Source organism: Solanum verrucosum, unplaced genomic scaffold (genome assembly GCF_900185275.1).
Source record: "Solanum verrucosum unplaced genomic scaffold, falcon-dt-bn FXZP01000177.1, whole genome shotgun sequence".
Taxonomy (NCBI): Eukaryota; Viridiplantae; Streptophyta; class Magnoliopsida; order Solanales; family Solanaceae; genus Solanum; species Solanum verrucosum.
In genome coordinates this window covers 2,939,760-3,011,848 of record NW_026020401.1, presented here as the reverse complement: position 1 = coordinate 3,011,848, position 72,089 = coordinate 2,939,760, and the positions used below count along the sequence as shown (strand labels likewise).

Sequence of the window (72,089 nt, the reverse complement as noted above, 5' to 3'; positions counted from 1 at the left end):
ATGCTAGAGTGGTAACTATTGTTATACGCAAACTCAATGAGAGGTAAGTGATCATCCCAATTCCCTTTGAAATCAATCACACAATCTCTCAACATATCTTCTAAAGTCTGAATAGTGCACTCTACTTGACCATTGGTCTGAGGATGATAAGCAGTACTCAAGTTCACCTTTGAACTCTAACCTTTCTGAAAAGATTTCTAGAATTGTGCAGTAAATTATGCACCTCTGTCTGTAATAATCGAAACAGGTACCCCATGAAGTCTAACTACATCTTGAATATATAACTTAGCATAATCCTCTGCTGTATGGGTAGTCTTTACCGGCAAGAAGTGGGCTGATTTTGTCATTCTATCGACAATCATCCAAATAGAATCATGCTGCCTGCGAGACCTTGGTAAACCTTTGATGAAATCCACATTAATCATCTCCCACTTCCATTCTAGAAGTCCTATATTCTGAGCCATACCACCAGGCCTTTGGTGCTCTACTTTAACTTGTTGGAAATTCGGGCACTTAGCAACAAACTCTGCAATGCCCTTCTTCATACTACTCCACTAATAAACTTTTTTCAAATCGTGATACATCTTTGTAGAACCCGGATGAATGGAATATCAGGAGCTATGAGCTTTCTCCATGATCCTCATTCATCTACCCTTGGTACATACAATCTGCCTTGATACCTCAACACACCATCTCCCCCTTGTTCAATAGCCAATACTTTTTGCTTATGAACATTTGCCTTCAATTCAAGCAAAATAAGATCTTGGTCTTGCTTTCCTTTTATTTCTAACACTAATGATGATTCTGCCCCATTACTCCTCCTTCCGTGGAATCAATTAAGCGAACTCCCAGGCGTGCAAGTCTATGCACGTCCTTCGTTAAATCTCTTTTTTCTTCCTCAACATGGGTGGTACTTTCCATAGACAACCTTCTTAAAGCATTAGCAACAACATTAGCCTTACCTGGGTGATAAAGAATACTCATGTCACAATCCTTGAGTAATTCTAACCACCTCATTTGTCTAAGATTAATCTCTTTCTGAGTAAACACATAATGAAGACTCTTGTGATCGGTGAACACATCCACATGTACACCATAAAGATATTGGCGCCATATTATCAAAGTCATGGGTTGGGTAATTCTTCTCATGAACCTTCAACTGTCTGGAGGCATAAGTTATAACTTTGCCATTCTGCATTAACACACAACCCAAACCAACTCTGGACGCATCACAATATACAAAAAAACCTTGTGTACCTTCTGGTAAGGTCAATACTAGGGCAATTGTCAACCTTTTTTTCAATTCCTGAAAGCTTTTCTTACAAGCTTCAGACCATTGAAACTTAACTGTTTTCTGAGTTAACTTGGTCAAAGGGGACGAAATAGATGAAAACCCTCTACGAACCTTCTATGATATCTAGCCAACCCCAAGAAACTTCTAATATCAGTTGGAGATGTGGGTCTAGGCCAATTCTGCACTGCCTTTATCTTTTAGGTATCAACTCTAATTCCACCACTGGAAACTATGTGGCCTAAGAATGCCATAGACTCAAGCCAAAACTCACATTTATAGAACTTAGCATATAACTCCTTATCTTTTAAAGTCTGAAGAGCTATTCTGAGATGGCTAACATGACCTTCCTCATTCCTCGAATAGATTAGAATGTCATTAATGAGTACGATAACAAATATATCTAAATAAGGCTTGAATACTCCATTCATAAAGTCCATGAACATTGCAGGTGCATTAGTTAAACCGAACGACATGACCAGAAACTCATAATGATAATAACGGGTCCTGAATGCTATCTGTGGAATATCACATTCCTTTACTTTTAACTGATGGTAGCCAGATCTGAGGTCTATCTTAGAAAAACAAGAAGCACCCTAAAGTTGATCGAAAAGATCATCAATTCTCGGAAGAGGATACTTGTTCTTAATGGTAACCCTGTTCAACTAACAGTAATCTATATACATCCTAAGGGAACCATCTTTCTTTCTCACAAATAAAATCGGAGGTGAGACACTTGGTCGAATAAAGCCCTTATCAAAGAGATCTTTGAACTGTTCTTTTAGCTCTTTCAACTCTGCTAGTGCCATTCTATATGGAGGAATATAAATAGGACGAGTATCGGGAAAAATGTCTATGCTAAAGTCTATTTCTCTCTCAGGAGGGACTCCGGGTAGATCATCTGGAAAGACTTCTCGAAACTCTTTTACTATTGGAACTGATCGAATGAGAGGTATCTCAACACTAGAGTCATTAACTCAGACTAAGTGATAGACACAACCCTTAGAAACTAACTCACCCTAAGGTACGAAATGAAACGACCCATAGGCTCTGCTGAACTACTACTTCACTCTATGACTGGCTCATTTGGAATGTGGAACTTGACAACACGAGTTCTATAATCTATTGATGCATAACGAGCATGAAGTCAGTCCATACCTAGAATGACATCAAAATCCACCATTTCTAACTCAACTAAATAAGCCATGGTGTTCTTGTGATTGATGAAAATGACACAATCACGATATACTCGCTCTACTAGAATAAACTCCCCAACAGGTGTAGAAACATAGAAGGGTTCAAAAAGTTTCTCTGGAAGAACATAAAAATTATTTGCAACATAAGGAGTCACAAAATATAAACTTGCTCCCGGGTCTAGCAAAGCACAAACATTAATAGAAAAGACTTCGATCATACCAGAGACAACATCTAGAGAGTTCTCTTGCTCTTGACGACTAGTGATCGCATATAGGCGGTTTGCTCCTCCACCAGTACCGTAAGTTGCTCCTCTAGGTACAGCCCTGTCTGGTGGAGCAACTGATGAATATTGGGCTTTATTGCCCTGATTCATATTACTCTGCCGAGTCTTGGGGCACTCTTTCATGAAGTGACCCTCTTGTCCACACTTGAAACAACCTATGGAACCATCGCGACACTTACCTGGGTGGGTTCTAACACACTTAGCACATACCGAATCCCAGTTACCTCCTTGTGCCACACTACTCTGAGACTGTGCATGTCTAACTCTGAAGTTCTGTGAATTCTGACCATTATACTCACCTTTGTTTCTGGGTGCAGGTGCACTAGCAGATGATGGAGTAGGTCCCTTTTGCTTTTGTTGAAAGGACAAACGATTCACATTACTTTTTTCCTGTCGGGACTCATTTCCTGTCTTAACTTTCTTATTTCTGAACTCATCTCTATCCCTCAGCTTCTCTTCCTCAACCTGTGGCACTTAAAGCATCAACCTTGATATATCCATGTCCCCAATTAGCATCGCAGCCCTACCTTCCTTACTAGACAGACGAGACAGCCCATCAACATATAGATTCATCCTACTCCTCATGTCCACAACCATCTCCGGAGCATAACATGATAGTTGGGTGAACTTCAACCCATACTCATGAACACTTAATGAATCTTGCTTAAGAGTAAGAAACTCTCGTACCTTTGCCTCTTTCAGTTCTCGAGGAAAGAAACGCCCCAAGAATGCCTCCTCAAAACAAGCCCAACTCGCAGGTGGTGCTCCCTCAACTCTACCCTTCTTCCACTGGTCAAACCAAGTCCTAGCTACATTCTTCAGCTGATATGCAGCTAGTTCAACTCGCTCAGCATCAACAACGTACATGACCTCAAACTCCTTTTACAGGTCCTCAATAAAGTTCTTTGGATCCTCAGTAGGGCTTGAACCAGTGAAACTTGGAGGATTCATCCTCAAGAACTCTCGGATCCTCAAAGTATCAGCCCTTCCTGTCTAGCTTCTCTTTGCCCAGCTTGGTTAGTCACAACTTGACTCAACATTCTTATCGCTTCCTTGAACTCAGCATTGGTAACTTCTCCTTGGGGTTGCACTTCAGATGCATTGGGTACCCCTCGCTCCTCAACATTACGCCTAGCAAGACGTCCTCTAACAGCTCTTCGTGGAGGCATGATTAACTAAAAAACACACGCAAGCACAAATTAGAAGAAACTTTTAGAGATCAAACTCTAACGCACGAAATGAGTGTGAAAGAAGTGAGATAATTTTCTAAGTATTCCAGCCTCCTAATTATAGATGTGGCACGCTTCACACTGATAACTAACACTCTGCAGACAGCTTCATAGACTCCCTGGGATTCTTGAACTATGGGCTCTGATACCAAGTTTGTCACACCCCGAGCCTACACCCTGGACATGGCTGGCACTCGAGAACCATTGTTGGCCCTTAAGCGAACCCTTAGCCTGGCTTACTTACTCAACGGAAGACTCTAAGCATTATTGCAATGATCAAATGCACTTAACTCAATTGTTTAATAAGATAACTGAGAATGTTTAAAGGTCAAGATTCAACTTGGTCAATATGGCAACTTAATTCTTAACATATGCAATAATAATGTAAAGACAACTGACTACTATCTGTCTATGAAGCCTCTAAAACAAGAAGGGATGTCGGGACAGGACCCCCGATCATCCTAACAACTGAAAAGCAAAACATTTATATAAAGGACCCTCAGGAAAGCAAGGAGGCTCACCAACTGACTCTGAGTGATCAACCTGATCAACGAGGCGCTGCATGTTGATCCTGGTTATTTGTGTCTACATCATAATAAGATGCAGGCCAACAGGCATCAGTACATTGAATGGACGAGTATGCGAGTGGAATATTAAACATAACATAAGCTTGGAAGAAATTTGAAATGAACACTTACCTTGGCTTTACTCAACTCATGAATAACTCAACTCAATGCAAAGTAAAAATAACAATAAAGGTGCAGTTTATACAAAGTAGTTAAAACAGTAAATGACAACTCAATGTATTTAAAGAAATACAATAACAACTTAATTACATAAAAGTAATATAATACTGTGTGAGATTCTCTAACCAACAACCACCACTATGAGCCTAAGTGGTGATACAATGTCTGCCCACGCTGCCAGAACTGTCCTATACTTTGTCGTCATAAAGAACTCCTTAACTAAGTGGATCCACTAGTCTATGCTAAAAGACACTTAAGAAATCATCTAAAAAGTATGATCATTTACTACCCATAATGGCTACATGGTTTATGAAGACTTGAGTTATTATGAACTCACATCCACATATCGTTGGTCAATCCTACTCCTAAAATATACTTAGCTCATATGTTTTCAAAAAAAACTTCTTTCTTTGGTTTGAGATAATTACTCAAAACTTACCTTAAAGACTATCTTGAAAATCGGTGTTTCCCTTCTTGCTCAAATGTGAAAATATTTTTAACTCTTGGGAATACTTAGTTCCCGTATACATTTCGACGAAATGAACTTTACTCTTACTCTTTACTCAACTTACAGCTTAAGTCTCAAAACAAAGTTAAAACGTTTGTGAATGACTTTTGAGATACCTTATGAATCTCTTTTAACTTGACTCTCTCTTGACTTGACTCTTAACTTTTCTTGAATTGAATTATGGATTCAAGGATTGTGATTTATGTTAGGAAAGATCTCATGATGTTTAGGAGTGTTTTTAGATAGCTAAACATAAGAGAAGATCAAGAAATCAATGTCTGAAAGTAGGTCTGCGACGCGGAGATGTATTTAAATTTTTGGTCGCGAAAATAATTTTTGAGGCAGAACGATCCGTGACCGCTCCGCGACGCGAGGGAGGATTTTCTAAATCTAAGGAAAAGGTCCGCGACGCGGACCTGGTACCCAGATTTTGCCCGACTTGTTCCTTCTTCGTTTTCCAGCCCCAATTCGCCTACAATCGGTTATTTTCCCCAAATTCTCTTTAGATTCAGATACCCAGCAAATGTATCTAAGAACCTAACTCAAAACGACTTTATAATTCGACGTAAAGATCTCAGAAACTTCTCAATATCTGCCTAATTCAAGAACGACATCAAATTCAAGAAGACATATCAAGAACATCAAACTTTCAACCCTTTTAGAACGAATTCACGTTGAAATAAATATGTTTGGAACATGGGTGAACGAACCCAACGTTATGAAAGTTTCGCATACCTCATAGGGATCACCCCTTGACAAAACCCACAATCTTAGCTTCGAGAATTTGATGATTCTTGCTTCTTCTCCTCTTTTCTCCTTTTCTCTAAAATCTCTAACTCAATATTATAAAGCGTAAACTGGCCAAGTTCAGTTTATACCCCAATTATTTCCCAAAAACGAAATTAAAATAATAGGGTATGGAAAGGACCAAAACACCCTTCCAAAATCCGGATTGGACTTTCCTTAACCTAACAGCCCAACTTCCAAAGGGAATATCTCACTCATACAAACTCGGAATCGCGCAAACTCGGCGGCGTTGGAAATATAATGCAAAGATCTTTTCTACGGTATCTTAAAGCACACTAAAATCATCCTGAGCTAGGAGTTAATGTCATTTGAAGTTGACTAAAAACCATACTTAACATGACTTAACCCATTTTCCAAATTTTCATTCTTTCCAAAAATATGACTATTTGTAATTCTAGCTCTTTCTAGTTGTGGGATGTTACAAAAGGGGTTTTATTGCAAACGGTAAAAGGGTCTAAAATAACCTTGTTATATTAGAAATGGTACAAAATTACCTTTCATCCACCTATTGGCTCCAAAATACCCGTGTCATCTTCCTTTGGATCCAAAATTGACCACTTATTGAATAGTTTTAAATTTAAACTTAAATATTTTTTTAAATACGTGGCGCTCAACTATTGGTTATAATTTAATTTATTGATATAATTTATAAACCCACCCATTACCCACCCATTACTAATTAAACCAGCCCAAATCCACCTATTAAACAAAACCTTGAACCTTTCCTTTCCAAGGTTGTCTTCCTCTTAGTCAATTTATCGTAGGTTTATAAGATTAGTGTTTTAATAAACCATTCATTCAACATTAACAAATAAACAACCCCATTGGCATCAAAGCAAGACCAGTTAACTAGTTATAATCAACAAATGAATTACAAAGACCATTCATTCAACATTAGCTAGCAAACTTTCTCATTGACTTCCAAACAAAAGCTAGAGATAGTAATATCACTACTAAAAAACTGCTGAAAAATGACGGACATAAAAGCGACGGACTGCGTCGCTCCAAAAAGCGACACCATTAGCCACACTGTCCGTCGCTCTTTAATAAAAATATATATATTTTTTATTTTTTTTAAAAAGCGACGGACGACATTGCTTAGTCCGTTGCTTTTTCTCACGGATTTTTGCGCCAACTATATATATAATTAATATCAAAATTTTAAATTAATTTTTTAAAATAAGCGACAGACATCATATCAAAGTCCGTCGCTTTTTGGTCAAAATGTTTGGTCAAACATTTAAGAAAAGCGACGGACAACATCTCTTAGTCCATCGCTTTTTTGGTCAAAATATCAGTCAACTATTTTAAGAAAAGCGATGGACTAAGAGACGCTGTCCGTCACTTCTTTTAAAATATCTTGACCATATCTGGATTTCTAGTTTTGTTCTCTCTCTTCTTCTCTCATCACTCTATTCTCTCTCGTATCTCTTCAATCTGATCGTCGCCGCCGCTGCCAGACGCCAGATGCCGCACCAGCTCCTTCCCTCGCTGCGTGTCGGTCGCCGCCAGTCGTTGCCATCTCTACCTCTCTCCTCATTTTAAGGTTAGTTCCTAAGTTTAGGTTATTTTCAATTCTTGTGATTATAGTTGATTTTTAGTTAGTATATTATTGTTTTAGTTTATTGGGTTGTGTTTAATCAACTATTAATTTGATTTGATTATTGTTAGTTAGGTATATAGAATTGAAGATTTTTGAATTTAGGGTTTTTTTTAAATTAGGCATATTTTGAATTCGGCATTGTTTTTTTTTTAAAAGAGAAGGCCAAAAAGGCCCATTCTATTAAAATAAAAAATACACCTCCCGTGATATGGTCTGGATCAACTAGCCATTCAATAGAAAGACCAAAAAAATTAAAAAAACAATTAAGAAACCTAACTTAAAAGAGCAAAGGAAAGAATAAAAAATTGTCATTCTCATAAAGGAAAGTGAGGAGATCTCTTGCTGCGTCAATCAGTCTTCTTCTTCAGCTGCTCGCCGGAATCCTCATCTCAGGTAAGCCGACTACCATAAGTTACCTTCCAGCTTGTGTTTATAGCTTTGCTATGTCATCTTTTTCACCTAATTTGAGTAAAAAATCTGAAGCTTTGAGCCAAATACATTTCAAGTTACCTTTAAACTTTCACCAGGTGTTATGTATTTAAATCTCGATGGACCTCACTCCAAGCTTGTGACTTTTCTTTCACAAATCAAGGGAAATTAGATCTAATAGCTTTGAGTATATGTAAGGTACGCATCCTGATACTTTCGTTTGATTTCTACAAAGGAAGGAACCTCTAGTGAGATTCATACCACCTTAATAGATTTCAAACAAATGTATCATTGACTTGTACTTACCCCACTGTACAAATCCCCAAATTGGTCTGAAATATACTGCTAGTAAGTTGTTGTTGTGTTGATTGTTTAATTTCCATCTTGCTTGTCTCTTTTGTTAAACAACAATATAGTATCTGAACTATAAATCTTGTCTCATTTCATCTTATGCTTGTCTTTTAAGTCTTTTGATTCTCATATGTGGAACTTGTTGTTTGTCTAAAATAATTATGCCTTTAGCCTTCCTTGGTAATGTTGCAAATGAATCAAAGCATTTTGTCCCTGCAAAACTAAAACACCAGTTAGCTAAAAATATGTAGCGTTGCTGCCTTCTCTGTGTGTGTGTTGAAGCTGTATGAGACCTCCCTCAATCAGCTCTCTTATCCTACTTATAATCATCACAATACTCCAAGGGCAATCCCAATCTCCCCTTAATATTTTTATTAGGGCCAAAGAATGTGTTTCCAATATTACGGGTAGATATAGTCTTTCAACACATAGCTCACACCCTTCCTTCAAAGTCGTAGCCCCAGCAAATAGACTAGTAGAGTCTGCCATCCTTCTATATAGAGTATATTGAATATTCCCTTCATCATTTCTGATACAAAATGTTATAGAACTTGGACCAGGGTTTCCTTTAGAAACACCATCTGAATTACATTTGAACCAACCTTAATTAGGTAGTTTCCAACTTACAGGTACCGATCTTAACACAGATTTGTAGTTTTGAAGAAAATCCATCAAAAGGGGCCATTCTTGTGGGTGTTCTTCATCCATGGATACAAAATCATGGTTAAAAGATGAATGTTTCTAGAGATCTCATATCTCACTCTCCTCCAAGTCATAGTGCCTCCATAATTCACCTTATTTCTTCTTTTCCATAACTGCCAACATATCATACCTAGAATAGCTTGCAAAATTGGTTTAATCCTGCTAGGACTCTCAATATTCCACCATTTTTGAATAGTTTGATGGCATTGCACAATAGGACCCTCTACTCCAAAACCAATAGCAAAGTATTTCCAGGTCTTTTGAGCAAACTCACTAGTAATAAATAGATGTTGAGAGGTTTCTATATGTGGTGACTCACAACATCTACACCTTGACACCAAATTGATACCACACCTTTAAAGAATATCATTAATAGGAAGCTTATATTTCCAAAACCTCCATAAAAAGAAGTTAATCTTGAAAGGGACTCCCTTACTCTATAAACGTTTCATGTTTTCTACTGGTGAGTTTCTCTGTCTCATCAATTGGAAATCACTGGCCACCGAGAATTTCCCACTAGTAGTAGCCATCCACCAAGGCAAATCCCAAGGTGAAGCTGCCTTACTAATGTGAATATGATCCTGAATATGTTGTACAATATCACTAGGGAGGATTTCTGACATCTTCTGTCATTCCATTTTTCATCTATCATTAGTGAATCAATATCTCCTATCTCATTCTCAATAGCGAAATCAGTTTCCACTACGTGATATAAAGCTCCCAATTTAGTCCAATTGTCAAACCATATGTTAGAAGAACCCACAGTAGGTTCCCACCATATTTCTTGTTCAATATCGTCCCTGGCCTCAAGCATTTTTCTCCAAATTTGAGACCCTCCTTTCCATTGTACTAATGTAGGAATTATCTTTTTACAATACTTATTCCACATAATCAGTCCATAGAGATCCGGATGTTCTGAAATTCCACCATAGTTTGGCAAATAAAGCTTTCGATAGATCAAATAAAGATCTAAAACCCAAACCTCCTTCTTCCTTAGGGTAGCACATCTTATCACAAGATACCCAATGTTTACCCTTGCATTCATCTTTATTGCTCCATAGGAATCCCCATAGGAGAGTAGTTTTCCTTTCCAGTTTTGAAGTCTCCCCTTCACCTTCTTAATGATCCCATTATAATCTGCCTCTTTTTTCTTAGCATGTGTGACGGGGTAACCCAAATATACAAAAGGAAATTTCCCTTGGTTAAATATTGTTGTTTCCTTTACTTCATCCATCAAAACATTAGAAACCTTTCTGTACATATAGAAGCTACTTTTCTGATTATTGATAAGCTGGCCAGATGCTTGTTGATAATCTTTTAACACTGTCATCACCAAATCTAGAGATCCTTTATCAGCAGAGGTAAATACGATGGTATCATCAGCATACACTAGATGATTTATGTTCCTACTCTATTTAGGCAACCCATATTGTTTATATCTCCCATCTTCAAAGAGGGCATTGAGAGCCCTGGACAACACCTCAAAAATGAGAATGAATAATGCAGGTGATAAGGGATCTCCCTGTTTGATTCCCCTTGTATAATGGAAAAAGCCATATGATTGTCCATTAATAATAATAGAATACCAGTTATTAGCAATTAGTCTCCAAATCATATCAATAAACACTTCTGTAAAGCCCATTTTTCTCATGAATTTTGTTAAGAAGAGCCATGATTCTCTATCATAGGCCTTTGACATATTTAATTTTATAATGACATTGGATGGCTTACCTCTCAATCTAATATCAGTAACTATTTCCTGCGTAAGAAGAACGTTCTCTATGATATTTCTTCCCTTGACAAAACCTGACTGATTTTTTGAAATTAACTTTGGTAATAAACCTTTTAGTCTCTCATGCAATACTCTAGAAATAACTTTGTTAATAAAATTATTGAGGCTTATAGGTCTTAGATTTAAGAAGATTTCAATAACCTCCTTCTTTGGAATAAGTACAAAATTGCTATGTGTAACACTTTTTGGAAGAGTATTACCTTCAAAGAAGTCATTCACCATGCTATAGATATCTTGTTCGACTACTTCCCAACAATGTTGGTAGAATATTCCTGAAAACCCATCAGGGCCACAAGCATTACTACATTTTAAACCAAAAACAGCCTGTTTAACTTCCTCTATGGTGGGTACTATACATAATAATTTGTTATCTTCAGTAGTAACCATCTCTGGTAAGAATTTCAACAGTTCAACTACTTTCCTTCTCTTCTTGTGTGAATTGTCTCTTATAAGATTGTACAACTTCATCAGCAACCAAATCTTTCTCCTCTATCCAATCTCCACTAGTATTTTTAATTATGTGGATTTGTAGCTTCTTTCTCCTTCCCTTTACAAGACTGTGAAAAAATCTCGTATTTCTATCTTCTTTTTCAAACCATGTTATTCCCAGCCTTTTGTCTCCAGAATTCCTCCTCATAGTGTATATATATATTCACTTCTGCTTGTGCCTGCTACATAGCCATTCTATTTGAGAAAAAAGGATCTTCCTTAAATAATTGTTCCTTCATCTTCATAATCTCTTCTCTAATAGTTAGTTGTTGAAAGATGTCACCATACCTCTCCCTACTCTATACCCTCAAAGCCTTTTTCTGATTCTTCAACTTGTGTTTGAAAATCCAGAAAGTATTTCCAATTTCATTGGTCTTCCAGTGCTTTAGGACTACCTCATTCAGGGTGATATCTTCCACCCAGAAAGAGAAATTTAAAAGGTCTGACAACTGGTTGATGCCCTGTACTCAAAGTAAGAAACATAGGGGCATGATCCAACCCCGTTCTAGGTAAATAATCTACCTCCATTGTCGAGAACCATTCCATAAGATATGAGTTTGCCAATGGTCTATCCAACCTTTTAAAAATACAATCAGGTCCTGCCTTCCCATTCCACCAAGTGAAAGGGCTACCTTTAAAAGGGATTTCTTCAAGTTCACAAGAATTCACACAAAATGCAAAATCTTCCATCTCCTGCTGAGTTACAGGTAAACCCCTTATTTTCTCATTTTCATGAAGAATAGCATTAAAGTCTCCACCAATCAACCAAGGAAGAGTAGTATCATTACCATAATATATGTCATTCCACAAATCAAGTCTTTCTCCTTCAGAACATTTGGCATATACCATAGTGATAATCATTTGCTTCTGATTCTCCAAAATTGATATTTTTATAGTGATTTGTTGCTCTGTATCACTGATTACTTCCACATCTAGCCCTTCCTTAACAAAAAACTATATATTTCCATTGCTACTTGTGCCAGTTGTATACATTTTTAGTTTTCTTTTATAACTCTGTAGGTGTCTCATATGTTGAAATGGCTCCATAAGAGCTATAAGAAAATACTTATGATGTTTATTTAACATTTGCAATCTATTAAAAGCTTGTTGTGTGTTAATAGATCTGATATTCCAAAAGATAGCTTTCATCACCATGTAACAACTTTGTTTGTGGTCCCTCTTTTTGGCACAACTCTTGTAGGTTGCTGATTTTCTAAGCTTGTCTGCTTTTTGCCCCCTCTTAACAAATTTCTTTAATGATTTGGGAGACAAATCAAATGTCCTACCAACCTGCTTCCAATTAGCATCATCCTCCATAGTTTCAGCAATATCCGTCACACTTTCATCATAACTGCTTTCTGCCTCTTGTACCCTATTCATCTGGTGCATAAGAATATCATGTAATGTTTCAGATGGACTTTTCTAGTAAGGTGTTGCCAACAAATGGAATTGCTCTGTATCATTTTGATCCTCCTTTTTCATTTTTCCTTGAGTCTTCAGAATCTACTTTTCGTAATTCTATATCAAGATCCTTGCAGACCTGGTTCTCCTCATGGAACTCACCATCATTATTCTTACTAGCTAAAGCCTTCGATTGAGTAGAAACCACGATCTCTCGGCCCTTCATACTGGGATACATTGTCTCAATTTCACTCTCCTCCAGTTCTTTGGCCTGCTCAATTTCCACTCTATCTCTCCATTTACTGGATTCTCCATTACTATGACTTCTAGGAGTGGTATTGGAAGCTTCTTTTGAAGGTGTAATATGATGTCTGTAGTTTTCTTTAAAAGATTTATCAACCCATTCTCTTGTAGTCTCTTCCTTTTGTTTTGTAGGATTTGTTAAAATATAATCATCCTTGTTGTTTATGTCATTCACTTCATTAGTTTTATTCTTTGCTAACATTTCAAAAGGATTACAAGTGTTTACATTCCCATTTTTGTCTTTTGCAGGACCACCTGGTTGTTCAATATCTTTGGTTAGAGTAAAAACTCTAGTTGTTGGTATCCATTTTCTACTGCCAACACATTTCCCATTTCGCATTCTTCTTTGCTGATCTTGTTGTGTTTCCTCTTCAGGATTGTTTGTTGTCTTTTTCAACTCAGGGTAAAGTATTCTACGTTCATCCTCCATATGACCTTGTAGCTTGCACTTCCTGCAGTAAGATGGAATGTAATCATATTGAATCTTAACCTTTATTGATCTTGTTGCATTAGTGTTCTCATCCTCTATCTCCATTTGTACAAATTGAGGTTTCTCCACAAGCAAGTCCAATTGTACTTTTACTCTCGCGCAACTTGGGCGAGTTTTGTTAATAGTAGCCATGTCAAGCTGTAAGGGCTTACCAACTGCATAAGCCAATGTAAACAATGCTTCTTTGACGAAAAATGTTGGCAACAGATCGGGGAAAGAGATCCATGCAATAGCCTGTGAGGTCTCTTCCTCCATCTTAAACTTTGCATCCTAAATGAAAGGTCGCATTTGATATGAGCTACCATCCTTAGCAGTAATGTAATAAGCATTTTTTGACATTATATTAATGAAATCTTTTACCAATTCAAATCTCATCAATATATGCCTATTTCGAAGAAAGCCAAATTTGCAATCGCCTTTAATTCCACACTGCTTATGGATCAGATCCCTTAATTCTGATACTTCTGTCCATCCATAAGAGAATTTACCTACAATAGCATATTGTAGGTTCTCGATAACGTTCATTTTAGTGACCTCTTGTTCAGTCCACTTTACCACCGAAACACCATCTATAATATCAATCTTCTTCATAGGTATGGGCTCTACATTTATCTTTGCCTTTGAATTCTTATTGGTTACCACATTAGGATTAGTAATAGCTTCATAATTAGCAATAAAATCATTAGATCTAGAAGGGGTCTGCTGGGACTTTGTCAAAGGAACCAAGTGAGGAAATTGGGAAGTGGAGGCAATAGTTGGAATCTGACCAGTCATAGGAGATGACTGGCCGCCTACCGTCGTCATAGGATAGTCAAACTAGGGTTGAAGCATGCGTACAACTAACTTTAATTATGATTAGGCTCAAATAGCACAACTTACATCGACACTGGCAGAGTCGGAGCAGAGAAGAGTAGCTGAACAACGAAGCATGAGCGAGACCGTTCAACAAATCAAAGAACAAGTGATAAACGTCGCTCGTCGACCTACTACTTCGGCTCCCAAGGACACCGACGACGACAGTGATGATGAGGATGATTATGTAGATCCCACTCCCTAGTTTAGATCACTGGACATTTATGAATTTTTGAAAGACTTTATAAATCTATAAATTGTGATTTAGATACTTTTGAATGTTATTTTAAGTTTGTTGTTTTATGTTTTGTGTAGATTGTTTATAATTGTGTGTGATTGATTGAGCTGAAAGTGTAGAATTGAATTGAATTGAATTTGCAGGTAGGCAGCATAAACTACCAGTTTTTACTGTAAAAATATTACAGAAAAAGCGACGGACAGCGTAGTTTTGTTCGTCGCTTTTCTGGAAATTATTTTTTTTGTAGAAAAAGTGACGGACAGTGTGGTTTTTTCCGTCGTTTTTTTGGATCTTCCAAAAAAGTAATTTCCAGAAAAGTGATGGACAACGTCCTTTTGTCCGTCGCCTTTCTGGGATTTTCAAAAATAAAATTTCCACAAAAGCGACGGACGGTGTCGCCTTTTGGATATTAAAAAAAATGAAAATTAAAATAGAGCGACGCAGTTCATCTCATTTTTTAAAAAAAATTCAAAAAAAAAAAAACCAAAAAAGCGTCGAGCTAAAAAGCGACGGAAGTGACTGCGTCGCTTTTCCATCGATTTTGACCCAAAAAGCGACGCAATCCGTCGCTGTGTCGCTTTTGGCTGTCGTTTTTTAGTAGTGTATAGACCAGTTAACTAAGAAAGAAGCAAAACACCAATCATATAAACTTGGAGAAATTTTTCTATCACTCTTTCATCATGAATCAATTTTTCAAAAACTCAAGATTGGTTCTTGGGATTTTCAATTCCATTAAAATCCAACCAAAAAATAGAAAATTGACTAGGCAGTTTTTCAATCAGTCTGAATCTTGGAAATCAATGGATGGTTTTGTTAAACGTAGAAGAAATTGAGTGAGAAGGGTTCAGGCATTTTGTTTAATAGATGGATTTGAGGCGGGTTTATTAATTGGGTGGGGTTTAATTAGTAATGGGTGGGTAATGAGTGATAAGTTATATTGATAAATTAAATTATAATCAATAGTTGAGCGCAACGTATTTTAAAAGATATTTAAATAATTTAAATTTAAAACCATTAAATAAGTGGTCAATTTTGAACCCAAAGGTGGATGACAAGGGTATTTTGGAGCCAATAGATGGATGGAGGATAGTTTTATACCATTTCCAATACTTCGAATGTATTTTAACCCTTTTCCGTAATGCAAATAATCTTTTTCTACAAGCTTAATTGTTATAATGCCCTTTCAACTTCATAACTTGAAAAACAAAATGGTATTTATTGGTTACTTTAATTTGATGTCTCGTTCTCGAGGGCTAATTGTCTTTTTCCCACTAATCCAAATGACATTTTTTTTTAAAAATATTAAAGGGTAGGGGCAAGATCCCCCTTTATATTATTAAAAAAATCCAAATGACATTTACCAAGTACCATCGCTAAGAAAAAATATCAGGTCACGCATAAGTAACTTCTTATTTTATTAAGGTACATTTTTAGTAGATAATAGGAAAATTAATGTGGACGAACTGCCTGCTTTGGCTAAGTGGTTTTGAGGTCAAAAAAATATATTTTTGAAAAAAAACACTTTTAATAATTTGAAGTAGAAATACTTTTTTTTTTTGGGATTGCAAAGATGTTAACTAATCGGCTTCTTGAGAAAAGTTGAAGCAAAAGTAAAAAAACAATATTTTTTTTCAAAACAAAAATATCTTCTACCATAAATACATATTTTAACAATACATCTCTCGTTAATTTCTAATTACAAAATAACCTTTTTGGTTACTACATATATCAACTCACTTCTTTTTAATGGGATCTCAATAATGTATTTAAATGATAAAAATAAGATGGGCTAAGGCACGATATCCCTTAGACTATAACCAAAATCTCAAAGACACATCTAAACTTAACTAGGGTTCTATTACCCCCCTAAACTTATTTAAAATGAAATAAATACCCATAATTTTTTTAAATTAATTTATTATCTTTCACTTTTAATTATTTTTTAAAAATTATGTGTATTTTTAAAAAATAATAATTTAAAAGTGTCCTTTAAATTTAACATTTTAATTTATTTATGTATTTGATTTTATTCACTTATTTTGATATCCTTCAAAATTAACTTATTTTATATTTAAGATATTTGGAATTAAATTTGAAATCAAATCAAAATGAAAGACAAAGAAAATAAAATCAATAGAAAAATAAAAGAGAAAAAACAAGGGAAAATGCATAAGTACCCCCCCAGCCTATACCCGAAATCCTAGAGACACACCTAACCTTTACTAAGGTCCTATTACCCCCCCCCCCCCCCCGAACTTAATTTATCTATAATATTCTACCCCTTTTCGGCCTACGTGGCACTATCTTTGAAAATTTTGTCAACATGCGCTGGGCCCACAAGATAGTGCCACGTAGGCCAAAAAGGGGTAGAATATTACATATAAAATAAGTCCGGGAGGTAATAGGACCTTAGTAAAGGTTAGGTGTATCTCTGGGATTTCGGGCATAGGCTGGGGGGGTACTTATGCATTTTCCCAAAAAACAATGAATGAAGGTAAAAAAAAAGTTTCGATACAAGGTAAAAAAATGTGTAGATAAAGAAAATAAGAATATTATAAAAAAATTAAAAAAAATAAAAAAATAAAACATTTAGACACGTGGCATGCAAGTGTGTACAAATACAACCAACTTGGGTGGTTGAAGATGCCACGTCAGCACAAAAGGTGCACAAAAATACAAAAAAAAAATGAGTTCAAGGGGGGGGGGGGGGGTGTTAATAGCCCTAGTTAAGTTTATGTGTGTCTCTGGGATTTCGGTCATAGTTTAGGGGGGTACTTGTGCCTTATCCCAGATAAATTTACACTTACTTCTTATTATAATTATGAAGTTGTATTTTTATATATTTTGAATTTTGTACCGTGCTCGACAAGATGAGGGAAGCGAGATTGAGATTGTTTGGACATGTGAAGTCAAGATGCATAGATGCATCAATGAGTAGTGTGAGAGGTTGGTTATAGAGAGTAAGAGGAGAGGCAAAGGTATGCCAAAGAAATATTGAAGAGAAGTAATAAGACAGGATATGACGCAACTTCAGATTATGAAAGACATGACCCTAGATAGAAGGGTGTGGAGGACTCTTATTAGATAGAAGGGTACGTAGTAGATAGTTATATTATTATAGTTCTTGTTTTCTTATCATGATTTATTATTGTTTGTTAATAATAATCTAACTAGTATGTCGTTTATGACATTTCAATTACCACCTTATTTTAATGTTGTTTTGACTACTTCTGCACTAATTCCTGTATTGATTTTCTCTTTATTGTCTTCTTCTTTATATCGGGATTTGTTGCACTTGAGCCGAGAGTCTTTTGGAAACAATCTCTCTATCTCCATGAGGTAATGGTAAGGTATATATGCGTACACTCTACCCTCTTCATACCTCATTTATGAGATTTTATTGAATATGTTATTGTTGTTGTAGTATATATAATTCATTTCTTGTTAAAAAAGGATGTTATTTTTCTCTTTGCTCTTCAAGCAGCATTACTACTCGCACGATTTAGTTCGTGAAGTGATTTTTAAATTTATTTTGCCTAGTTTTTTTTTTAAAAGTACAGAGCAGGTAGTGGGAATCGAACCTAAATTATGTTAATATTATACCAATATTTAATACTTTATTTGATTTATCTATATAGTATATTGATATAAAATTAAACATGTACTTTTTAAATTTTAATTAAATAACATAAAAAATTAATTAAAGTCCTTAATAAATCATTAAAAATAATTTCTCTTATAAATTTTTTTTTTCAAAAATACTCTTCTAACAAGAAGTTTTTTCAATAAAAGTATTTTCCAAAATAAAGAGGTTTTAACCATTCTGTTATGATCAAATATAGTCCACAATATACATCATGATGTCTGCGGACATCTTGACAATGAAAGGAGGACTTCTATGCAATAAATTGGTAAATTATGCCCATCTCTTAAGGGAAAAAAAAAACTCCAACATGGTATGAAGTGTTAAACTAGGGGGCGTGGGGGTGGGGGAGTTATGTCAATTCAAAGTAATCTGTGGGCATGAAACTCTCTCTCTCTCTCTCTCAATAGATTTATGAAAATACCGAGCATTACGGGGTTATGATGGAGTGGTAAATATTTCTTCATTCTTAATTAGAGGTGTCGAATTTGAGTCGTCTTAGGGAGCACTTTACTCTCTAATATAAAACTCTCCAACGCGAATTTAAATTTAACTCCAATATAAATACCGAACACAAAATAAAAAACCAAAAAAAATAAAAAATACCAAAAGTTGACCAAGACTTAACTCCTCTCAGGAAAGATGTCTGAACCCGTGAAGGTTTCGGAATGTGACCAGATGCTTCCTTGCCATCTAACTATTCTGTGGAAGGTCAACTTTAGACTGCTGTCTACAAAGATTATAAAATATCTTCCATAGGCATATAAATATATATATATATATATATATACCTCTTCCTTCTCTACCCTAATTTATATGATTTTCTACTTTTTCTTTTTAGTCCATCTGACAAAAGAATGACATATATCTATATTCAATAATAATTTAATTTTAAAATATTAATTTCATCCATAATAAAATAATTTATAGTCATACAAATATGTATGACTTATTTTAGAGCACAAGCTTTAAAAGTTTTTTTTTTCTTTTTTAAACTTGTGCTAATTGGGAAAGGTGTATATATAAAATTTATTTTTTAATAAAGGACTAAACAGAGTGTTTGGTGTTTATTGTATATATTCAGCTGCATGTCTAACAATGTGATTAACATATTGTCCAACTATGGTTGTTTTTGTCTCTTTATCTTCTCTCAAATACTTGCTTCTTATCATAATTATCCCTTTAGTCACTTCACTCTCCTTCAATTTTGATACTTTTACACCCAATGATCACAATGTAACCTATGAGAGAGATGCTTCTCCAGAAAATGGTGCAATTCTACTCACCAAAAACCTCCTCAATCGCGATATTAATGCTAGTATAGGTCGAGCTATCTATTCAAAACCACTGCATCTATGGGACAAGGCCTCTCGAAATCTCACTGATTTCACTACACATTTCTCCTTTAGCATTAATTCACAGGGAATAACTAAATATGGTGATGGTTTTGCCTTCTTCCTTGCCCCTGCAGGTTCAACAATTCCTTATAATACAACAAGAGGTGGAAGTCTTGGCCTTACAAGTAATAATGAGCGACTAAATTCATCGAGCAATCATTTTGTTGCTGTGGAGTTTGACACCTATCAGAACCCCTATGACCCAAAGGGTGATCATGTAGGTGTCGATATCAACTCTATGCAATCTCTTGTTAATGTGACTTGGTTTAGTAGCATTCCAAATGGTACGAAAACTGATGCCTGGATTAGTTATAATTCTAACTCAAAAAATCTTACTGTTGTCTTCACTGGTTTTCAACTCCAAGGGAATAATATCACAGTCACTGTCCTGCAGAACCTATCTTACAATCTTGATCTGAGGGAATATTTGCCAGAATGGGTCACTTTTGGCTTCACTGGTGGAGCGGGAAGGAGATTTGCATTTCAAAGAATCTATTCTTGGAATTTTACTTCTTCTTTAGATAATATGACAGATACAGGGGTAACCTTATCAAACACCATGCCAAAGGATGCACCAACAAAAACTAAGTTAGGACTTGTGGTTGGATTGATTTCTGGTGGTTGTGTTTTGGTTGCAGTATGTGCTTTGGTGTTATTTGCATTTTGGAGAAAGAGTAAGGTGAGAGAAGATGATTATGTCTTTGATGGTTCCATGACTAATGAATTTCAAAAAAGTGCAGGACCAAAGAAGTTCTTGTACAGTGAATTGGCTAGATGTACAAATAACTTTTCACAGGAAGAGATGCTTGGGCGGGGTGGATTCGGAGGTGTTTATAAAGGATATCTCAGTGAATCCAACTCTTATATTGCTGTTAAGAGAGTTTCAAGGGAATCACAGCAAGGAATAAAAGAGTATGTATCAGAAGTCAGGATCGTCAGCCGGTTAAGACATAAACATTTGGTGCAACTCATTGGTTGGTGCCATCAAAAAAGAGAACTTCTACTTGTCTATGAGTTTATGCCTAATGGAAGCTTAGATCACCATATTTTTAGTGGAAAAAGCCATTTGGCATGGCCACTAAGATTCAAGATTGCTCAAGGCTTGGCCTCGGCGTTGCTATATCTACACGAAGAATGGGAACAATGTGTGGTGCATAGGGATATAAAGTCTAGCAATATTATGTTGGATTCTAATTTCAATGCCAAGCTTGGGGATTTTGGGTTGGCTAGGCTAGTTGACCATGATAAGGGATCCCAAACAACAGTTTTGGCAGGCACAATGGGTTACATGGCTCCGGAATGTGTCACCACTGGCAAAGCTAACAAGGAAACAGACGTCTATAGCTTTGGTATTGTCGTGTTAGAAATAGGTTGTGGAAGGAAACCTATTGATCCTAAAGCAGAGGAGCATCGAGTAAACATTGTCGATTGGGTTTGGAGACTTTATGGGAAGAGAAGTATTCTTGAAGCAGCTGATCCGAAACTATCATCAGAGTTCAATGAAGTGGAGATGGAGCATTTGCTAGTTGTTGGCTTATGGTGTGCTCATCCAGATAATAATTGCAGGCCTTCTATTAGGCAAGCAGTTCAGGTGCTTAATTTTGAAGCTCCATTACCCACGCTCCCTCGGAACATGCCTGTGCCCACATATTGCAGCTTCTCACGCTATTTACCAACTATTTTAGTTTCATCAACACATGAAACCAGCGGTACAGAGATCGCCCTTGCCCAAATCCAGCATTCAGTAAACGGAAACACCACTGATGCTTCAATAAAAAGAACATCTTCTTCAGCATTTTCATCTTCATCTTCAACATCAGTTTTGTATCCAAGTTAATATTGCCCTGTTATAACCCTGCATTTTGTCTTCCATTAGCAGTGTCCATCTTTTCCTTTCTTACTTTTTGTTGTTTCTCTTCTAATGAAGAGGATTCTTTGGATTACATTTCCTGTAATTTTAACTGTTCTATTAAACACTGATAATACTATGCTTTCAAGAACATGTCTCAAGAATTACTCAATTCCGAATTCAATCTAGATTAGAAGGCTAATTCATTAAAGCTTAGAGCACGTGATATTCTTTATCAAAATGTTGGTAGACATGATCAGTTGCTTTATTGCAGTCTGGACAGGACAAGAAGTTTGGTTTGTCTACTTGTCTCGTGCAACATTTATTTCCTTGCACAAAGTAGATTAAATGACACTAAGTACATTCAGAAAGTGTAATTCTGTAACTATAATTAGAATCTGAAAATTAATCAGAGAAAAGAACTGACTAAAAAAGCAGGCTAATATCAAGTTTAATATGTGGCTACCTTCTGATAAAGTTGTGCAGATGTTCAGAAAGATATCTACATGACCATATAGAGTATTTGTCTCTTCATATCTTTTGTACCTATGTTCTGAGAATGGGGTAAAAGTTTGGACCCAAAATAACCACCTTTCCCGAGTGCTTCCTCCCGTTAAGATGTGCAGCCATATCAATCTCACCAGAGCATCTAACGTTACAAAAACCACACCATAGCCTAGAATTGTGTGTAGCACAATCAGAATTCATCACTTGCTTCAGCTTTTCATGTGGTCCAGTAGCTACTAGTTCAACCTTTTCTTTAGGTTTTTCATTAGGACCGTGTTTTTCTTGTACTGGAAATGCTGTTTCCTTGACCTGCATGCCTGTAGTATTCTTTGCGATCCAAATAAGATTTCCCTTCAGGCGTTTAACCTGCAGTACCACAGGGACATTTTAATACCTGACATACGGATTACTTTTGATTGCTTATATAAAACAAGTACTAGGATAGCATAAATGTGGTACTGATGCTTTAAAAAAAATTAAGAGCTTCAATTCTCTCCCTTTCTTAGTGGCTTCATATGTGCAGGAGAAACAAAGGCTTGAGATCATACTAAGATAAATGAATCTAGTGCAAACTTCAAAAAGCATTAATTTTACAAAGTGCAACAGTTTATGTTTCAGGTTGCTCGGTGATTCTTTTAGCATAGACAGTTTCTTCTTGGTCTAAATGATGATGAACTTGGTACCAGCGTGCGTAATCCATTGCCATCTTGCTCATTCAGCTTATTTGATGAGCCTTATTTTTTTGCCTTTAAGCTTCATCTTGCACTCTTCCTCTAACTTGGCCACTAATAGCATCACTAGCACCTAATTGTTGGAACATCAAGCTCTCCTCTAGTCATCGATCACACCTAACAGCTTGGTTAACATTTTCATCTATGGTTTGCTTGACAAATTGTCTTCACAAACAGGACCACCCTCTTCGCGCACTATCTGTCTAGGGGCACTATGATTGTTATAGGGGATTTGTAAGGAATGTTAGCAAGTGAAGATGAAATGATTTTCATTAACCGCCCAAAAGGGATAAGAATGGGGTTTATTCTTAATTAAGGAAAATTCATAAATTTTAATGCTTTATATAAGACAAGTTATAGCTGCATAGTTTATGGGTTGGAAGGTACACTGCATCTACGCAGAGGAAGCATTTCATAAGTTTGCTGGAAATTAGAAAATCTCATAAGTTAGTGCATCATGTAATAATTACATTATGCAAGACATTCAATTAGTACTGGAGTGATAATGTAGTTTTCAGATTTATTATGAAGTAAAAACGCCAAAAGCAGCAGCATAAGAAGTTAACGACTATTTCATACATTATAGGGAGTCAGGAACAACAGCAAGTGTGACTGGTTTCGGTTTCTCATCAAGAGGCTTAATAGAAAGGATACCTGGCTGAGGGTGAGCATTCCTGATTTATCACAAGTGTCAGTAGCCTGGATCCGTTCTGCCTTGGACTGCAAACAGGAGATAATGATAGGTACACGGATAATGAGTGTTGGGAAGAATCAATTCGATAAAAATTGGCTACTCATTGCTGAGGTAACATCTGATATACCTTGTTTGTAATAAGTTTCTCCTGAGCATCAGATCCATTCTCTTCAAGGTACCTCTCTGCCACAGCCATAGAACTCATAGGTAATTGGTGTTTGGCCAAGTGCTCCATCCCATTAAGATGTGCAGCCATAGCAATCTCCCCAGGGCACCACAGCTTAGAATTATGAACAGCAATATCAGCATTCTTCAGTTGCTTTTGATTTTCTTGCTGATCAACACCTGCTAGGTGGACCGTTTCTTCCAATTTTTCATTAATGCTGTGCTCTGATTGTGCTGCGGCTACATGTTTTGCAGGTTCCTGATTAAGCTGGATTGTCTGCTTTGTTGGAACCTCCGTTTCCTTGACCTGCATTCCTATCGATTTCTTCTCACTCCAAATTAGATTTTCCCTCACACTTCTAACCTGCAGTTACACAGGGGACATTTTAGTCACTGGTATATGGATTAGTTTTGATTGATTATAGAAGAATTAGGCAGAATAAATGTGTTACTGATGTTTACAAAAAAATATGAGCTTCAACTCTTTCTCCTTTTAGTGGCTTCAAATGTTCTCAGGAGAAATAAACACTTGAGAGCATACAAAGATAGATGAATCTAGTGCAAACTTCAAAAGCGATAAATTTTACCAAGTCTGCCAGCTTCAGTTTCAGGTTGTTCGGTGATTCTTTTTAGCATTATACAAAGTTTCTTCATGGTCTAAATGATAATGCACTTGATCTCAGTGTGTATTATCAATTGTCATCTTGCACATTTAGATTGATTGATGAGCCTAATTTTACCTTCATTTAGAGTTAATTCTTAATATTCATTTAGCACTCTTCCTCACTTGGCCACCAGAAGTATCCGTAGCAGCTTGATTAATGTTTCACCTTGTTGAGAATATAATCAAATAATAAAAGTGTGCTCTCTCTAAAAGCTTAAGCTTTTAGATGAGATGGTCACACACTTCAACATGGTATCAGAGCAGGCAGATGTCCTGAGATTGAATCTCACCGCCACCCAAATCAAAAAAGAATTTCCACATGTTTGGCCCATGAAAAAAGAATCAGGCCCACACGTGAGGGGGCGTGTTGAGAATATAATCAAATAATAAAAGTGTGCTCTCTCTAAAAGCTTAAGCTTTTAAATGAGATGGTCACACACTTCAACACACCTATTGTTTGATGAAAAATTGCATCTAGAGATATACTCGTGAACCCATAAATCATAATATTCCAAAAAAAAAAAAAAGGAAATTCAAGGGTTGAAAATTACAACCTGTTTGGGTTGAGCTGCTTCATATTTTGCCAAGTGTTCCATCGATTTGATATCTTGCCAAACAGGATAAGCCCCTTCACACAGTGTCTGTTGTTGTTATTTTTGGATAATGTATCAGAAATTTCATTAGAAATCAGTACCAAGAAGCTAGTAAGAAGTACAAAACAAGGAAAATTACAATTCTCCATTATGTTCCATCTATCCAAAAAATGCCATGCCATTTACCATATGACCCTTATACATGTCTGTTTTGGGGGCACTATGGTTGTTATTTACCAGATTTGAAGGAATGAAAGGAAAATCTGTTTTATGACAAATCATTTTTACTACAAAATCTGTTGTCAACAATGGACAATGCACTCTTTCATGCTTTATTTTAGTAAACTGATAGCTGCATAATCTTTACACAACCTATTCCTCTTGTACAATCAATAATTTATTAGTTGGAAGGGACACTGCATGCATGTCTGCATCTATGCAAACAAAGCATTCCTTCGTTTTTTTTTAAAAAAAAAAGAAGTTTCCAGGAAAAATCCTGGAAGTGTTGTATACAAATTATGAAACACAGACATAGGGGGGCCAGACCTGACCCCTGGAAACAAAGCATTCCTGAATTTGTTGGAAATAAGCTTCAAAAAATAGTGCATGATAGCATAAACATGCACTACATTCAATCCAAACTAAAACTGTGGGCTGATGCCACTTTCGTTTTCATTATTGAGTGAAAATGCATATAAAGCAGCACCACAAGAAGTTAAAAATTGTTTCATACAGTACAGGGAGCTCGGAACAACAGTTGAAGCACCTGGTTGGGGATAAGTGTTCCTGCTTCCACACTAGCATCAGTAGTCTTGATCTCTTCTGCATGATGATTCAAATTATTATCCTTGCACTGAAAATAGGACGTCATGATAAGTACACTGATAGTAAAGCCCAAAGTTGCAATAAAATCCAGTGGAATGTATACATTTGCTTATGTAGTGTTGGGAATCTAACTTTCTCATATAACTAGCTGATGTACATACAAGTGTGTGTCCAGTTTAATAATGTACTGGCTACTCAATGCTGAAGTAACAGCTAACATACCTTGTTTGCAATAAGTTTCAACAAAGCATCAGATCCATTTTCTTCAAGATACCTCTCTGCTGTATCCAGAAATGATTTGTTCTTGAGAGATGGATCCTCCATTTGCTTGTTCAACCAGTCAGCCACAATTTGTAGGTTGACAGACAAACATACATACAGAAAGCGTTGGTAAACATAACAAAACCCATAAAACTGAGTGATAACATCATGCAGTTTCACCAGAAAACATGGATGAATAAGTTTTTGATAAAGATAACACGCGCCATCAAACTGCGGTATCACCAACCAACATATGGTTATTAATTTAATATATGGCCACAGAGGAACCCTGCCAAAGTAGATGGAAGAACATTAGAATATTATTCAACGGGAGTTGTCTTCTCATGTTCAACCACGTATATTGTACAATTTTCCCCAAATGTTTCAACAAACTCTTGAAATCCTCAACTTGGAATTTAAGAAACAGAAGCAAGAACAGACATAAAACTTGAAATAAGTGTGTCATAAGCAGTGACGGATCCAGTTTTCATTAAGGGGGTTTGAAAAAAAAAAAGAGTAGTGCCTAAGATTTGATCTTAGAACCTCAAAGGTGAGTTTTGAACCCCTCAACCACTAAGTCAACCTCTAATCTTACATTCAGGAGGTTCAAAATCAATATATAGACATAAAAATTCTTAAAAACACCTTAAATATACAATATAGTTTTTTGGTGAGGGGGGTTCAACGTCTAGGTCCGCCCCTGGTCATAAGAACCAATGGGGCTGCTTAATCCATGCATTCCCCTGAATTGGGCCCTATGTGCGTGAATCGGGAATAGTCGGGCTCAGGAAACCCAAAAAAAAAGTATGTGAACTAATGAAAAGTAGATGGAACACATTAGGGTACCATTGAATAAGTTTGTCAAATATGTGGTGGAAGAGAGAAAAGATAATCCAGTATGTGAGTAGCTTTCTCATGTGATACTTGGAGTCAGTCTGAATCGCTTTGATTGAAGCATATCTGAAAGAATTGGTGAACATTAAAAGCTGAAGCAAAAATACAGTAAAATCGTTGAAATTAAAGGTAAGTGAAGACTTACAGAGGATAGGCCAGAGCAAGTAGGGGCCTGCAAAATATATATATAGCAACTTACTTGAATCATGCAAATATGTACTAGAAAGTTAAAATCTTGTTCGTTTTGCTACTCTACTTGACAGGATTCAATTTTTATCATTAATGGAGAAAGAGAAGTGAACTTACCAAGCCAGGAACTCCATTATGTGAAGAGTAAATATAAGAAAACCCATGGTCACACCCAAACTAGTAAACCCTTTCTTCTCCTAGTGAGTATTGTAATAACTCAAATCCCGTTAAATAAGCTTTTTATGCCCTAACAGGGCCTACGTCTTTTACGCCACTCGCTTAATTTGTTCTTTTTCTTTTTCAAGGAAAAACATCCTACTAATTGAGAATAGATTTAAGCATCACATTAATTTTGTGCTTCACTAACAATCAAGGATAATGTATACTTGTCTAATACGAATTAATGTTTATTTATGGCTTATAGTTTGCAAAGCATTGTCAATTCTTTCTACCTGACTTAATCTAGGATTCTTACTTGATTTGTATGTGTGTATAAATATAACAATGTATTTTTTTTTAATACAATAGTCTTTCGCCTGTAACTTTTACAAGGGGAAATTGGTTGCCTAGAGTTAAACTTTTATATGAGGCTTTAAATTTATCTAATAAAAGTTTACATATTATAATTTGTTTTTTTGTAAAGATGATATATGGTCATGTTATACTTTGTCTTGATTATCCACTCTATTCTTCAAGTTTAAATAAATATTTGTATAAGAAATATACACTACTAATTGTTACTAAGGTCTATGTACACTCTATCCTCCTCATACTCCACTTTATGGTATTTCACCGGGTATGTTGTTATAGTATTTTAAGGACATGTCTCACGAATGATTCAATTCTAAAATCCAATTTGGATTAGAAGTTAGAATTTGATCAGGAGGGAAACATTTTTCAAAAAATTGTGAAACAAAACATTTTCTTTAGAATAGGAAAGTCGTGTTCCATAAGTGACATTCCACAACGATTATCTCCTCCTCACTTCCAACCCTCAAACTCCCAGCGTGCCCGACCACCCTCCTCCAAGCTCAATCCCATAAGAAAATGTTTTCTGAATAAGCCATAATTCCCTCCGAATCCAATTTCATCATTTCCTTTGATATTGAACAAACTAGTTGGTCACATTTACAAATTCTTTCGAGCTTAATGGTTTGAAATGATAAAGTTACACGAGAAAAAATTGCAACTTTTCGAGGCAGGTAAAGATTTAGAGCCCGTTTGGATTGGCTTAAAAAAAACAGTTTTTAAGTCAAAAATAAAAAGTCAAATTGAAATGACTTTTAAGTCAAAAAATAAAAAGTAGGGGGAGACCTGCTTTGGGTTTTTGACTTATTTTAAGTCATTTTAAACTTATTTTAAGTTATTTTTTACCTTGCCAAACACTTTCTGTTAGTGAAAACTTACAAGATAACAAAAATACAAGATTACAATTGAAAATAAAAATGAAGAAATAAATCTCTTCAGGCTGAGGCGCGGATATCTTGCTCTCTTTAAGGAGATTCAAGCCCACTGCAGCAAATGTTTTCACCGGTCCAGCAGTAGTCCTTCTTGACTTGTCCCCTCCAGGATACAACAGCCTAATCACAAAATATAACTCAACAACTCTGGACAAGAGTTGAGTCCAAAGCTCCATAAAAAGAAACACCTCCCTTCAACTAATAAGAACTCTCTTTTTGACAAACCTTATGCACTCTATATTTTCTTGTTTATTGTGTGTACCAAATCAAATGAAGACCACCACTATTTATACTAGAAGAAGTCTTCCTAACAATGAATAAGAAGATAATGGTGTAGTAAATAGTGAAGATAATGGTCTTAGGAGTTACATAGGTTACAAGGATAATGGAGGAATTAAGAATGGAATAATGAGAGGGGGGGTAACCAATGTCTCTAACGTGCATTGGCACAACGGCCAACTTTCCAACGTTCACATAAACGTTCATCACAAAGGCTAATGCAATAATGCCTTTGGTTATTAATTATCCACTAAGACACAAATGTTTATCCATTGCAAGCAATGATCCAGTAGATGCTCCAACGAATAGACTAATAAAAATAGTTAATGTGGCCATTCCAAGGTAGAATATAATATAATATTAAAATGCTGATCAACACTTTCCAACTTATTTTAAGTCATTTTTGATTTATTTTTATTATTTTTTATATTTGTCAAACACTTTCAGAAGTCAAAAACTGACTTAAAAGTAGATTTGACTCTTTAAGCCAACTTATTTTAAGCCAATCCAAACACCCTCTTAATTTATATTGGAGCAAACCGATCAGTTCGATTTACTACTAAAACTGCCCCATGTTTGCTTGGAGCAAACTAATGTATATTTAAAAACTAATTTAAGTTGGAATAAGAGATATCTCAGTCAAAATCAGTTCAATGGGCCTTTGCCTTGTTGAGAATATAATTAAATAAATGGAAAAAAGTCTAAAACGGAGAGCATTTTTGAATCAAAGTATTGACATTAAGGACATTTTTGGACCAAAGTATAAACGGAGGACATTTTTATACATTTCACATAGTGTAAGAACATTCTTTTTTATCCTTTTCCGTTACATAAATAATAAAAGTGTGATCTCAAAAATAGCTTAAGCTTTAACATTAAATGGTCACACTTCAAAAAAATTGGAGTCTTTTCCAGCTAGATATTTTGTCCTCGAGGAAACAAATGATACAGGACACAAGTACACAAATCAGATTTATTGTCCTGTCCAGACTGCAATTAAGCTAATGTCCATGTTTATCAATATTCTGATGAAAAATATCTTTAGTACTTAAAGATTCTTCGCTTCTATCAAATTCAACTTCTAATCCACATTCGAATAAATCACTGATCGCTCAAGAGATTTATTTAAGAACAGAGTACGTATTTTCACTATTTAATTTAAACTTTGAACAAGAGTGGTTGATTCATTCAATCATCTTCATAACAGTATAAATAATAAAGAATACGAAGAGCAAACGTTGGACACTGCAGGGAAATAAAAGACCAGTTCCTTTACAAGACAATATCAACGTGTGTACAGAAGTGATGCGGAAGGCGAAGATGCTGCTGTGTTATTTGAAGAACCAGTGTAGTCTCTAGTCACTGAAGAGTTTATTTCAGAAATCTGAGGACCATTGGAGTCGTATGGTGATGCAAGTGAAGTAATTGATTCATAACTGCAATATATCGGCACAGGCATGTTTGGAGGGAGTGTGGGCAATGGAGATTCAAAATTAAGCACATGAATTGCTTGCCTAATAAAAGGTCTGCAATTGTTATCTGGATGAGCACACCATAAGCCAACAATTAGCAAGTGCTCCACTTCCTGTTCATTCAACTCTGATGAGAGTCTAGGATCAACTGCTTCACTAAGATTTCCCATCCCGAAAGTCTCCAAGCCCATTCGATAATATTTACTTGATGCTCCTCAGATTTAGGATCAATAGGTTTCCTTCCACAAACTATTTCTAACACGACAACACCAAAGCTATAGACGTTTGTTTCCTTGCTAGCTTTGCCAGTGGTGAGACATTCAGGAGCCATGTAACCCATCGTGCCTGCCAAAACTGTTGTTTGGGATCCCTTATCATGGTCAAGTAGCCTAGCTAAACCAAAATCCCCAAGTTTAGCATTGAAATTGGAATCCAACATAATATTGCTCGACTTTATGTCCCTATGCACCACACATTGTTCCCATTCTTCGTGTAGATAAAACAACGCTGAGGCCAAGCCTTGAGCAATCTTGAATCTTATTGGCCATGTCAAATGGCTTTTTCCCTTGAAAAGACGATGATCTAAGCTTCCATTAGGCATAAACTCATAGACAAGTAGAAGTTCTCTTTTTTGATGGCACCAACCAATGAGTTGCACCAAATGTTTATGTCTTAACCGGCTGATAATCCTGACTTCTGATGCATACTCTTTTATTCCTTGCTTTGACTCCCTTGAAATCCTCTTAACACCAATATAGGAGTCATATTCCCTGAGATATCCTTTATAAACACCTCCGAACCCACCATGCCCAAGCATCTCTTCCGGCGAAAAGTTATTTGTACATCTAGCCAACTCACCGTACAAAAACTTCTTTGGTCCTGTGTTTCTTTCAAATTCATTAGTGATGGAACCATCAATACTATCATCATCTTCATCTTCTCTAACCTTCTTCTTTCTCCAAAATGCAAACAATATAAAAACAGATACTGCTACCGAAACACAACCACCAGAAATCAATCCAATCACTAGTCTTGACTTCTTTTTGCTTGAAGTATCTTCTGGCACAGGGCTTGGTTGGGGTACATCTGGATCTGTTATGTTGTCATTATATTTTAAAGAAGAAGTAAAATTCCAAGAATATATGTTTTGTATTGCAAAGAAGGTTCCTGTTGCACCTGAGAAACCAAAAGTTACCTATTCTGGCAAATATTCCCTCAGATCAAGATTGTAAGATAGGTTCTGCAGGACAGTGACTGTGGTATTCCCTTGTTGTCTGAAACCGGTGAAGACAACACTAAGATTTCTTGAGGTTGAATTATAAGTAATCCAGGCATCAGTTTTCGTACCATAGGTGTCACGACCCGATTTCTCAAGTCATGATGGCACCTACTATAACCCACCAGCAGGTAAGCCAACCCGAACCCGAAACAACAAGTAATGGGTCTGAGGGTAGAAACTAAACAAGAGTAGACAAATAATAATATAAACAAGTGGAACCAAACCAAAAACATATATACAAATAAAGATCCCTCCCAGAACCTGGAAGTCACTAGTACAGAGCTACTATCAAAATGAGTACAAGTCCCAAAAGTGGACAACATAGACTGGAATGTCTCGAAAGGTAAAAGACAAGTCTATATGTACAGATGGAGACTGAAATAGTACAAAACGCCGTGTGCTCACCCCCGTCTCCGGATCAGTCTGCTCCAAGCTATATCAACGCTGGCTACTAGTGCCCAGACTTGCATCACGAAACAGATGCAGAGCGTAGCATGAGTACCAAAACAACAGGTACCTAGTAGGCATCATAAGCCGACTGAACTTGAAAAGTAAAGGCAGTATGAAAAGAAGGAATAATACAAACCGAAGTCAAGAACGAAAATCTAACTAACAATGGAATGCACACGAGTGTACAAAGACTAACTATAGTAATCTATAAGTTAACTACACCTAACTGGACCCCCATAAGCCCAGAAGGTACACTCGTGCGCAAGTTAAATAAAAAACTGAACGGACCCCCATAAGCCCGACGAGTACAAAGAATAACTATAACTAAAGAGAATTGCATATAAGAACCCAAGAACGAAGAACATCGAACCAGAACCTCAACCCGAATTAGTAGAAACTGACAGTATGGAGGCCGGACCTCGAACCGGATGCTCAGCAGAAGTACCCAAGTAACCAATCACAAGTAACAAGTATAAGAGGTCGGAACTCTAACCGGATGCTCTATATAAGTATTTGGGCAATAGAGGCCGGAACTCTAACCTGATGCTCTATATAAGTATCTGGGCAATAGAGGCTGGAACTTTAGCCGGATGCCCAGATACTTATATAGAGCATCAGGTTAGAGTTCCGGCCTCTATTGCCCAAATACTTATATAGAGCATCCGGTTAGAGTTCCGACCTCTTATACTTGTTACTTGTGATTGGTTACTTGGTACTTCTGCTGAGCATCCGGTTCGAGGTCCGGCCTCCGTACTGTCAGTTTCTACTAATTAGGGTTGAGGTTCTGGTTCGATGTTCTTCGTTCTTAGGTTCTTATATGCAATTCTCTTTAGTTTTAGTTATTCTGTGTACTCGTCGGGCTTATGGGGGTCCATTCGGGTTTTTATTTAACTTGCGCACGAGTGTACCTTCTGGGCTTATGGGGGTCCAGTTAGGTGTAGTTAGCTTATAGATTACTTTAGTTAGTCTTTGTACACTCGTGTGCATTCCATTGTTAGTTAGATTTTCGTTCTTGACTTCGGTTTGTGTTGTTCCTTCTTTTCATACTGCCTTTACTTTTCAAGTTCAGTCGGCCTATGATGCCTACTGGGTACCTGTTGTTTTGGTACTCATGCTACGCTCTACATCTGTTTCGTGATGCAGGTCCGGGCACTAGTAGCCAGCGTTGATCGAGCTTGGAGCAGACTGATCCGGAGATGGGGGTGAGCACACGGCGTTTTGTACTATTTCAGTCTCCATCTGTACATATAGACTTGCCTTTTACCTTCCGAGACAGTCCAGTCTATGTTGTCCACTTTTGGGACTTGTACTCATTTTGTTAGTAGCTCTGTACTAGTGACTTCTAGGTTCTGCGAGGGATCTTTATTTGTATATTTGTTTTTGGTTTGCTTCCGCTTGTTTATATTGTTATTTGCCTACTCTTGTTTAGTTTCTACCCTCAGACCCATTACTTGTTGTTTCGGGTTCGGGTTGGCTTACCTGCTAGTGGGTTATAGTAGGTGCCATCATGACTTGAGAAATCGGGTCGTGACAAGTTGGTATCAGAGCCCCAGGTTTATCGGTCTCACTTGTACAGAGCTAACGTCTAGTAGAGTCCCTCGGATCGGTGCGGAGACGTCCGTAACTCATCTTCGGGAGGCTACAGGATGTCCTTAGGAAAATTTCCTCTTTTGTTTCGCTTTCGTGCAACGTGTGTCTTATTGGTTTCTGGAAATCTCACTTGTTTCACTCTTTCGCAGGATGGCTCGCTCGCGAGATGGCGCAACTAGGGGTGGTGCAACCGGGCCTGCAGGCAGAGCCTCAGCTTGGGGTAGACGCCGACCCCGAGGTCGAGGTAGGACCGTAGCACCAGCCCGAGATAGGGAGGAGGAGCCTCAGGCAGCATATGTACCTCCACAGCCGATGGGGCCGGGGCCAGCCCAGCCACCACCTGCACTAGCTGCAGCTGCAGTTGCAGCTCCTGATCTTCATGCTCTACTGACTCAGATACTAGCAGTTATTGGGGAGATGCGACAGGCACCAGCCCCAGCAGCACCAGCACCAGTCCCAGCAGCACCAGATCCAGTGCCGCAGGGTCAGCCTGCCGTAGTGGCACCAGAGGTTCAGCCGCCACCAGTTCATGTGGTTGTAGTGTCAGACTTAAAGAACGGCAAGATGCCACTGCGCGAGCAGAAGATGCTCGGGGTATTCCAGAGATTGGCACCGCCAATATTCTCAGGGGCGATTGGGGAGGATGCCCACGAGTTCCAGCTCACTTGTCTGGAGCAGCTACAGTTATTAGGCCTCTTGGAGTCGAGAGGAGCCGACTTCACCGATCATCAGTTTCGTGGGCCAGCCAGGCAGTGGTGGCGCTCGTATCGAGAGTCCAGGCCAGCTGGATCACCTCCTGTATCTTGGAGTGAGTTCTCAGAGGCTTTCTTGGCCCGGTTCATGCCACGGAGTGTCAGGGATAGGCTTCGTGATCAGTTCTCCAGATTGGAGCAGGGCCCTATGACCGTCTCAGAGTACGAGACGAGGTTCCATGAGTTATCTAGACATGCTACCATGATCCTACCCACAGAAGAGGAGATAGTTCATTGTTTTGTACGTGGGTTGCAGTACCGTTTGATGGTCGACACAGAGGATTTGGTTTCGACCGACCGTTCATTTCTTGATGTGGTCGACCATGCCCAATCCATGGAGCATATTCATCGCGAGGCCCAAAGGGGAAGCGATAAGAGGGCACACTACCAGGGCAGCTACAGCGGGTCCCAGACTAGAGGGAGAGACTCCTATGATAGGCCCCGCCAGAGGTTCCAGCAGGGTCAGTCCAGTCGTCCTGTTCAGGCGGCATTACCTGTTTCTGAGGGAGGCCAGCATCAGTAGAGTGGTCCTAGTATGGGCCAGAGTTCGGGGGGATCAAAATCCTTCCCTCCCTATCGCGGTCGGGTTACTTCAGGGAGTTCAGCTTCGGGGTGTTTTGATTGCGGTGTACTTGACCATTGGTCCAGAAGGTGCCCCCGGCGAGGGCGAGGGTCGATTGTACCAACTCCCCTTGCACCTAGACCAGTTTCAGCAGTGCCCCCTCCATTTAGAGGTGGTGGTCAGGGCCAGGATCGTCGAGATAGCCGACAGGGTACCAAAGGCGGAGCTCGGGGAGGCAGGTTAGGTAGTAGATCAGATGCATCGGGCAAAGATGCTCAGGACCATTTTTATGTAGCCCCTGCAAAGGCGGTGGCTGAGGCATCTGACGATATCCTTACAGGTACACTTTTATTATGCCATCAGCCTGCTACAGTATTATTTGATCCCGAGTCCACATTCTCGTATGTATCTATTTATTTTGCTCCCCGATTGGGTATGAGGTCTGAGTCTTTGGCAGAGCCGATTCATGTTTCGACCCCGGTGGGTGAGTCCTTAGTAGTGGATCAGGTATTGCAATCTTGCTTAGTGACTATCCAGGGTTATGATACTAGAGTTGATCTTATTTTGCTAGATATGGATGTGATTTTGGGCATGGACTGGTTATCCCCTTACCATGCGGTCTTAGATTGCTACGCCAAGACTGTTACCTTAGCGATGTCTGCATTTCCCCAGTGTTGTGGCAGGGTGCTTATAGTCACACATCGACGGGGATCATCTCTTTTATGCGAGCTAAGCGGTTGGTTGCTTCTGGGTGTTTAGTTTATTTAGCATATGTGCGAGATGTGAGTAGGGAGGGCCCTTCAGTTTACTCAGTTCCTGTGGTTAGAGAGTTTGCAGATATGTTCCCTACATACCTACCTGGCTTACCCCCAGATCGGGACATTGATTTTGCCATAGATTTGGAGCCCGACACCTGTCCTATTTCTATTCCGCTTTACCGGATGGCTCCTGCAGAGCTCAGGGAGCTCAGTGTTCAGTTAGAGGATCTCTTAGGTAAGGGGTTTATCCGTCCGTGTGTGTCGCCTTGGAGTGCTCCTGTTCTGTTTGTGAAGAAGAAGGACGGGACTATGAGGATGTGCATTGACTACAAGCAGCTGAACAAGGTGACGGTGAAGAACCGTTACCCCATGCCTCGTATCAATGATTTGTTTGATTAGCTTCAGGGTGCCGCCGTGTTTTCTAAGATTGATTTGAGGTCCGGGTACCATCAGCTGAGGATTAGGGCAGCAGACATCCCTAAGACTGCATTTAGGACCCGTTATGGCCATTATGAGTTCTTGGTGATGTCTTTTGGGTTGACTAATGCCCCTGCTGCCTTCATGAAGTTGATGACACATGTGTTCAGGCCATACCTTAATTTATTTGTTATCGTCTTCATTGATGACATATTGGTATACTCGCGGAGCCGGAGTGAGCATGAGCAACATTTGAGGAAAGTGCTCCAGACTTTGAGAGATCAACGACTTTATGCCAAGTTCTCAAAGTGCGAGTTTTGGCTTGAGTCTGTAGCCTTCTTGGGGCACGTGGTGTCCAAGGAGGGTATTAGGGTTGATCCGGCGAAGATTGAGGCTATTCGTGATTGGCACAGGCCCACTTCTGTTTCTGAGGTTCGTAGCTTCGTCGGGTTAGCGAGTTACTACAGACGCTTTGTTGAGGGTTTTTCTACTATTGTAGCCCCTCTGACCCGGTTGACTCGTGTTGATGTTCCCTTTGTTTGGTTAGAGGAGTGTGAGACGAGCTTTTTGAAGCTCAAAGAGTTATTGACCACCGCTCATATATTGACTCTTCTAGTTGAGGGTGAGGGATTCACGGTTTATTGTGACGTATCTGGTATTGGTTTGGGTTGTGTAATGATGCAGCAGGGCCGAGTTATTGCTTATGCATCGAGGTAGCTTAAGATTCATGAGCGCAACTACCCCACCCATGACTTGGAGTTGGCGGTGATAGTTTTCACACTTAAGATTTGGAGATACTACTTGTATGGAGTTCGATGTGAGATCTATACCGATCATAGGAGTCTTCAATACATCATGAGCCAGAGGGACCTTAATTCGAGGCAACGTCGTTGGATTGAGCTCCTGAAGGACTACGACCTATCTATTATCTATCATCCGGGCAAGACGAATGTAGTAGCGGACGCCTTGAGCCGGAAGGCGGTGAGTATGGGTAGTGTAGCCTTCTTATCTGTTGAGGAGCGACCCTTAGCTTTGGACATTCAGTCCTTAGCTAATAGCATGGTTCAGTTGGATATCTCAGATTCTAGACGCGTCTTGACCTTTATGGGAGTTCAATCTTCTTTGCTTGATAGGATCCGTGGTTGCCAGTTTGAGGATGATACCTTGGTGGCCCTTAGAGATCGAGTGTTAGCGGGTGATGGTGGTCAGACTACCTTAGATCCTGATGGAGTGTTGAAATTCGCCGACCGCATCTGTGTTCCTAGAGTTGGAGATTAGATACAGTTGATACTTTCTGAGGCCCATGAGTCTAGATACTCTATCCATCCGGGCACAGCGAAGATGTATCATGATTTGAGGCAGCATTACTGGTGGAGTGGCATGAGGAGAGATATTGCTGACTTTGTTTCCCGTTGCTTGTGCTGCCAGCAGGTAAAGGCCGAGCATTTGAGGCCTTGTGGCGAGTTCCATAGATTACCCATTTCGGAGTGGAAGTGAGAGCATATCACTATGGACTTCATTGTGGGGTTGCCTCGGACTTCTAGAGGTGTTGACAGCATTTGGGTCATCGTTGATCGATTGACCAAGTCAGCACACTTTCTTCCTGTTCATACTACTTTCAGTGCCGAGAGGTTGGCTCGTATCTACATTAGGGAGGTGGTCCGTCTTCATGGCGTGCCTGTTTCTATCATTTCAGACCGAGGTTCACAATTCACTTCCAACTTTTTGAGGGCTTTTCAGGAGGAGTTGGGCACCCGTGTCCACCTTAGCACAGCTTGTCACCCACAGACGGATGGCCAGTCAGAGCGTACTATTCAGGTCCTTGAGGATATGTTGCGGGTCTGTGTTATGGATTTTGGAGGTCAGTGGGACCAATTCTTGCCTTTGGCGGAGTTTGCGTACAACAATAGCTACCACTCTAGTATTCAGATGGCCCCATTCGTGGCCTTATATGGTAGGCGTTGTCGCTCTCCAGTTGGTTGGTTTGAGTCTACAGAGCTTAGGTCGCGTGGTACAGATATGCTTCAGGAGGCCCTAGATCAGATAAGGGTGATTCAGGATAGGCTCAGGACGGCTCAGAGTAGGCACTAGAGTTATGCGGATCAGAGGCGTCGACCTTTGAGATTCTCTGTTGGTGATCGGGTATTCCTCCGTGTGTCGCCCATGAAAGGCGTGATGAGGTTTGGGAGGCGGGGCAAACTTAGCCCCAAGTACATTGGGCCTTTTGAGATACTTCGGACAGTTGGGGAGGTTGCTTATGAGTTGGCCCTACCTCCAGCATTTTCAGCCATCCACCCAGTTTTTCATATTTCGATGTTGCGGCGGTATGTTCATGATGAGTCCCATGTGCTCCAGTATGATGCAGTCGAGTTGGATAATCGTTTGACATTTGTAGAGGAGCCAGTTGCCATTCTAGCCAGAGATGTGAAGAGATTGCACTCGAGAGTCATTCCTATTGTTAAACTCCGTTGGAGGCATCGTCCAGTCGAAGAAGCTACCTGGGAGACCGAGCAGGAGATGTGAGAGCAGTTTCTCGGCTTGTTTGAGCCTTCAGGTACTTCTTGATCCTTTCTTTCGCGGACGAAAGTCCTTTTTAGTAGTGGATATTGTAATGACCCTCCTGGTCATTTCTGTGTCTTGCATTTTGTGTGTCGTTTAGAGCGTTCCTGTAGCGACCCCAAGTCATTTATGACTTGCTGGGACTGACAGTTCGGTCACCTGGTCGTTCATTTGGTTATTGTGTGAGTTTTAGTGTTTTGGAGCTTATGAACCTTGAACGAACATTTTCGATCAAAAGTTTGAGAAGATGACATCGGAATCCAATTCTGACGATTCCATCAGCTCCGGAAGGGTTATTTTAGGCTAGCAACACGGTCGGCATGACTCTCGAGGTTTTCAGTGTGAGTCGGTGCGATTAGGCGTTTTAGCCTTTGAAATTTGGTTTAAGGTTGACTTTGGTCAACATTCTTGGAAAACGCGCTTAGATAAAAATTCCGTCAGCGCGGTTAGCTCCGAAATGTCAAGTTTGGTCGAGATTGACCTTTTTTTTGTGTCTCGAGGTTTTCGATATTTTTCGGAGCTCTTTTGTAGTTTTTGACTTTAAATGACATTTGGAAGTGGGACCCATATTTTTTCGAGATGACCTCTGATGGGAATTTCGACTGTGCCGTTGAGTTCGAAATGTCGAATTTGGTGTGGTTGCATATCTCATTTGCGTGCACGGGGTTCCGAACGAGTTCGGAGCACCCCGTCGGAGTTTTTAGTTTTTGGAAAAAGTGCAGAAAATCTGCTATAAGATGCAGAAAAAAACTAGCAACTTTTCCCTAAACCTAAACCCTCATAACTCTCTCATCTCTCAACCGATTTGGGCGATTCAAAAGGCAAAGTTGTGAGATTTTTCGAGGACAACGCGTTGGTGAGCTAGGATAGTGATTTGGGGTCCCCCTTTGAGGTAATTTTTGTAAAATACCTGCTGCCACGACCCTTTTTGTGAGCTTAATTTTGAAAAATTTTGAGACTTGTTTTCTCAGTCATTCTAGGTCCGATTCAGTGATTTTTGAGGCTATCTTGAGTGGTTTTTCGAGGAGAACGTCGTGGTGTTATCGCATTTTACTGTAGACCTCCAGTTTCTGGTAAATATACTGATTCAACTGCTGTCCATTTCTAGTTTTTGAGAAAATTTAGGTTTTAGTTGCATGTTGATATTGTGTTATTCCTGAGCCCCGAATTGTGTCCCATTTTGGGACATGAGCTGGGGGAACTAGTTAGGACCCACTTTTGGGGTTAATTCCAGAATTTTCAGCGCGGGTCCCACTTTCCCCGTTTTGACCCCGAAATTGGTCCGTCTCCGTTTATTGTGATTTTGGTGTCTAAACGACCGTAATAACGTTGTGACTCTATTTTTGATAGCGGGGCAGCGTTTCGAGGACGTTCGGAAAGAGAAAGCTCCGGAGAAGTGATTTTGGAGCGCGTGTGATCGGCTTACAGGTAGGCTACGGTTTCCCTCTCTTAGATTGAGCTTGAGAGTGTGAATGCGTGTTGATTAGTTGGGATTTGAGTTGGTAGTGATTGAATCATGCATAGGTGTTTGGAAATCATGTTTTCGACCTATTTCGAGAATTATCGGGTCGTGACAATAGGGAATTCTACTAAGCCAGGCCACATTAACAAGAGATACCATGGAGTTGATATCAACGCCTACATGAACACCTGGTGGATCATAAGCGTTCTTAAAGGTGTCAAACTCGACAGCAACAAAAGGATGATTTCTCGATGTATTTATTCCATTATCAATTGCAAGGCCAAGGCCCTCTCCTGCAGCTGAGTATTTTTCAGGAATTACTGAACCTGCAGGAGCGAGGAAGAAGGCAAGACCATCAGCATAATAATTTCTGCCCTGTGAATTGATCTCAAAGGAGAAGTGCGTAGAGAAATCTGTGACTTTCCCAGAGGCCTTGTCCCAAAGATAGAGTTCTTTAGAATATGTAGCTTGGCCTACGCTAAAGCTTTCACCACTATCAAGCTGGTTTTTGGTGAGCTGAATTACACCGTTTGCTGGAGAAGCATCTGCTTCATATGTTACATTCATATCATTGGGATTGAAACTATCAAAATTGAAGGACAATGAAGTGACAAAAGGGATTATCAAATTAAGGTATGTGAAATATGCAAAAACAGCCATAGTTAGAGAAATGTTTTATTAGATCGCTAAACTACTGAATATAATCATATATATCCGTTTCATTTTCTCATCATTTAAGTGCAGACTAAGGACTTGGCAACATTTTTCGTCTGCACAATATTACGATTTCATAGCAAAGATAGTAACAAGATAGTTGAAATTGACAAAGTCCTTATTTTAGAGGAAGCAACAAGTATTCTTTATTCCCTTTCTTCTTACGCTCTAGTTAATTGACTCCAATTTGTTTATTCCAATATACTTTGTAGAGGGGGTCATGTTTTATCAGAACTAGAATCGTCAGTACAACTTATAATCTTACATTTTAAGAATATTCCAAAGATAAAAAATGGAGGTAGTATATATCTCCAATCTCAACTATATAATAACCCTGCATGCTTTTTTGTGAGGAAAGGACCAAAATTGTCCCTTATCTTTGCCTTTAGACTCAAAATGATCCTTATCATTTCATATGGAGCACTAATAGTCCTCCTTCTTTGGAAAAACGATGCAGTTTTAGTCTTTCTAACATTTTCTGTCAATTTGTCCATTCATTAAGCAACAGTGAAGGTTAATTATTAACACCACCAAATGAATTAATTTTGAGTGGCAGGATCCATTGTATTCACAATTAATATCACCCTCATATATTGGCTCCATTTATCCATTTACAAATTTACTAAAAAAAAATACTTAGATTCTCACTTGATGTCGGGATATTTATATTGGTGTCCAACTATTTTAGAATCGTGCCGCGCAGGGCTCCATTTGATTCGTATATCGAGAGTTCGAATCTGAAACCTTTGGTTAAGAGATAAACATTCTTATCCACTACACTATATCCTTGGGTTGTATAGATATACTAAATCCTTTGTCTGGAATTCCAGAAACATGCTTCAAGTTTAAAACAAGAGCTTGTTAGTATCAATTAAGAATAAAATTATAATTTAATAATTATGATTGAATTATAATTACTCGTTAAGAAAAAGCATACATCATTATAGAATTGATAATATCAGGGAGATAATGATATTGAAGAATTTTTTTTATCGTGCACGAATAGAATTGAAGGTTGGATCTTCTAAATGAAAAGTGCTTACAACAAGAAGTAACAAATTCTATATACAAGCTATGATTTGCTACTATGTGAGTGTTGAGCTTTGACTCCATTTAGGGACTATATCTACCCTCTACAATGATACGAATAGGAAATACATAGAACAATTAGTTTTTTAGGGTAATTTTTTTTTATTTAATTTAATGAATGACACGCATATAAGCAACTTCCGTTGATGATAGACGGAAAATATTTGATAGACTAAAACTGTACCATTTTTACAAAGAAGGAGGACTATTAGTGCTCCATATAAAATGATAAGGATCATTTTGAGTCTTAAGGCAAAGATGAGGGACAATTTTGATCCTTTTCTCCTTTTTTGTTATCGATAATACCACAAAAAAATGGAACTACATATACAAAATCATTACATTGGAGAAAATTTCTTGAAAGAACTAAGAAAATAGTTCAATCTTCATCTATCCACAGGTATAATATGACTAAATTTTGATTCGCCGCAGGTAAAGCCAAGTAAAGAACTAACTAAGCAAATTGTGTTGGGTTCGAAAGTGATTATTGTAGAGAATAGCAAAAGAAAAGTATAATTGGAAAATCATTCTGCTAGCCCAAGATCGTTAACTAAGATCGGAAGATTCCACTAAAGAAGAGGAAGTAATAAGAAAAGAGAACTTGTTTATTTATTTATGAAAGAAGACTCTTGAATTGGGTTACTCTTGGGTTACCTTTGGGTTGATTACAAATGTACAAGACCACCCATATTTATACTTGTTCATGGATGGTTCTAGAAATTCTTCTAGATACTTCTACAAAGAAAATTCTAGTGAACTTTATCTTCTAGATATCTAGGTATTTTTTAAGATAATATCCTAGATACTATCCTAGACTATTCTAGAAACATTACTAGAACAATCTATCATATACCCAAAAAATCAACTTTAACTTTTTCACACTCCCCTTTAAAGTGATTTTTTGAAAATTATCCCACACTTGTCGCGGATGAACTCAAACGAAGCTTTGCACCATGTCTTGGTGAAGATCTCAACAATTTCTTCCGAAGTCCTCTTGGTTTTTCAAATGATGAAGATTCTTCATCACTAATTGATCCATGGGAATTATCTCTTTGTTGAGTACTCAGACTCCCCCTTTTTCTTAGCTTCCCGACAGTTGTATTATTCGGATAAACATCTGTGATGGACAAATTCGAAACTCTACAGTTCAAGAATCTAGAACCCGTTACTTTTACCGCATCTCCATAAACGAAGGAAATTTTATTAGGATCAGTCGCTTCATTTGAGTTAGGGATGAACTAATCATCAATTTCTTGTGAAGCCTCATCACTAGCACAAGATTCACCACCACATTTTCTTCTCAGCTCTTTAATAAAATATTTTTCATTTTCAAAGCTTCCATTAATTATGTCTACTCTCTCTCCACATGAAATTTGGCTTTCAAGGTCAACTTCCTTATCTATTTGATATTCATCATCTCCATTTGCTTCCAATATTTTCTCTAAGCTAGTTATTAACCTCGATATAGCAAATGATTGACTAGAGACTTCAGCTTCCAATAAACCTTCATTAATGATTTCTCCGTGAAGGTCACTACTAACATATAGAGTTTCAGACACTGCTTGTTCATAATCTACTTCTTTGATTTTTTCGATAATAGCTACCCTGTCACCACTGAGAACATCCTCAAAAATTTCTTGCTTCATACCGACAACATCAGTTTCTTGCTCCTCCACGTGATCGGCTATTTTATATTCTAGATCCTCGATCCAATCTTTTTCAAGATTGATGGAAATCATGGCATATATTGCTCGAGCCTCAGCTACCAAACATTTTCCCCACTCTTCTTTTTCTTCAGCAATTTTTTGAGCCATATTGCTCTCCTTGGCTCGGCATTATCTTTTTATATGTCCTACTTCACTACAACGATAACATCTTAGAGGATTCTTACCGTAATTGTTAGGAAACTCTTCCTTTTCTCCAAGCAAGCTTGAACCACCTAAGGATCGATAGTACGACATATCTCTTACTTTTTTGAAGTTCCTCTTGTCTGCAACAAGAGCATTTCCTTCTCCCTCTTTGACGAATACACCTGCCAACTGTTTGGCTAGTAACTTTTGTGACGACAACAAATTCTCAAATTCCCCCAGGATGATTGTTGAGCCCATCCTTGAATCGGCGTCACAGATGGAATATATTTCTTTTTCGTAGATTAGCATGTCGAGGTCCTTTGATGGGCATAAAGAAATCGTCTTGATAGCAACCAAAGTTCCAAACCACGAATGATAATTCTTCTCATTCGTGCTTCAGAGATAGCCTCTTCCGAATTCAACAAAGATATCTCGGAACATAAGTTCTTAATCTTCAAAAAGTACTTGGCGATAGAAAGGTTACCTTGAGTGGTGTTAGCCAATTCATTCTCCAATATCTATAGCCGAGCTTTATTCTTCTTGTTAAACAAACGTTCGAGGGTCCTCCATATTTCATGAGCTGATTTACACCTTATAATATGATCGAATAAACCGCAGGAGATATCTCTTCAGAATGAACTCTGCCTTCACATTAATCTGCTTCCACTTCTAGTATGCACTGCTATTTTTCGGTCCGTCAGCAGGAGGACTTGTGTCATTCCCATTAACAACATCCCACAAATCCTCTCCCACAAGGTATGATTCCATACATGTCTTCCTTACCTTGTAATTGGACTAATTCAACAGCTCCATCCTCAGTCCATTAACACGGCCGCTAAAATCCATATAGACAACTAGTTGAATCTACCACTAACCCGATCTTGAAATAATACCCGCAAGCCAATCTACGGCTATTGCTCTGATACCATGTAGAGAATAGCAGAAGCAAAGTATAATTGGAGAATCCTTCTGCTAGCCCAAGATCGTTAACTAAGATCGAAAGATTCAACTAAAGAAGAGGAAGTTAGAAAGGAGAACTTGTTTATTATGAAAGAAGACTCTTGATTTGGGTTGTTCTTGGGTTGCCTTTGGGTTGATTACAAATGTACAAGACCATCCATATTTATACTTGTTCATGGATGGTTTTAGAAATTCTTCTAGATACTTCGACAAAGAAAATTCTAGTGAACTTTATCTTCTAGATATCTAGATATTTTTTAAGATAATATCCTTGATACTATCCTAGACTATTCTAGAAACATTACTAGAACAATCTATCATTTACCCAAAAAATCAACTTTAACTTTTTCACACTCCCCTTAAAGTGATTTTTTGAAAATTATCCCACACTTGTCGCGGATGAACTCAAACGAAGCTTTGCGCCATGTCTTGGTGAAGATCTTTACAATTTCTTTCGAAGTCTTCTTGGTTCTTCAAATGATGAAGATTTTTCATCAGTAATTGATCCATGGGAATTTTATCTTTGTTGAGTACTCAGACTCCCCCTTTTTCTTAGCTTCCCGACAGTTGTATTATTCGGATAAACATCTGTGATGGACAAATTCGAAACTCTACAGTTCAAGAATCTAGAACCCGTTACTTTTACCGCATCTCCATAAACGAAGGAAACTTTATTAGGATCAGTCGCTTCATTTGAGTTGGGGATGAACTAATCATCAATTTCTTGCGAAGCCTCATCACTAGCACAAGATCCACCACCACATTTTCTTCTCAGCTCTTTAATAAAATATTTTTCATTTTCAGAGCTTCCAAAAATTATGTCTACTCTCTCTCCACATGAAATTTGGCTTTCAAGGTCAACTTCCTTATCTATTTGATATTCATCATCTCCATTTGCTTCCAATATTTTCTTTAAGCTAGTTATTAACCTCGATATGGCAAACGATAGAGACTTCAGCTTCCAATGAACCTTTATTAATGATTTCTCTGTGAAGGTCACCAATAACATATGGAGTTTCAGACACTGCATGTTCATAATCTACTTCTTTGATTTCATCGATAGTAGCTACCCTGTCACCACTGAGAACATCCTCAAAAATTTCTTGCTTCATACCGACAACATCAGTTTCTTGCTTCTCCACGTGATCGGCTATATTATATTCTAGATCCTCGATCCAATCTTTTTCAAGATTGATGGAAATCATGGCATATATTGCTCGTGCCTCAGCTACCAAACATTTTCCCCACTCTTCTTCTTCTTCAGCAATTTTTTGAGCCATATTGCTCTCCTTGGCTCGACAATATCTTTTTATATGTCCTACTTCACCACAATGATAGCATCTTAAATGCTTCTTACCATAATAGTTAGGAAACTCTTCCTTTTCTCCAAGCAAGCTTGAACCACCTGAGGATCGAAAGTACGACATATCTCTTACTTTTTTGAAGTTCCTCTTGTCTGCAACAAGAGCATTTCCTTCTCCCTCTTTGACGAATACACCAGCCAACTGTTTGGCTAGTAACTCTTGTGACGACAACAAATTCTCAAATTCCTCCCAGGATGGTTGTTGAGCCCATCCTTGAATCGGCGTTACAAATGGAATATATTTCTTTTTCGTGGATTAGCATCTCGAGGTCCTTTGATGGGCATAAAGAAATCGTCTTGGTAGCAACCAAAGTTTCAAACCACGAATGATAATTTTTCTCATTCGTGCTTCAGAGATAGTCTCTCCCGGATTCAACAAAGATATCTCGGAACATAAGTTCTTAATCTTCAAAAAGTACTCGGCGATAGAAAGGTTACCTTGAGTGGTGTTAGCCAATTCATTCTCCAATATCTGCAACCGAGCTTCATTCTTCTTGTTGAACAAACGATCGAGGGTCCTCCATATTTAATGAGCTGATTTACACCTTATAATATGATCGAATAAACCGCAGGAGATATCTCTTCAGAATGAACGTTGCCTTCACATTAATCTGCTTCCACTTCTTGTATGCACTGCTATTTTTCAGTCCGTCAACAGGAGGACTTGTGTCATTCCCATTAACAACATCCCACAAATCCTCTCCCACAAGGTATGATTCCATACATGTCTTCCTTACCTTGTAATTGGACTGATTCAACAGCTCCATCCTCAGTCCATTAACACAGCTGCTAAAATCCATATAGACAACTAGTTGGATCTAGTGATCTACCACTAACCCGATCTTGAAATAATACCCGCAAGCCAATCTACGGCTATTGCTCTAATACCATGTAGAGAATAGCAGATGAAAAGTATAATTGGAGATTCCTTCTGCTAGCCCAAGATCGTTAACTAAGATCGGAAGATTCAACTAAAGAAGAGGAAGTTAGAAAGGAGAACTTGTTTATGAAAGAAGACTCTTGAATTGGGTTGTTCTTGGGTTGCCTTTGGGTTGATTACAAATGTACAAGACCACCCATATTTATACTTGTTCATGGATGGTTCTAGAAATTCTTCTAGATACTTCTACAAAGAAAATTCTAGTGAACTTTATCTTCTAGATAGCTAGATATTTTTTAAGATAATATCCTAGATACTATCCTAGACTATTCTAGAAACATTACTAGAACAATCTATCATATACCCAAAAAATCAACTTTAACTTTTTCACAATTATGGCGGAAGTTTACAATTGCAAATCATATGCTGATAAATTATATGACACATAAACCATACTACAAGACATAATATTATTATATGATATGACCAATTGGCCTACAAGCATAAAAACGGTAGAGAGAAAATCTCCCCATAAAACAAAAGTATTTAAACGACTACATTGTGGATTCTATTGTGTTATGCTATGAGAATAATGATCTTCAATTTATAGATCTCCAAACTTTTCTTCTAATGAAAGAATGAACCAAATATGAAAGATAATTTCAACAACAGTATATACCCTTGGAGCTTGAAATTAAACTCTCTCAATAGCTTTATGTACTTAATAAAAGACAACAAGTTGACTGCTCTTTGGAATTATATGTCAATTTATTCATTTCCTGTGAAGGTTTTGGGATGCTTCCTTTGGATATATCAATGAATTTAAAGCGTATGTAATAAATTTATAATAATGGTGAAAATAAATTGCACACTGAAAAATAATCAAACTTTATCACTAAAATTACAAATTAAATTAACTATTTGTTTCACACGACATATATCAATTACCTATTTCAAGTACAAAATGTAAATTTCATTTCCTCCTTGTATCCATTATTATAGTTCTTTTTATAAAATCATGAATTGACTATCACTTTTATATGTAAAAAGAAGACAATAGAATGGTGATCACATTAGGAAAGAAATCATTTTTATCTCTTAAAGAGTGAAAACGGAAATAGAGAATGAGAAAGGAGGACTACCACAATTATATTGCAACATTACAATATAAATCAACTCTAAATATGTCTTTTTCATGATATTTGAATTGTCTTTTACAAATGTATCAATTTTTTAAAAAAAATAAGATGTGGAAAAATTAAACATTGAATTAAGAGGAATGACGGCTACGGTTTTGAATAAACTGATTAGCATAACCTTTGCGCAAAATTATAGGCACAACTCGACAAATGTTCTAACTCTACATAGTAATAATATAATTGTTGACATAGTCTTTTCTTTTATCTTTTTCTTCCTTTTTTTGTGTAGTAGTCCAGATATCACACAGTGAGCTATGTGGTATTGCTTGTAATAAGAATTTTGAAGGAAAAGATTTTCTTAATTAATCAATTATAGCTCAATTGTTGATATATATAAATACGAATCTTCTCTATTTCTTGTTTTTTTTTTTAAAATATAGGAGGGGATTGATTATAAGGTAAGCAGTCGAACCCTCACCAATAAAGTAGAGTTCAGATAGTCAACCAAATATTCCCTACGTACTTCTCTACCGTGTGTTTTATTTGACCAAAAAAAAGGAAAGAAAGAAAGATTACTCTGTTTGCATTGTTTAAACTTGCTTGAAGTCGTCCTAGTCTCCCAAAAAGTTATAATAGGTTGATCATTCCTGGAAAATGAAATGATTGACATTTTAGGGTCAATTGGAAATTTTGTACTCGAAAATTCTCAATACACTACAAAAAAACACTTAAGATGTGGGGGTTAAAATTACATACTCCGAGGGTCAGTAACCCCCCGCAACTTAGTGTTACAGCAGTTGCAAAAACTCCTACAATTATGTGTGCCACAATTAAGTCGCAGGGGTTTTTTCCAACCCCTGGTACCATTAGCGGGGGTTTACTAGCGGGGGTTTTGAACCCACGAATTGATATCAGTAAAATTGCACTTCAAATTCTAGGATTCAGAACCCCAAAAATTTGTTTACTCTGGGAGTCAAAAACCCCACGATTGATGAATTATACATCAAAACTAACAAGAGTTTTAACCCCTGCTATTTATGAAATGTATCTTTTTATAAATTTTGCTAGAAATATTCAATTTTAAATATTAATAACTAATTAACTAACACGTACATCATAGTCAAACCTAAAAGGGCATATTAGTATATGAAATAACACAATAGTTCAACACAAAAACATATCATAACGGGTACGATTAGTACTACAAACTTAATTGAAACATGTTATTCACTTCAACCATACGATTACAAGAAACTTCATATCACTACAAAAACTTGCTTGAACTTCAAATCACTATAAAAACTTGCTTAATCTTGCTTGAACTTCAAATCACTACAAAAACTTGCTTAAACTTTAGATCACTAGCATCCAAACTCAAGAAAGGATCTACAATTGTTCATGAAACTTCAGCGGGTTTCACTACGATTACTATCACTAGCATCACCTGGCTGCAAAGGAAAATACACAGTAAGTAACTTCATCCAAACTCAAAACATGGATGAATATAACATACTTGATGAATTTTCAGTACCACCAGCCAGATAAGTTAGATGGTGGAATAACACAATTATGTTCCCAGTTTAGTTAAACATCGAGACAGGTTAGTTGACAAGAATGTATTACAACAATAACAACATACATAGTGGAATTTCACAAGCGGGGTTAGGGGAAGATAAAATATATGCAAACTTCATTTCTGCCTCATGGAGGAGAAGAGACTTTTGTAATTCTGTTCCCAGTTTAGTTAAACACTGAGACATGTTAGTTGATAAGAATGTATTACAACAATAACATCATCAAGTATGCAATATTCATTCAAGAAGAGAGAATGTAAAAGTTATATTTAACATTGTAGGAGGAGAAGAAAATAACTCCTCAAATTGTTTTGGTAATATCCCTTATTTCATTATCATATATGACTCGAAAGCAGCCATCATTTGATTGTGAGCATTGAACAATTTATCGTAGTTCTCTTGGCAATTGGATGAACATGAAACACTTGAAGTATTCATACCACTGAATCGAGGTCTTGCTTGTTTAAAAACTCTAGTGGGTACAACTTCTAATCCCAAACACCTTACCCTTCCAGAGTGTTCTTTTCCTAGCACTTGACCAACTGCATCATCTGGCGATACTACAGACTCATCCACAGTGCTTTTGACTCAAAGTCTGCTGAATTTTTTCCTGAATATAGTACGTACATAAAATACATTATCAATTATTAAAAAGTAGTTGAGAATATAGATGTATTATCTAAATATAATACACACTTAGTTATCTAATTAACGACCTCCATGTTATGCAGTAATGTATGTATTGTTACTAGAACAATTTATTCCCAAGAAAAGATCACAAAGACTATAGTTATATAATACGTTAGGATTTATTCCAGATTTCGATTACCGCACTTAAAATCAAATACAAGTATATCAATCTAAAATTTCATTCCAAATATCTAGCCAAATATTCAAAATGAGTAGGGATCGGTTCTGCAAGATGTAATAAACTCATTTAAAGGTCAATAGTCTTTTTACCAAGAAAGTTAGGTGGTTATGGCACTAGAGACTTAGCACCACACATAAAACGGGAATCATCCCTGATAACTCTATTTCCTTGGAAAAGAATGGCATGTTATGTATCATCCCTGAAGAATCGGAAATCAAGAAGACTGTTTTTAGCCTAAGAGATTCAAGTGCTACAGGCCAGACGAATATAATGATACTTTCTTTCAGAGCTACTGGGGACATGACTGCCTACGTCCAGAGAATTTTTAAAGGAAAAAATCTTACCAGAAACTTATTGATCAACAACACCTGACTAATATTTTTAGGGGCAAAAACAAAGATCATAAGCATATTTACTCGAGCTCAAATCATAACAAAGAGCATGTTTTATACTACATAAGAAATGCTTTAAACAGCAAAAGGTTAAGCCATTTACTCAAGCAAGGATTTTAAACCATTTCAAAACGACAACACAATATACTAAAGAGGCACCATCAAACTATTTTGAACAAATATTAGCAATGGTGAAAACATGAAAAGAGAATCTCAGGTTTAATACAAATAAGAGACCAAACAAATACTACTTGGCTTAAAAGAGACTGACTTGAAACAACCAGAGGAACTGGAGTGTTATTTTCCCCTTAAAAAAATTACGCATATAACTTTGCTTCATTAACATATGCTCCATTTGCATTCTTATGAGTAGCAAAATAAATTTGTGCTCGTCCAGACATTTGACCTTTTATCTCTATTTAGTACTACTGTAGTTGTCTATTTATCTCTATTTAGTACTACTGTAGTTGACTTTAAGCATAAGCATCAATAGATGAACTTGAGGCCTCAACTATTTACTTATAGGCCTAAACATTGAGAAATTATAGTAATCTAAGCAAATGAAAGAGTACCGGCTCCAGCTCATTGTGGGTTGTGTATTTAAGTAACTAAAAGTATAGTATAAAAATATAAAGAATGGAAGTGACATTTCTTTTATATTTGTATTTCAGTAACTAAAACTCTAGGTGCGATAGAATACTCAACCAAACATTCAGCTCGATGGATTACTCCCGCACCAGATAGTTCTCACCCGCAAGGTTGCCGGCATGCTTGTCTGATTTTTGGTTGTCTGATCACACTCGAAATTATGTATCTACTTATCGTATTTTTACCCCTGCTCGGTAGTTTTGTAGCAGGTTGTTTCGGACGTTTTCTAGGAAAAGAAGGAACCGCTATAATAACCTATAGAAATATAAATATCGTATTTTGTATTTTGAAATAAAAAATTGTCTTTACAAATAACGGGGGTTTCAACCCTGACTATTTACTTAGATTTTTTTCTTTCTAGATGACGGGGTTTTAAACCCCCGCTATTACGTTTATTTTCCATCAGCTACCAAAACCCCCTCTATTTAATGTAATTTGTGGGGGTTGCAGCTAACCTCCCCTTTGAAACCCCCCACGATTTAGGCGTTTTTTTGTAGTGATATTGTGCTTATATAAACTCTGTTAACATCGATGTGTGCTTATTCACTCAGCCTCCCTTTTAGTTTTTAACTAGTTCCTATATTTCAATATTTCATTACCATTTACTATCGATGGCTTTCAATTTTTGCCTCAAGAATATTATTGTTCTTGTTTTTTTTTCATTCTTAGCCTATGTCCCTTTATAGTAACTTCCCGCGACTTAAAAGAATTATCCATACTTGAAAGGCATGAAAAATGGATGGCTCATCATGGATGTGTATACAAAGATGATATAGAAAAGAAATATCGCTTCAAAACATTCAAGGAAAACGTTGAGTTCATTAAATCATTCAACCAGAACGAAACTCAGCGTTATAAGCTAGCCATCAATAAATATGCTGATCTGACCACTGAGAAATTTACAGCATCATTTATGGGGCTTGACACTTCATTATTATCCCAGCAAGAATGAACAGCTACAACAACGTCCATTAAATATGATAGTGTGACTGAAGTTCCATTTAGCATGGACTGGAGAAAGAGAGGCAGTGTCCCAGGAATCAAGGATCAAGGTGTATGTCGTAAGACCAGTTCAAATTCTTATTAGTTTCACTTGAGTTGTGGTCAAGTATGTTCGTCTTAAAATATTTTTCATGCATCTTTAGATTTTCAAGAATCAAACTATATATATGGATTTAATATATAATTTAATATTGTAACATGTATTTTTTTGTCATACTGATATGAGAAGAATTCCTACTTGTAGTTATTTAATTTCCATATCTAAATTGTAATTTTAAAACGTGACAACTATTTTTGAATAGATAGAGTATTTGTGTGCCCTAGAAAATACTATATGTCATAACCATCATGTGTAACTACAAATGGAAAGTTCAAAGTTCAATTTCAAAATATTTATAAACTAGGTACGTACTGTTTTTAAATAAACTATCACACGCGGCTATAGAAGGAGCATATCAAATTGCAAACAAGGAACTAATCTCACTTTCGGAACAATAACTATTGGATTTCTCTACGCAGAACAAAGGTTGTAAGGGCGGACTAATGACCGTCGCCTATGACCTCTTACTTCAGAATAACGGCGGTGGCATTACCACAGAGACTAACTATCCTTACGAAGAAGCTCAAAAAGTTTGCAAGACCGAACAACCAGCAGGAGTGACTATCAGTGGTCGGAAATTTGTACCACCTAACAAGTCATCGTTGTTGAAAGTTGTAGTGAATCAACCAATTTTTGTTGGTATTGCGGCTAAAGGGAAGAGACTTGGAGAAATAGTGTAAGTTGTTGTTGTCAAGATGTATGTTTGATGGAAGGAATGTGTAACATCCGACAATTTAAAATGAATATGAAGAAGCTTGAATTTGGAAATAGTCATTTTTTGGAAAAATTTAAAATCTGGAAATTTGGCAGTCCAGAATCTGGAAATTTGGCTAAGTTCAATTATCTGGAAATTTGGCTAAGTGTGGAAATCAGTGATTTTTGGCCAACTTTGAGCAGTCGTAACTCCTATATCAGGATGATTTAGGAGTAGTTCCAGTTATGGTTTCGAAGCTTGTGGAATGATCTTTCCAACGCCACCGAGTTTGCTCAATTCCAAGTTCGTATGAGCGAGTTATGCCCTTTGAAAGTTGGGGCAGTTGGCAAGGAGTCCGTCCGGAAATTTAAGGGCATTTTAGTCTTTTCACAAATCATTTCTTTTGAGGTTATATTGTTGTATTAGGCTGATCTTTGGATCATTTTGTCCCATTTTGAAAGAGAAAGAGTTAGGGTTCTTGAGAGTGAAGAAGAGAAGAAGAAGAGAAGAAGGAGAAGAAGAAGAGAAGAAAGAGGAGATCAACAAGATTCGTCAAGATCATTGTGGATTTTCGTCGGGGGTGATCCCTATCAAGGTATGTGAGTTCTTTGTGTGGCTTGATCCTTTCCCCCACTCACCAAGCTCATGTTTATGGTTTGAGAAAAGATTGGATTTGTTGTTGAAGTTGTTAGTTGTTGTTGATGTTGTTAGTTGTGTTGTTGAAGTTATTGTTGGTTGTGGGACAGGATTGGGCTGTGTATTTGAGTTGTGATCTATTGTATGTTGAGAGATTGATGATCCTTAGTGTTGGTTGGTTCATACCCCACACACCAACTCGTTTTTAATTCCAAGAGAAGATTTATTGGTTGTTGAAGTTGTAGTGGTGTTGTGTTGAAGTTCTTGCTGGTTTAGTACAGATTTCCGGCTGTGATTTTTGAGTTGAATCTATTGTATAATAAGGGTCTTTATGATTCTAAGTGTTGCTGCTGAAACCTTGAGGTTGAGAGGGTTTAGAATTGGAAAGAAACAAGGGGAAAAAGTCGGATTTTTGGGGAAAAAGGGGCTGGGCTGTCGCACCTCTCCTAGTGCCAAGGACACCAATCCTTCCCTTTCATTCACCATTTTTTTCATACATGTTCCTAGGTATTATACCTATGTTTCCTAGTTGTTTCCAACACTCCAAGGTACTTCTAAAAGTCAAGTAAAGCTACAAGTCAAGTGAAGTTAGTTTCCAATTCAAGTGAAGTTAGTTTCCAAGTCAAGTGAAGTCAAGCTTAGAAGTAAGTAAGTCAAAGCAAGTCTTTAAGGTTTTCCAAGAGTCTTCATTGAACGTTTTAACTTCATTCTAAAGCTCAAGTTCCAAGTTAAGTATTGAGTTTCAAGTCAAGTCAAAAGTTAAGAGTTTCATGTTAAGTTAAGAGTTTCACATCAAGCCAAGAGTTCAAGTAAAGTAAAGAGTTTAAAGTTGAGTTCTTTTCTCAAAGTTATTAGGGAACTATGTATTCCCAAAGAAGTTTTAAAGAAATGTTTTTACATTTAAACAAGGTTGGAAACTGAGATTTCCAAAGAGCCTTCGGGCTAGTTTTTGAGTAATTATCTCATATCAGCAGGAAGAAATATGTTTTAAAAACATAAGAGCCAGTACATTTTTGGGAGTAGTATCGAGCACCGAATTGGGGGAGCGTTCAAAGAACCCACAACCCCCATAGAACCATGTTAGCCACCATGGGTAGAAAAGGATCATACTTTTTAGATGAATCCTTTTCAGATTAGACTAGTGGATCCATTAGACAGTTCAGGTCTTATACCTTTGGCCGGGTATAAGATGCTCTGGCAGCGTGAGGTCGATCGCTGTATCATCACTATAGCTCTTATGTGATGGTTGTCGGTTAGAGAAACTCCCACAGCAGTTATTGTATTTTCATACACAGAGATTATTGTATTTTATATACATCAGTTTAATTGTATTTTTATATACATCTCAGGCTTATTGTATCCTTGTATACACACAGAGTTTATAACATGTTTTAAACAATCTTTCTTTATATCGCACTTGTTTTAAATTGCCTTATATTGAAAGAAGTCAGTCAGGTTGAGTTGAGTTGAGTTGAGCTAGGTAAGCTATTCAGTTTCTTCCAGATTTCCTTCTAGCCTTTGTTGCTTAGTTTTCCAGCTCGCATACTCGTACATTCCATGTACTAATGCCAGTTGGCCTGCATCGTTTGATGATGCAGATTCAGGTACCCCGGATCAGCATCCTGCACGTCGTTGATCCAGCTGAGCACTCCAGAGTCAGTGGTGAGCCTCCTTGCATTCCGGAGGACTCAATTATTTTGTGTTCTTAGTTTTTGTTTTATTAGGATGTTGCGAGGTCTATCCCAACATCCATCTCAGTATTTTTAGAGGCTTCATAGACAGACAGTCAGTCAGTTAGTTTTGAGTATCTCATCTATATATATATATATGTAAATATTCTATTTTGAGATTCGAGTTGCCTTTATGGCCATATTTTATAAGTTAAGTTGTTTTGTAATATTGCATTGCATTGAGTTATTCTGTTGGGTTAGGTTTCCGCTGAGTTAAGAAAGCCAGGCCAAGGGTTCACTTGGGGCCAGAAATGGTCTCCGGGTGCCGGTCCCGCCCAGGGTGTAGGCTCGGGGCGTGACAGAATGTTGTGGTTTTACTCAGTTTTTCATCTCTCAAATTCATATACAATACGTTTCTATGTGATGCATATTTTATAAACAGAGTGGGAACTAAGACAATGAAATAATCACACTCAATTTAATCTAACTGAGCATCTTGAGAAGTACCAATTGTCGTGGCCTGTTGAAAACACTTTTTTATCCCTTTCTAGTCTCGTGCATCTCATGCATCAAACGTGCATCTCGCGTGCCACACGTGCATCTTGTGCATCATACGTGCATCTCGTGTGTCGTGTGCCATACGTGTATCTCGTGTGCCACACGTGCATCTCGTGCGCCAAACGTGTATCTCGTGTGCCATACGGACATCTTGTGCGTCATACGTGCATCTCGTGTGCCACCCATGCATCTCGTGTGCCACACATACATCTCGTGCGTCATACGGGCATTTTGTGTGCCACACATGTATCTCATGTTCCACGTGTGCCACACATGCATCTCGTGCGCCAAATGTGCATCTCGTTCACCACACGTGCATCTTGTACGTCATACGTGCATCTCGCGTGCCACACGTTCATCTCGTGCACCAAACGTGCATCTGGTGTGCCACACGTGCATCTTGTGTGTCATACGTGCATCTCGTGTACCACACGTGCATCTCGTGCGCACAAGATTAATATTTATAGGTTGAAATTTTTTTAAAATATAGGTTAAACGAACGAGTGACATAACTCAATAACATATATACATACATTGTATATACAATGTTATTTTTTTATTGTGCTAAGTAGGTTTATTATATATATATATAATGTAATTTTTCGGCTAACTTACCCCTAGATCCCCCCTGATCTTGACTATAGGAGTCAATATTTGTTTTCTAATAAAATAGTGATAACATCTAACCACAAAAAGATTGGTTGCTCATGTACTGCTCACACTAAATAATAAATACTATATTTGATAAATTTTTCAATTTCTTTCATCAACTAATAAATTGTGTGTGCGCTTTAAAGAGGATAATATGGTACATGTAATTTTTGTCCTTTCTTTGATTTTGTCTTCATTGAGGTGAGTACGCATTTATGCTTCCACTATCTATGAACAAAACTTATATATTAATGGGTTGTTCCAAAGCAATAAGAACAGAAGAAAGAGAATTGATTTTGCTACAGAATTGATTTCTAGGGTTACCCAAATTTGTGAATTGATTTATGTTTCTTCTTCAGGTTTGGATAGTTTTTTTTTAAAAATCTTATTGGAAAGAAATTTTCAAGCTATCGTGTTATTACTTATTAGTACCTCATTAGAATACAAATACACATTAAAATGGGAAAAACCAATTCTTTTGAGGGCACAATTATCGAAATTGGGAAGGAAGATGAGATTTTGAAGAAGGGTTTGGTTACAAGTTGTGAATTGATTTCTGTTTCTTCTTATTGATATTCTTTTTGCTTTGTTTTGGTCAAGAATCCAACCATGGCTACTCCAATAACAAAAACCTCATCACCTACCTGTACAAAATTAATAGAAGAATTTACAAGAATTTACAAATCACTCCCACCAAGACACAATAATACACAATGATGTTGAATATAAGAAAGTCATATATCTTCTTATTTATGATTTTTCATCTCGTGCATCTTGTGTGTCATGCGTGCATCTCGTGTACCACACGTGCATCTCGTGCGCACAATCTTCAAAATAAATTTGCTCCATCTTCTTCGCACAATCTTTAACTGGTTGAATCTCCATCTTCAAAATCTCATCTATTAAATCAATGTCTCAACACAGAAAACCTCTTTGATAAAACTTCTCAAACAAAAATCTTCATTATTGTCAAATATGTTGTGGCTAGAATTGTAAGGATGGTGCAAGAAAAAGGTGGATTAATATGATGATTAAGAACCAAATTAGTTTCAACAAGAACAGGACATTTAATTATCAGGTATCAGTATGATATTAATGTAATAGGGCAACATAATAATGATATACAATGATGCTGAATATAAAAATGGAATGAATATGTTATCACCTAGCATGGTTCAAATTAGGTCAATATCCACTCACAATGATAAAGATGATCTACTTTGTTTCCAAAACATCACCTGGTTGATGTACATCTTTCCATAGGATTCTAATAATTTATGAACTTATAAGATCATTTGGCACAAACTGCATGAAAACAATGTAGTATAGTTGTTTACAAATGATTAAGGTTGTATGATGGGGTGTCACTTTTGTCCATCTACTTTCTTTAACTTTTATAATGAATCACCACTTTTCATGTACACAAAATAAGTTGATTCGTACACCGTCAAAGAAACTAATTCCTAAGTAATGATTAGCTGCCTAATGTCTTCAAAATTGAGCAAGATTATTTGGAGCGCCTGAATAATTTTGTTCACTTAGACAAAGTATTAAAACACACAAAATCATAGTTTTAATAGCAAATACAACTTATTTCTTTACCTTAAGAAGACAAACGCGAAATATACCAAAAGAGACAATAATTTAATGTCCTTCAGTCTATCGACAATCCACTATAGAAAAAAGAGTACAAAACATATAGGGAAATAACCTCACACAATTCACTCAGAATAAAAAGAGATTCACGCAAGTGTTCACGTAACATTTGTGTCTCACATTGACTATATTAAGTACTCCCACATCCTTTAAATCCTTAGTCTCTTTCCTCTGTCTACAAGGTGACATGAGGTTATGCAAATATGTAAGGCAAAATCAAATGAAACCAAAGATGTGGTTTGAGTGTGAAGATCAAAGTCAAATACACTATATGTGAAAATTAATTTGAACTATAACCTTTATAGATGGTAATATCAAAATTTGAAACAATACCAGGAGTGAAATCTAGTTTGTTCAAGCATATACAAACTAGTCTTATTCTTGTTTAGTATTTAAGAGATAAATTATATTTAGACATGAACAGTGACATGCTTAGTCTCGACACCACGTCCTAAAGAGAAGTAGGAGTGGATGATACTACGATTGTAAAGGACTGTAATAACATTAAAATAGTGTTAATTAGTGTAAGTTGTTGATGTCAAGATGTATGTTTGATGGAAGGAATGTTGTGGTTTTGCTCAATTTTTCATCTCTCAAATTCATATACCATACGTTTCTATGTGATGCATATTTTATAGACAGAGTGGGTGTGACATCTTGCAAGTTGGGGACTAGGAAGAAGCTTAAAACTTGGAAATAGTCTTTTTGGAAAGAATTAAAAATCTGGAAAATTTGGTGAAGTATGGAAAAATAATGAATTTTTGGCCAACTTTGAATAGTTATAACTCCTAGCTCAGGATGATCTAGGTGTGGTTCCAGTTATGGTTGCAAAGTTCGTGGATTGGTCTTTCCAATGCCATCGAGTTTGCTCGTTTCTGAGTTCATATGAGCGAGTTATGCCCTTTGAAAGTTGGGCAGTTGGCAGGGAATCCGTCCGGAAATTGTAAGGGTATTTTGGTCTTTTCCCTAGCCTTGTCTTTGGATATATATTAAGGTGTAAGACTGATTTTTGATCAGTTTTTCCCTTTTTAAAAAGAGTAAGATTTAGGGTTCTTGAGAGAAAAGGAGAGAAAGGAGAAGAAGAAGCAAACTTCGTAAAGATCGTCGTGGTTTTCTTCGGGGGTGATCCCTATTAAGGTATGTGAGTTCATAGTGTTGGGTTGGTTCTTTCCCCCACACGCCAAGCTCGTTTAATATCGAGAAAAGATTGATTATGTTTGATTGAAGTTGTTGGTTGGAATTGTTGAAGTTGTAGTTGTGTTGTGTTGTAGTTCTTGTTGGTTTGGTGTATGTTTCCGGTGGTGTTTTTGAGTTGAATCTAGTGTATGTTAAGGGTTTTGATGATCCTAAGTGTTTGGGGGATAAAGCTTTGAAGTTTAGAAGGTTTAGAGTTGGAGAAAAGGAGGAGAAAAGTTGAGTTTTCGGGGAAAAGGGCTGGGGCGTCGCGCCAGCCAGCGCGCCCCAAAAGGGACTCTAAGGTCCAGCCCTTGGGGCGCCGCCCCTACCAGAGCCCCAACCAGACCCCTCTGAAGTTTGAGGTCTGGCGCTCCGCGCCTCTCAGAGCGCCAAGTCTTCCCATTCCTTCCCCACTTTCTCATGCATCTTCCTAGGTATTGTACCTATGTTCCCTAGTTGTTTCCAACCCCCCAAGGTACGTTTAAACATCAAGAACTCATCCATAACACGTGATCAAACACCTTGAATTCATGATTCCAATTCAAGGAGAGTTAGTTTCCAAGTCAAGTGAAGTTAAGAGTTGAGTTAGAAGTTAAAGAAGTGAGTCAAGGTAAGTCTTTAAAGTTGTTCAAGAGTCTTTATTGAATGTTTTAACTTCATTTTAAGGCTCAAGTTTCAAGTCAAGTAAAGAGTAAAGAGTCAAGAGTTTCAAGTTAAGTCAAGAGTTTAAAGTTGAGTTCATTTCTCAAAAGTTATTAGGGAACTATGTATTACCAAAGAAGTTTCCAAATGTTTTTACATTTGAGTAAGAAAGAACTATGATTCCAAAAGAGCCTTTGGGCTAGTTTTCAAGAAAAAGGAACATTGTTTCCAAGTGAGCCTTCGGGCAAAGTTTTGAGTAATTATCTCAAATAAAGAAAGATGTGTTTAAAACACTTATGAGCTAAGTATTTTTGGGAGTAGTCTTGAGCACCGAATTGGAGACACGAGTTCATATTAACTCAATTCTCCATAAGAACCATGCGCCAACATGGGAGTTAACAGGTCATACTTTTTAGATGAATCCGTAAGATTAAGCTAGTGAATCCACTTAGTAAAGTTAGATTCCTATATCACGGCAAGGTATTGGATGGTCCTTGGGCAACGTGAGGTAAAACATTGTATCACCACTAGGGCTCATAGTGGTGATTGTCGGTTAAAGAATCTCCCACTAAAGTTGTATTACTTTTATATAAGTAAAGTTGAGTTTGTTATCGTTTTATCCTTAACGAACTAAGTTGTTTACACTATTTTACAAGCTTTATATATTGCATGTGTCTTATTGCTTTATATATTAAGTTCAGTTATTCATGAGTTGAACAGAGCCAAGGTAAGAGTTGTTTTGTACTCCTTCCAAGCTTAAGTTGTGGTTTAGCTTTCCAGCTCGCATACTCGTACATTCAATGTACTGATGCCAATTGGCCTGCATCTTATTATGATGCAGACACAGGTACCCAGGGCCAACATCCGGTTCGTCGTTGATCCAGTTGAGTACTTCAGAGTCAGTGGTGAGCCTCTTTGCATTCTGGAGGACTCGATTATTTGTTCTCTTAGTTTTGTTTTATTAGGATGTTGTGGGGTCTGTCCTAACATCCATCTCAGTATTATAGAGGCTTCATAGACAGTCAGTCAGTTGGTTTTGAGTCTCGCATCTATGTATATATGTAAATATTCTATTTTCGGACTCGAGTTGCCTTTTTGGCTAGATTCTTATCAATTAGGTTGTTTTATAACCTTGCATTGCATTGAGTTATGCTGTTGAGTTAAGTTTCCGCTGAGTTAAGAAAGCCAGGCCAAGGGTTCGCTTGGGGGCCAGCAATGGTCTTCGAGTGCCGGCCACGTCCAGGGTGTAGGCTCGGGGCGTGACAGTGGGAACTAAGACGATGAAATAATCACACTCAATTTAATCTAACTGAGCATCTTGAAAAGTACTAATTGTCGTGGCCTGTTGAAAACACTTTTTTTATCCCTTTCTAGTCTCGTGCATCTCGTGCGCCAAATGTGCATCTCGCGTGCCACACGTTCATCTTGTGCATCATATGTGCATCTCGTGTGCCACATGTGCATCTCGTGTGCCACACGTGCATCTCGTGTGCCACACGTGCATCTCATATGCCACACGTGTATCTCGTGTGCCACACGTGTATCTCGTGCGCCAAACATGTATCTTGTGTGCCACACGTACATCTTGTGCGTCATACGTACATCTCGTGTGCACATGCATCTCGTGTGCCACATAGTTCTTTCATCCGTTTTGATTGTTCTTTCCTGATAAGAGGCTCTTGTTGTTAACATCAAATACTTCTTGGAAATGTCACATAGTTGATGATGTGAAAATTAATACACGTGATAAAGGTAATTTAATATACGAAATTGTTTAACCCCGTTGTTTATTTATCACTATAAAAAATAAATATAATAGAAAATTATTTATAGATTATTTTGGAAGGGTATTATTGATACACTAACATAACAAAGTTAGATTAATAAAACTTGACTCAAATATTTTAAAAATATAATGATATCAAAATAGTACTTGTTCTGAATTTGATTAGCTGATATAATAATATTAAAATAGTGTTAATTAGTTTTAACGTTTGGACACCGAAAAACAAATAATGTTATTTTACACATGTGATGTTGTGAATTTGAATTTCCCAAATATGAACAAATTTCTATTTTTAATTTTTCTCTATTCTACTGCACCAAACTCTCCTTTTGTCAATTGTATTTAATCTTTCTTCTTTTGGTTGTAGTATGGAGACCTCATATTTAGGAAATCAAGTCAAACTATTCTTACCCAATAAACTTTGGAAAGATTACATAAATATACAATTTAAGATATTATAATCTCTAAAAAAAATTATCATTTTAAAAAAGATACAAAAATTCCCTCCCAGATACATCACTACACCCTGAAAAAGATTAATAATTGCTTAAATAATTAATTTTCATTATTACTTGTTCCATTATTTATTGAATGTAACATTGAAAGTGTACCGAATGACTTTTATAAAATGGAGCGAAAAACAATGTTTTATGGATAATATTAGTTGTACACATGTGATGTTTATAAGAATTTAAGGGTTTAATTCCCTACTGCTACAATTTTACCTTATGTTTGGATTAATGACCTTGGCAAATTATTGATTTCCATTTTTATTTTACACATGTGATGTTGTGAATCTGAATTTCCCAAATATGAACAAATTTCTATTTTTATTTTTTCTCTATTCTACTGCACCAAACTCTCCTTTTGTTAATTGTATTTAATCTTTCTTCTTTTGGTTGTAGTAAGTAAGGAGACCTCATATTTAGGAAATCATGTCAAACTATTCTTACCCAATAAACTTTGGAAAGATTACATAGATATACAATTTAAGATATTATAATCTCTAAAAAATTTATCATTTTAAAAAAAATTACAAAAATCCCCTCTCGGATATATTCCTATCCCCTCTCGGATATATTCATCTCCTCTCAGATACATCCCTCCCTTTAAGTAATGTATCATTTGGAATGTATTGGACAACTAAAAAAAATGTATTCGAGAGCAATGAAAAACTGAGTTTTTGTAATTGGAGAAACCTCCGTGATATGATGTAATTAACCTCCAAATATATAAGATTTTTGTACTTTATACATAAACTTTAGGCTTAAAATATTTGAATCTTCCATCTATTAGTAGTATTCTTATGAGATCAGTATAATTTGATATCTATCAGAGCATATAAATAATATTGATGTAGACCACATTATTATATTTTTCTCCATTCAATTGCACCTAGTTGTTAGAAAAAGAATGATGATAGTACAAAAAATTCAAATTAAAATTTGCTTGTTATAGAGTATTGGTAGAATTTCCTCTAGTGCATGAACGATTAGACATTTAGTTAGGAAGTTTTCAAATATTCTAAGAGGAAATACATAATTATCTCATTTAACTATAGCACATTTTTTAAAAAGACACTCAAACTTTTCAAAGGTCCTAGTACCCATTGAACAATTTAAAAGTGATATAAATATCTCATTTTTTGGTCAATTCCACTTATAAGAAAGAAAGTGAATGCACGCACCAATTACTGCTTGCCACATGCCAATTTTATATAATTTTCTATTCTTTATTTTTATTTATGTTTTTTTTCTTTCTTTCTTAGTTTTAATTAGATATTTTCATTTCCTTCTTCAATTTCTGCCTAACCTCAGCCTTTGGTCTTCTTCGCTGGGTCTTCTTAGTTGACGATCTTGTTGCCACAACATCATTTTCATTTTGTCTATCACCAAATCAAAATTGAAATTGAGAAATTAAATCCGCTATCAAATTAATTTTTTTTCAAATTAAAATTTCTTTTTGTGATTTTAACATTGATTTTTGCTCTAAATCAACATGGGTTGTATTTGAAAAAATCATAAATTCTCTCTTTAGGCTCAGATGAGATAATTTTTGGTTGGTTTGAACACTATTTTAGCCCCGAAATTGATCAGAAGTCACTTGAAATATGATTTTTTCTTTGACGTTGCATCATTTTTCCGGCACTTCTCACCCCCGCCGGTCTCACCCCCGCCGACCAAGAAGGAGTAGAAATTTAAGGATGAAACAATAAATCTTTCATCATCGCTATCGCAAAGGAAATCAGCTAGTTGTCAATGATTTTTTTTGCCGGTGACCGAATTAAAAAGGGATTTTATTGATGGATTGAGATTGTGTTATTCAGTTACAACTGAATCTCTATTAAAATTCAATTTGAATGGAAAACGAAAGGAGAAAGAGAAAGAAAAAGAAAAAAAAATCTCGAAGCCATTGTCTCCTTCAATGGACAATGGTGAAGCTTAGGAAGGAGAAGAAAGAAAGAAAAAATTAACACTAAAATAAAAGATTATTTATATATTTAATAAAAAATATTGCAAAAAAAAGATTAATCATATTTTTTTTTAATTTTCATGCTCTACAGGTGAGTGTTATACACTCTCTGTATTAAATTCCAAAAAAGGGTTCAATAATTTCACTTTAAACTAATTTAGGGGTGTATTAGGACCCCCTCAAAGTTTAAGTGTCTTTTTCAAAAAAGAGTTATAGTTTAATGGGGTTTCTATGTATTTTCTCATATTCTAATGAGAATCTAGTTCAATGAATATGGAGAAGAGGGGTGGGGGTGGGTGGAGGGGAATTATGTATCAAAACATTTTTTTTCATAAATTCACCAGGGGGATAACTTTATTGCTAGTACTAGCTCGGTTACAATTTTTTTTTTAAGATTTAGGAAGAAAAAAGGGATGAAAAGGAGGATTCGTATTTTGCTACTTAGGAAGTTATAATTTTTGTAAAGAAATGTATAAAATTATTTTTTATTTTTTTTAAAAAGTGTGTCATTTGTTAATATGTTTATTTTATTTTTCCAGTTTTTCCCCATGTGTCCATGTTTGTGTCCCTTTTAAGTTGTGATTCATGTACACCATGGGTAATTTTTCTTTTCAGAATATTAAGGATCTCATGTTAGACGTTTGCTAAGCATAATCATTCAGTATTTTTATGTGATGAAGAACCATTTTAATTTAATTTAAAGATTTGTTCGTTTCTTCTATTTTGATGTATTTATGTAATTTACTTTGAATTTTGTATGAACTTTTTTTGTTTGTTTGTATCTTGATGATTTGAATTCACACCAATTCTACTTTCTAAAAATAAAATAAAATTTATGATAGGAATAATTGTCTTAATTATTGTAGGAATAAATATGTCTTGTAGTTTCATAGATGGTTAACAATTCATAAAGTTCTTGATTTTGTATCCTTTATAAATTTTGATTCTTAAACTATGCAGTATTTCCCTTTTTAGAATATTAAGGATCACATTTATAATTTCTCTCATTAAGGTAACTAGACACATCTTTTTTGTCATTTTTAAAATTTCTCGTTTCATGTTTGCTATTCATATTAAAATCTGATTAATTCAAATTCAGACCGTTTAAGGTTTATTTGGCTACAATACTCCTTATCAAGAATTTTTACGTCCAAAATTTAAAATCGAAAACTTTTTGTCATGTTCCCTATTTATTTCGTTTTTTCCTTCTTTCTTTGTTTTTTCCTCCCATTTGTTGCTATTTTGTCAAAAATATATAATTATTACTCCAATTTTCCCCCTTTCCATGATGTTTATTTATGTGTTCTTTAGTAGTTTAAGTTTTCCCTTCCCCTTGCAATATTTCCGCTTATTATAGGTAAGTGATGGTGCAACATTGACTTTGTTCTATGTTATTTTTTTTTGTTTTTTCTTAAGATCATATATCTATATATAATGGTAAATACTTATCTTTATTGGCTATTTATACAAAATCACTATTATTATAGTTAAAGTCATTTAATAGTGTAAACATATACATTAACTAACAATAGTTAAATGGTAATTGTGTATATTCTAACATACCTTATATATCTATTAGCTAAGATTTTAGTATAAATACCCGCAAATAAATTTTCATCATTTATGATTTAGAAAACTTGCTCTCTCAATTTCGTGTGATGACTCAAACTATTGGAAGTTATTTTTTGGCTATCCAAAAAATAGAGAGGACACATTTTTCATTAATTTCCAAAATTAAACTTCACAGACCAAGCATGTTCTCTGATATTGTTCATTGATTACAAATATTTGAGAACCACTAAAAAGTAAAAAATTAAACATGTCATGTTATTCTATCTAATAATTATAAGCATTTCTATTGTGTCATTCGTACTTCATTTTGGTGTTTCTTTTTTCAAAAAAGAATGATCTTTAATTCTTGTCTTTCAGCTCTTTAAATAAAATAAAATATGGAAAATATCTCAAATATCTAAAAGAAAATCACAAAACACAAAGTTTATATTTTAAAATCATAATACAATACAAAGTTGTCTTATGAACATAATTTCATGTCACGATCTGAGACTACACCCTGGACATGGCCAGCACTCGAAGACCATTGTTGGTCCCCAAGCGAACCCTCATCCTGGCTGACTACAAGCGGAAGACTAACTCAAGCATGCAAAAACATAAAAATTGAATAAAATTCATGAAACTTAAATAGAAAGATTTAACTCAAAAGAAAACTCTTAATAAAATAAATTGTTCAACTCGCCATAAAATAGGCAACTTAAGTCTTTAAAACATTTAGTAAAATAAGTGAATAATACAGACTTCTCAACTATACTGACTATCTATGAAGCCTCTAACTGATAAAGATGGAAGTCAGGACAAGACCCACGACATCCTGACTAAACTGAAAAGTAAATGAAATCCTCCGGAAATAAGGAGGCTCACCATAGCTAACTCGAACTCCCGGATGTATCAACAAATCTCCTGTTGATGATCCTGAATACCTGTGTCTGCATCATGAGAAGATGCAGGACAAATGGCTCAGTACGTGGAATGTACGAGCATGTAAGGGGAATTCTAAAACTTAAACATAAGCTTGAATCTTGATAAAAAAGAAACATACTTACCTTTTCTCAAGTCACTCAACTCAAAGGATTACTCAAGGATACTCAAAACTACTCAAACTTACTCAACTCAGAAGTACTCAAGGATAAGATACTCAACTCAGAGATTAGATACTCGACTTCAAAGATATGATACTCGACTTGAAATACTCAAACTCATGAATTACTTAATTGAACTCATTTCAATATAAAGCAATTTAAAACAAGTGCAATATAAAGAACAAACTGTTTAAAAACATGTTGTCAACTCTGTGTGTATGCAAGGATACAACATAATTCTGAAATGTATGTAAAAATACAATAAACTGATGTATATAAAATACAATAACTTCTGTGGGAGTTTCTCTAACCGACAACCATCACTTAAGAGCTATAGTGATGATACATCACTTTACCTCGTGCTACCAAGGACCATCCTATACCTTTCCATTGGTATAGGACCTTACTTAACTTAGTGGATCCACTAGCTTAACTTACGTGATCATCTAAAAAGTATGACCCGTTAAATCCCATGTTGGCCACATGGTTCTTATGGAGATTTGAGTTAATATGAACTTGCGTCCCCATTTCGGTGCTCAATACTACTCCCAAAATATACTTTAGCTCATATGTGTTTCAAACACCGTTTTCTTTAGTTTGAGATAATTGCTCAAAGCTTAGCCCAAAGGCTCTCTTGGAATCGATGTTCCCTTTACTGAAAACTAGCCCAAAGGCTCTTTTGGATATCATAGTTCCTTTCTTGCTCAAATGTGAAAACATTTATAAACTTCTTTGGGAATACTTAGTTCCCTAATAACTTTTGAGAAATGAACTCAACTCTTTACTCTTTGCTTAACTTGAAACTTTCAATCTTAAAACGAAGTCTAAACGTTTATAAAAGAATTTACTCTTACTCTTTACTTAACTTCAAAGCTTAAGTCTTAAAACAAAGTTAAAACATTTGTAAAAGACTTCTTAAAATATGGTTCATGCCGAATTAGGGACATGAATGACTCAATGCAAGGTTTTCAATAACCGTAGATAGAACTCAATACTTGGAACTCAAGAACTTCAATGATACTACTTCTCTGAAAGATGCTCAACTTACGAAGTTCATGCGGAATTATGAGCATGAAATAACTTGACTCGATGGTCTACATAACAATATGAAACTCATGTATAAGACTCTTCTCATTCTCTTACTTACTTACTCAAAACATAACTCAAATCGACGGTTGATCTCAAAGGATTCGCAATTGAACTCAAAGGCTTTCTTTAACTCTACTCTTAACTCTCTCTTGAATGTAAATTATGAATTCAAGAGTTATGTTTCATGATTTGAAGGATTTCGTGATGACAAAGTAGACTCATGAATATATTCTCATACTCACTTGCTCGAGTCTTGAAACAAGTTACTAGAAGTTGTAGAAGACTCCTTAAAAGAACTCAAAGGGACTTTCTTAGAATGTTCGAAAGAATTCTCAAAACTTAACTCTTAACTCTACCTTGAATTTGAATTATGAATTCAAGGTTATGATCATGTTAGGATTGATTTTAGGTGTTTAGAAGTAGCTTAAGTAGTTAGAATCGAAAAGGAGTGAAGGTGCACTTTAAACGAACTCACACGGGGAAACCAACGACAAACTGGATGGGGCAGGCGACCCTGGCGCTATGGGTGGCGCGGGGCGCCAGCCCCTAAACTTCAGAGGTGGGTTTGGGGCGCTCTGGCAGGCGCATCGCGCCAGGCCCCAACCCAGAAAATTCAATAAGTTTCTTTTCTTGTTTTCTCACCCCATTTCGCCTAGAATCGAATGGTTTCTTCCCCAATCACTTAGAATTGATTTCTTAACATAAGTACACTCTAATCTACTCAATACATCCCTTAAAACACTCACTTTATCTCAAGAAATTATCCAAAACCCAACACAACAAGATTTAGAATGAACTTCAAGAACACCTATCAAGAACTCAAATCTTTCAACTTCAAGAATGAAATTTGTGCTAAAAATAACATGTTTGGCGTGTGGGTGAACAAACCCAACACTATGGAAGCTTACATACCTCTTAGGGATCAAATCCATGGCGAAAATCCGCTACAACACGCAAGAATCTCGATGAACGCTTGATCCTCTCCTTTTTTCTCCTCTTTTCTCTTCTTTTCTCTTCTTGAACTCTCAACTAAAACCCTGGGCTAATTTTAGGATTATAAAACTGAACCTAATAGGATTATACCTTTAAAATATTACTAAAAACGAACTAAATCTGATTGGGTAAGGAAAAGACCAAAATACCCCTCTAAAATCCGGTTTTGACTTTCCTTATCTAGACAGCCCAACTTCGAAAGGTCATATCTCACTCATCCGATATGGCTAAAAACAAATTAGAGATTATGGTAAAGTAGTAAACACTTTATCATTTTTAATCAAAAGTCTCAAATATTTTTAACTTCAAGGTGTGTAATTACTTTGGTAGAAATACTTTACCTGCTAAACTATGAATTCTCGACGTAAATTCAAATTATTTAAATTTCAAAAACAGCGGCGGACTGGGAAACCGAAAGAGAGAGGAAGGTTTTGGCTATGATTTTGCATCATGTTGACAATAAACAAGTTGTCCAAGTCATTAGTCATGTGTACTTATGTATCTCACATAACACAGGGCCGTTTGGTTACTGGTTAGAGTTATGCATGTATTAGTTATGCAAGGTTTAGTTATGCAGATATTAGTTATGCGAGTTTAGTTATGCAGGTATTAATTATGTATGGTTTAGTTATGCAGGGTTTAGTTATGTGGGTATTAATTATGCGATTATTAGTTATATGTAGGTATTATTTAGTTATGTAGAGATTACATTACATGAATTATTAACTATTGAATATTGAATTTGATATAAATTAATATATATTATTTACAAATAAAATAAGTAAGCAAATAGTATAAATTCTCCCTTAAAAAAAGGAATTTTCTCTATACTTAACTAGGAATTCTGTGTTTTTTTTCCTCTTTGTTTTTTTTAATGTTTAAAGCTTATAAAAATAAAATACAATTAATATATTTCAAGTACATTATACTATCATATATTATATGATGTAAAATTCTATCAATATGCCACATGTGTTGTTTGTACATTTTTAGTATATCAAATATATAAATTATATAGAAATTCACATTCTTAGTAAAAAATTAATACATGATAATTAAATATGTAGATATATTTAGTAATATATAATGTGAATATATAATTAGCATATGTGCTATCAAAATTATACATTCCGATTCATAATATTAATAAATATTTATATTTTAATTTTAAATGAAAATAAATAAAAAGTCGTTTATATAAAAAAAAAAGAAGGGAAAATGCATAAGTACCCCCCCAGCCTATGCCCGAAATCCCAGAGACACACCTAACCTTTACTAAGGTCCTATTACCCCCCCCCCCCCCAAACTTATTTTTTAATTAATTTTCTACCCTTTTTGGTCCTACGTGACACTATTTTGAAAAATTTGTTAACACGTGCTAGGCCCACAAGAATAGTGCCACGTAGGACCAAAAGGGGTAGAAAATTAATTAAAACATAAGTTCGGGGGGTAATAGGACCTTAGTAAAGGTTAGGTGTGTCTCTGGGATTTCAGGCATAGGTTGGGGGATACTTATGCATTTTCCCAAAAAAAAAATAAGAAACAAAAATAGTTGGGAAAATGGAATAGTTAAGTAAAGTTTTCAATAAAAAAGATTTTAAAATAAATTAATAGGGATAAATGTGTAATTTATCTTTTTAATATATGTATAACTAATACCCACATAACTTATTCTACCTTCTGTCCCGCATAACTTATACATAGATTACCTCATAAGTTATGTAGGTATTAATTATGTAGGATTACAAAAAACGCAATCAAACAACGTATAAAATTAATACATGAATAACTTTTATATAATATTTAGAACTTATCAACCAAACATAGTATAAGTCATGTTGACTTTCAACCTAATAAAAAACTTTTACCAAACATAGTAAAACTGATATAATGTTTTATACATGAATAACACGTCCTCTTATACCGTAACCAAACGGCGCCTAAGGGATCATTTGGTTTGAATATAAGTTAGAAATAAGAAATTCGACCTACAAGTAGGCACTAATTTTTTTTTTGACAAAACAAAAACATGTGACTATTGAGTTACAACGATGACAACATTAATGCCCAATTATATATATCAGAAAGAATTTATTTGACAAAACGTGTATCAAGATGTAGTGTCTGCTGACATGATTCATCAATATAACGTACGGTGTAAAAATATCTCTACACAATTAGTTCTATTTGATTGGTCATAGATAGCAGGTCATTAGTCATTACTCTATTTTTCAGGTTTATATATCAGGTTTTCAAATTACATGAATTTTTAAAACGTACGTTTTTAGAAGAACTGCAACTTCTAGTATCACCATAGTTTTGAGTATTTAAATTTTAATTTAATAATATTAAATTAGTCATTTGATATTGTTGTTTTGTTTCTATATATTATATATGCGCAGTCCTGCTTCGATAACATTTTTTTTGAGTCAATGGTCTATTGGAAACAATTTCTCTACCTTACAAGGTAAGGGTAAGGTTTGTGTACACCTTACTCCCTCTAAACCTCATCTGTGAGATTACACTCGATATACTAGCATAATTTGACTCTCAAGTTACAAATATTTTGATTAGTGAAGATTACTTATACCCAGTGGAGCTAGTGTCATTCGCTGATCTTGAGTTTTGTTTCTCTTATACTGAGGCTCAAATGAGGATGAAATCGAA

The 72,089-nt window shown here is 36.5% G+C and overlaps 2 protein-coding genes and 3 pseudogenes across 2 annotated transcripts; 2 read left to right on the top strand and 3 right to left on the bottom strand.

Moving 5' to 3' along the window:
- Window positions 1–19,476: 19,476 nt before the first annotated feature.
- LOC125839933 (L-type lectin-domain containing receptor kinase IX.1-like) lies at window positions 19,477–21,694 on the top strand. Its single transcript, XM_049518895.1, has one exon. It carries the CDS (start codon window positions 19,477–19,479, stop codon window positions 21,586–21,588), a length of 2,112 nt encoding a protein of 703 aa, XP_049374852.1. The 3' UTR covers window positions 21,589–21,694.
- A 452-nt stretch (window positions 21,695–22,146) lies between these two features.
- Window positions 22,147–27,287, bottom strand: LOC125839932 (uncharacterized). The gene is made up of 8 exons (XM_049518894.1): window positions 27,241–27,287; window positions 27,080–27,106; window positions 26,887–27,000; window positions 26,002–26,329; window positions 25,721–25,807; window positions 24,916–25,002; window positions 23,660–24,061; window positions 22,147–22,473 (listed from the first exon to the last, which is right to left on the bottom strand). The coding sequence occupies exons 1-8, from the start codon at window positions 27,285–27,287 to the stop codon at window positions 22,147–22,149; spliced, it is 1,419 nt and encodes a 472-aa protein (XP_049374851.1).
- Window positions 27,288–30,147: 2,860 nt separating this feature from the next.
- Window positions 30,148–40,823, bottom strand: LOC125839931 (L-type lectin-domain containing receptor kinase IX.1-like; annotated as a pseudogene).
- An 11,364-nt stretch (window positions 40,824–52,187) lies between these two features.
- On the top strand, window positions 52,188–53,425 carry LOC125839930 (thiol protease SEN102-like; annotated as a pseudogene).
- An 18,567-nt stretch (window positions 53,426–71,992) lies between these two features.
- LOC125840006 (cyclin-D3-2-like) overlaps window positions 71,993–72,089 on the bottom strand; it is a 1,328-nt pseudogene continuing 1,231 nt past the window's right edge.

Bases quoted from the DNA above. Each gene is read 5' to 3' on its own strand.
- LOC125839933 (XM_049518895.1), top strand. From the start codon at position 19,477: ATGGTTGTTTTTGTCTCTTTATCTTCTCTCAAATACTTGCTTCTTATC.
- LOC125839932 (XM_049518894.1), bottom strand. From the start codon at position 27,287: ATGGGTTTTCTTATATTTACTCTTCACATAATGGAGTTCCTGGCTTG. The intron at 27,107-27,240 runs GTAAGTTCACTT...TATATTTTGCAG, and splicing joins ATAATGGAGTTCCTGGCTTG to GCCCCTACTTGCTCTGGCCT. The intron at 25,808-26,001 runs GTATGTTAGCTG...TCCTATTTTCAG, and splicing joins TGAAACTTATTGCAAACAAG to TGCAAGGATAATAATTTGAA.